At 39.5% G+C, this 72,089-nt stretch overlaps 1 long non-coding RNA gene across 1 annotated transcript; it reads right to left on the bottom strand.

Moving 5' to 3' along the window:
* Positions 1 to 43,085: 43,085 nt before the first annotated feature.
* Positions 43,086 to 54,163, bottom strand: LOC120862711. Its single transcript, XR_005720829.1, has 3 exons — positions 54,030 to 54,163; positions 49,724 to 49,727; positions 43,086 to 43,096 (listed from the first exon to the last, which is right to left on the bottom strand). It is a non-coding gene; the product is annotated as an uncharacterized LOC120862711 (long non-coding RNA).
* Between the last annotated feature and the right edge of the window lie 17,926 nt (positions 54,164 to 72,089).

A 72,089-nucleotide genomic window follows, 5' to 3' on the forward strand; every position in this document is an offset into this window, starting at 1 on the left:
TGTGGGAGGGGGGGCCATTACAGAAAAGGGCTCATTTTTATATTCAGCTAAAAGGGCACCCTGCAGGGTACTTCTCAAGGAAGATGCATAGAACTGGTCTTTTGTTCACTGACAGTATAGAAACTAAAAATGGTGGAGAAAGAGTGAGTGGCCTTGTGGAGGGAGGAGAGTGTAGAGGGCTTAGAAGGAGGGGCTTTGAAGTTTGGCAGATCTGGACTCCGGTTTCACATATCTGTGCTCTTGGGCATGTTACCTAACTCAATCTATAAGATGAAGAAAATGTACTCCAACTCACTGAAAGGTTTTATTAAATGAATATAAAGTGTTTAGCCTTGTTTCTGACTGCTATTGCCAATCAAAGGAGATCGAAAAGAAGTACAGTGCTCTAGCAAGGGTTCAGTAAAAGCATTTCCATTGGAAATGGATGTTGAGTGAGTTATCATTAATTAGCTAGGTATTTTCTTCCCTGAAATATGTATATCTTTGGTGAGTTTACAGAATATGGGCTTCGTCAAATCAGAGCAGACGATGTAATTCAGATCAGCTGAATTTCATTGCCTGTCATTTCCAATCACACTTCAGAGGAGGTGCCCTGAGAAGAGCCTTGTCCCCGGGCAGCATACAACTCTGAGATCACTGAGCCACCAAGCCCTGCGACCTTGTTCACGCAGCCTGACTCTACCTTAAAGACAGATTACTTGATACTTGTAGAACTGATGCCTGGATTTAATGTTAATACAAACTACAAGAGCCTTTGCGCCGCCATCAACTAAATTTATGTGTCCTGCCCTTTTCCCCCAGACATTTAAAAAAGGGAACGTATAGCTAAGAAAAAGAGACCAGACTAAATTTAAACTCTAATCATGGTCTCCATACAGTCTGCTTCTGTATCTACTGTTATCTTTTACATTTGTTTCCTGATACAAGAATACAATTTTTCTCCTTTGCACCTTTGAAAAATTATGGAAACAAATGCTTATTCACTTGTGTGCACCATCAAATCCCTTTCCATGTGGTCTGCACAGGACCCAGACTGCTGACAGCCTCTGTGTACAGACCCTGGTGTGTTTATTTTGGCATTCTCTTAAGCGCCAAGAGAAACAGCAGGGTGAATACTACATTTCTCCTTCCCTTCCCACTCTCCCACGCCCAGAAGTCAGCTCTAAATTTTTCATGATAACATCTCCATCAGCTTAGAACGTTTTTTTGTGTGTGTGCTTTTTTTAAAAAAAAACAAAAAAAAAAACAAGATTTAATCTTCCTTTTTCTCACTTAATATTTCTATTTTGAAATCTAAGTTTCCTACCTCATCACTCCTCAAGAGCAGGAAGTCTCCCCCAAACCCCCCTTGGAACAAAAATCCAATGACTCAGCTTGGAACACAAATCCAATGACTGTGCTATATTTATTATTAGTCCTTAATGTGTTTTAAATGTTAATAAAATGGGAAATGCCCTCAGCCATCTCTAAATCTAGTATTTCTGACTAGTTTCTTGGGATCGCCAGCTTTGGAAGGCCAAATCTGGAAAAACTTAAGATCTCAAATTATTGATTCTTTCAACAGCAGATGTATGTGGTCCCATTACTTACAAATAAGCTTAAAATAAAACAGATCGAGGGGTTAAAAAGTAGAAAGCAGGAAAGGTATGTGACTGCGCTGAAGACTAAAACACAAAGCTAAGTAACTTGTCCAGAGTGTAGCTCATTAACCAGGGTGCTCTGATGCTTCCATAGTCCTGAATTCACTGAGGATTTTGTTTAATGTATTTCTCACTTTAGTTGTTTTGGCCAAAACAACCATTTACTGAGAATCTCAGAAATTAAAAGCAAAAGCTTATTTTTTCCCATTGTGAAGGAGAGATTATCATTTCTCTTCATATTTTATTTCTTTCTCCTTTAATCAACTTATTTTACATATCTCAAGCAATACAACTACTATTGCTTTGGGAACAGTATTTTGCATTTTAATAAGCCTTATTTTAATATGTTAGTTGAGCAGTGTTATAAATAGACTTCTTATTCCAGGGGTAAGTGTATAAACTATGATTACCTGGGAAAAAAACAAAAACAAAAACAACCACCACCACCAGAAAGAGGTGGTACAGATAACATTTCAAAATGAGCCTGTGGCAAAGTGTACACTGGTACAACAATTCACTTCTGTAAGTGAGGGTTGTAAAACAGGACCAAAGGAAACCCTGCAATCACAGACTCCTGAGACAATATTTGTCATGATTGTGTGGCTCAAGATTGACATTATCTGGAAAAATCCCCTCACCCTAATGTCTTCTAAGCTGTGAAGTTTCTGTTGTAGTGTATGTATTGACAGCCCCTCCTCTTGGATATGACAATTGTAATGAAAGAAATGGCTTTTCCATAAGTAGTTTTGCATTCAAAGAACCTCCTGTATATGATTCAAAGAAACTTGGTCCCTCGTGGAAGATAGTTTAATAACCATGGAATCTACACAATTTTTCCTTCTATCAAAGAGCACAAAACATAGGGCCTATGTCAGGCAAAAGCAATGGAGGGAATATAAGGGGTCAGTTATGTCTCTTAGCTCTTCGAGGAAGGTCCAAAATATGAAGGAATGAATATTTAGAGGCTCCAGGGTTTCAGAAGAGGCAAGCAAAGCTTGATTACTGAATGGTAGAGAAATACAAAGTAATATTCTGCTAAAACAATTCTCAAGATCAGTGACAGATCCAAAGAAAGAAGTGGCCAAACTTCATTGCATTTGGCTATATTATCATGTGCCTAAATCTGTACTATTGTAGAAAAACTGACTTTCACAGGACAGTGGAGTTCGTATATTAAAAGAACTGCGTACCTAGAGGGCAGAGATAGTTGGCAAAGTCCAGCCCATCTCTTTGATCATGAGTGCAAGCAATGGGTGGCACAAAAGAGTAGATACCTGCTAAATATTGGAGAGTAGAAATACAAGAATGTGTGTGTGCATGCTCAGTCACCCAGCTGTGTCTGACTTTTTGTGACTCCATGGACTGTAGCCCACCAGGCTGCTCTGTCCATGGAATTCTCCAGCAAGAATACTTGAGCAAGTTGCCATTTCCTACTCCAAGGGATCTTCCCAACCCAATGAATGAACTCATGTCTCCTGCATTGGCAGGAGGATTCTTTACTACTGTGACACCTGGGGAGCAATAGAAACAATGCTCAAAGCAATAAACTGAGGACCATATATCATGTAGACTAAATGGGTAAAATAATTATAGCCCAAAGGCCAAATACGGGCTCTGCCTCTTGTGTAAGTAAAGTTATACTGAAGATCAGCCAGGTTCATTTGTTTCTGCATTGTCCATGGTTGCATTCACATCATAACAGCAGAGCTGGACCACAAGGCCTATGAAGGCTAAAATGTTTGCTGTCTGACATTTTACAAAAAAAGTTACTGATCCCTAAACTAAATAAAAAGGGGGATAAATGGGTAAGGCTGACAAAGAAAGTAATGAGTTACTCCACCCAGAGCCATAAAACAAAAGGAAAAAAATAATACCATGTCTAATCAGGAGAATACAGATTGCATGGAGGGGAATCATCGGATGGTAAGATGATTCCTGCAACAGCCATGCCAAGATTACCAGGCTGCACTCTCAGAAGTCTGAACAAACACGTTGCAGGATGAAAAGAAAAGGCTGTTCCCCAGGAAGCCATAGACTACAAACACACAGTCATTTCACAAACATCTGTTGAGTCCTTATTGTTCTAGACCTTGGACTAAGAAGGCATTGGGGATCTGAATGGCTGTGACAGATTTCTGCTTCTGCAGAGCTGGGTGGACAATTGCAGAGTGGATTCAAATGGAACATGGACCTGGCCAGGCCAATGCGCCAATATTTTAAGAATTAGTGCAAAGAGCATGCTTCCTCTTTCAAACAAATGTCTTCATTCTCACCACTGTCAGCAACCTAGTACTGTCTCAGCCAAGCTTTGCACTGCAAGGGGCATCACTCAAACAAGAGATCTACATTTTCTTTTCTATATATATGTAGTCAGAAAGTGTCAAAGAGGTGGTTTGAAACAGAATAGATTTTCTTTTTTCTTTTTGGAGTATAGTTGCTTTACAATGTTGTGTTAGTTTCTGCTGTACAATGAAACGAATCAGCTATATGTATACATGCATTCCCGCCTTCTTAGACTTTCCTCCCCACCACCCACATCTCATTCCACCCTTCTAGGTCACCACAGAGCACCAAGCTGATCTTCTTGGTCTATACAACAGGTTCCCACTAGCTATCCGCTTTACTCATGGCAGTGCTCATATGTCAAATCCAGTCTCCCAATTCATCCCACCCACCTCCCCTTACCCTATCCACCTGTCCGTTTGCTGCATCTGCGTCTATATTCCTGCCCTGCAAATAGGTTCATCTGTACCATTTTTCTAGAGTCCACATTTAATGAGTGCTTATTAAATAACTGACTTTTCAACTGAAGTCACTGATTTTATTCTCAACCTTATAATAGAGCTCTCTGAAAGATCTTTGGCTCTATGAGAAAGAAGTATATGTTGCCTTGTGTTATCTTCACCCTCTAATACAGAGAGAAATAATGAGTGGTTGGAAGACATAAAATGGGGAGGGAATGACAAAGTTTTGAGATATTTGTAAACTCATTACTGGGCTGAAAAGTCACTTTTTAAATCATGGACTTCCTTTGATATTTCACTTACTAGAGCTACTTTATTATTAAGCTTTAACTGCAATTCAGCTGGAAGAATCACTAGGTTCTGGAATAGACCTGTGCTGTTTTCCCACTTATGGTAGAAGTATCAACTCATACTATTGCAAGAATAACTTGCCCCTCAAATTCCATTTTCATGGACTACTTCCCTGAAAACAGTTAACGGCTCCTTGATACTTATTACATGAAATGTCATAACCTCAGTGTCACATAATACAGTCTGCACTAATCTGTCTTGTCCCGTCCTCCAATTTTGTCTCACACTATATACCCCTGTGCCTTGTTCAAGCCGATGGCCAGGCACAGCCTCAAGAGAGAACTTTGTCTCTTGACCTTTGCACTCTCCTATGTGCTTCCCAGCTTCTCTTCTGAGGGCCCTTCACTCCTTTAGAATCTGGCTTAACACTAGGTTCTTTCAAGAGCTTTGTGGTACTCTGCAAATTTCATCTCTCAAAATGCCCCTGATTTTCTTCTCTTTTCTACTTGAGGACTTACTAATGTGTGTGTGTGTGTGTGTGTGTATGTGTGTGTGTGCACATTCAGTCCTGTCCACCTCTTTGCAACCCTATGGACCATAGCCTGATGGGGTCCTCTGTCCTTGGGATTTTTTAGGCAAGAGTACCAGACTGGGTTGCCATTTCCTCCTCCAGGGGATCTTCCCAACCCAGGGATAGAACCCACATCTCTTGCATCTCCTGCATTGGCAGGCAGATTCTTTACCACTGCACCAGCTGGGAAGAAAATATATTTTCTATATTATATATTATAATACATTAGTAATTATATATAATAATATATTAGTAATTTTATGGACTTATGGACTTACAGGGATAGGGGAGGAGAGGGTGAGTGTATGGAAAGAGTACAAGGAAACTTATATTACCATATGTGAAATAGATAGTCAATGGGAATTTGCTGTATGTCTCAGGGAACTCAGACAGGGACTCTATATCAACCTAGAGGGGTGGGATGGGGAGGGAGATAGGATGGAGGTTCAAGAGAGAAGGGACATATGTACACCTATGGCTGATGTTTGACAAAAAGCAACAAAAGTCTAAAAAAATTAACCCTCAATTAAAAAATAAATAATTTTTTAAAATAAAAAAATAATATATTGCTAATTTTATAAAATTAGCAATATATTATTATATATAATTGCTAATGTACTATTATATATACATATGTATGCATATACATATACATAAGCTGTCCTGTTGCTAAGTAACTTTAGTCCTGTCTGACTGTTTGACACTCTATGAACTGTAGCCCACCAGGCTCCTCTGTCCATGCAGTTCTCCAGGCAGGACTACTGGAGTGGGTTACATGCCCTCTTTGAAGTGGTCTTCCCGACCGAGAGATTAAACCTGTGTTTCTTACATTTCCTGCATTGGAAGGAGGGTTCTTTACCACTAGCTAATGCATATTAGCATATGTATGGGTGCCTCATTGTTGTTCAGTCACTAAGTCATGTCCAACTCTTTGTGACCTCATGGACTGCTGCAACACACCAGGATTCCCTGTCCTTCACCATCCCCCGGAACTTGCTCAAACTCATATCCATTGAGTTGGTGATGCCATTCAACCATCTCATCCTCTGTCATCCCCTTCTCCTCCTGCCTTCAATCTTTCCCAACATCAGGGTGATTTCCAATTAGCTAGTTCTTTGCATCAGGTAGCCAGATATTGGTGTTTCAGCTTCAGCATCAGTCCTTCCAATGAATATTCAGGATTGATTCCCTTTAGGATTGACTGGTTTGATCTCTTTGCAGTCCAAGGGACTCTCAAGAGTCTTTTCCAACATGACAGTTCAAAAGCATTAATTCTTCAGTGCTAAACATTCTTTATGATCCAGCTCTCACATCCATACATGACTATTGCAAAAACCATACCTTTGACTAGACAGAACTTTATCAACAAAGTAATTGTGTCTGCTTTTTAATATGCTGTCTAGGTTGGTCATAGCTTTTCTTCCAAGGAGCAAGCGTCTTTTAATTTCATGGCTGCAGTCACCATCTGCAGTGATTTTAGAGCTCAAGAAAATCAAGTCTTCACTGTTTCCATTGTTTATCTATATGCCATTAAGTGATGGGACCAGATGCCATGATCTTTATTTTTTGAATGTTGATTTTTAAGCCAAGTTTTTCACTCTTCTCTTTCACTTTCATCAAGAGACTCTTTAGTTCCTCTTCACTTTCTGCTATAATGGTGGTATCATATGCATATCTGAGGCTGATGATAATTCTCCCAGCAATCTTGATTCTAGCTTATCCTTCATCCACCCCAGCATTTCGCATGATGTACTCTGCATATAAGTTAAATTAGCAGGGGAAATTAGCCTTGGTGTACTCCTTTCCCAATTTGGAACCAGTCTGTTGTTCCATGTCCAGTTCTAACTGCTGCTTCTTGACCTGCATACAGGTTTCTCAGGAGGCAGGTAAGGTGGTCTAGGAAGCTCCATAATATATAAAAAATATACTATGTATTCATGCCTACTGTATATATTTATATTATACATATTAATGTATATATTATACATATAATATAATTATCTTACTCTCCCCAAACAGTTTGCAATATCTAAAGAGCAAGAGCCCTAACACTCATAATCTCCACCCATCACCTGGTACCCAGGACAAACGCCTGCAAATCCCAGCCTGACTGACCGGCAGACAGGACAGCCCATATTGTATCATTTCTCCATCCCCACTTCTCCTGAGTGTATTTGCTGTCTGTGCCTCATTGTCTTGTCTATTTAATGTTCTGTTGTGCTCTCTCGAGGTCCTAACACACTGCTGAAAATAAGACATGGCTATAAAATCATCATCATAGGAGCACTTAGGCAGTTTGCTGCAGGAATTGTGATTTAAACAATTTTTTGAGCTCATATGTGCTGTTTTGTCTCATCATCTATCATGTTTGATAGTAAGCCATTGCCTCTGCCTTTTTCCGATTTGCACAAGAGCTCAGGAAGATATTTTGAGCCCAATAGAGATATTCAGGGTCTTGAAATAAATAGGTTCCATCAATATTGGTGATTGCAGACTAATTCAGATGTGTTTTCCTGCAAAATATAGCAGGCTTTGTTTGAGCCTCATATCAGATTATCCACATTAGTGTTGATCTGCGGCAGAAACGGGATCTGGCTTCTCAAAATATCTTTTAGCTATTACCTATAAATGCTTGAAAGAATTCACAAATGCAGATACCTTGTTATGCATGCTGCTTTCCGAAACTGCCTCTGAGACACCAGATGGCACAGTGAGAGCTGTACAAGTGACAGATGATAAAGTGTATCAAGCCACATAAATTAACCTCATCATGGCCATAGTATCAGATGCCACAGGGAAAATCAGGAGGACTGGGGAGCAATGGCAGTATATTACCCATAGGGATGAATTTACAATCCATCTGGGGTCTCTCATGTGAGGATACAGGAAGCCCAGATGGCCTGTGAATTCTGAACATTTGTATATGCAGGGGTTGTTTAATCTTTCTGGAAATGAACTGACACTTTGGTCAGGAAGAAGGCTTTAGCCAGCACCAAAGCCATGCTTCCCTCAGCTCAGACAGCCTCTGAATATCATTAGAGGGAATACCCCCAGGCTTCCCCCGCCAGCATGCCAGGACGGTTCCAGGCCAAAAGGGTTTGGGAGGGAACTGTTTCCTGGATGTGCTTCAACCCCAAGCTAATGAGGCCATTCTGTGTGATAATACTGAGCTTTGTGAAGACACCAAGGGACATTGTAGGAGACGAAACAACTGCCCACAAATGAGTTAGGAGAGTATGAAAGCATTCAGAACCAACTGGAGCAAGTACAGACAGAATTCTGGAAAGGGTCATCTAACTCAGGCTTGTAAACCGAGATTTAAATCTCTACTGACATCACTGCTTCTAGAAGGTGACCTGCTTCCCTCTGCAGTTCTATAAAGAAGCAACTACTCAAAATCAGGCTTGAAGTGGGAATAGAGAACAGATCTTTAAAATGGACAGGCTGGATAGCAAAAGAGAAATAGAGATAAATTAAGAAAGCATGGGCCTTCCCTGGTAACTCAGCTTGAAGAATCTGCCTGCAATGCAGGAGACCTGTGTTCAGTCCCTGAGTTTGGAAGATGCCCTGGAGGAGGGCATGGCAACCCACTCGAGTATTCTTGCCTGGAGAATCCCATGGACAGAGGAGCCTGGCAGGCTACAGTCCATGGGGTCACAAAGAGCCAGACACAACTGAGCAACTAAGCACAGCACAAGAAAGTAGGACAGGTAAAATGTTGACAGGAGTCAGTGCAGAGATGGCCTCGAAGAAGATCAGAACATGTGATGTTAAATCAGGGGATCCAGAGAGCCTGCATCTGGAAGGAGTTCTGTGTAGGGGGGAGGGCAGCAGCAATTGAGACCTTGGCAGCGCACATCAGTCTTTAGATACTAAGTACCAGAATAATCCCCAATGGCTTGGCAGGTAAAGAATCCACCTACAATACAGGAGACACAAGAGATGCTAGTTCAATCCATGGAGAAGGAAATGGCAGCCCACTCCAGTGTTCTTGCCTGGGAAATCCCATGGACAGAGGAGCCTGGCAGGCTACTGGCCAAAGGGGAGCAAAGAGTTGGACACAACTGAGCGAGTAACACACAAGCACAGGTAGAGAGCCAGACCCAGGGGATCACACAAGGAGAGCAGCAGAGTGGTAAGGATACTGGGATTGCACAAAAACATTGATGCCAGAAGCAGAGAGGAAGACTGAGAGAACAATTGCATGATCCAGGCACACAGTAGGGTGACAGCTTGAGATTAAGGCAGGATCCTTGTAGCCAGAGGCCAGGACTTCTGAGGAAGCTGTGCTTCAGGCCAGAACTGGCCCTGAGGTCTTGAGCTAGGGCTGAGCCTACAAGCGAGAATTTAAGTGAACTTGTCAGGAAAGACTTCTTTAACCATCCATATTCACTTTCAGTTCAGTTCAGTTCAGTAGCTCAGTCATGTCCGACTCTGCGACCCCATGAATCACAGCACGCCAGGCCTCCCTGTCCATCACCAACTCCCAGAGTTCACTCAAACTCTTGTCCATCGAGTCAGTGATACCATCCAGACATCTCATCCTCTGTCGTCCCCTTCTCCTCCTGCCCTCAATCCCTCCCAGCATCAGAGTCTTTTCCAAATAGTCAGCTCTTCACATGGGGTGGCCAAAGTATTGGAGTTTCAGCTTTAGCATCAGTCCTTCCAAACAACACCCAGGACTAATCTCCTTCAGAATAGACTGGTTGGATCTCCTTGCAGTCCAAGGGACCCTCAAGAACCTTCTCCAACACCACAGTTCAAAAGCATTGGTTCTTTGGCACTCAACTTTCTTCACAGTCCAACTCTCACATCCATACATAGAGAAGAGAAGAGAAGTCGCTCAGTCGTGTCCGACTCTTTGCAACCCCGTGGACTGTAGCCTACCAGGCTCCTCTGTCCATAAGATTCTCCAGGCAAGAATGCTGGAGTGGGTTGCCATTTCCTTCTCCAGGGGATCTTCCCAACCCAGGGATCGAACCCGGGTCTCCTGCCTTGGGGTCAGACGCTTTAACCTCTGAGCCACCAGGGAAGCCCATACATGACCACTGGAAAAACCATAGCCTTGAGTAGACTGGCCTTTGTTGGCAAAGTAATGTCTCTGCTTTTCAATATGCTATCTAGGTTGGTCATAATTTTCCTTCCAAGGAGTAAGCATCTTTTAATTTCATGGCTGCAATCACCATCCACAGTGATTTTGGAGCCCAGAAAAATAAAGTCTGACACTGTTTCCATTGTTTCCCCATCTATTTGCCATGAAGTGATGGGATCGGATGCCATGATCTTCGTTTTCTGAATGCTGAGCTTTAAGCCAACTTTTTCACTCTCCTATTTCACTTTCATCAAGGGACTTTTTAGTTCCTCTTCACTTTCTGCCATAAGGGTGGTGTCATCTGCATATCTGAGGTTATTGATATTTCTCCTGGCAATCTTGATTCCAGCTTGTGCTTCTTCCAGCCCAGCATTTCTCATGATGTACTCTGCATATAAGTTAAACAAGCACTTTGATTCTCCCCTATAGAAATCGGTGCTCACCCTTATCCTGCCATTGTCCATTGTCTCTACATCTTTTTTTCTCCCATATCTGTGACTCCTTGAATGCAGGAACTAGTATTTTTGTATTCTAAGTGTCAACGGATGATCAGGGACTGATGCAAATTCCCCAAACCAGAATCAAAGCAGCAGGGCTACCAAAAAGGCTGGAGGATCATGTGGAGCCAGGACCTATAAGAGGCTCAGCACACCCTAACCACCTCAGGTCCACAGAGCCGAATATGTTTACCATGTGGCCCTTTAGAGGAAAGTTCAGTGACTCCTGACCTGTGGAACCTATGAAAATACCATGACCTGGGCCAACCCCTGAGACTCAGAAGTAGGGTGCAGGCATGAGTATGAGTGTGTGTGTTCAGGTATGTGTTTGTATTTGTGAGTATGAGTGTTTGTTGTTCTCAAGTGAATATGTTTTTAAAAGCTCCACAAAAGAAATTCTGGTATATAGAATTCACAAAAGAGAAACACCCAAAACCAGTCCAAATAGAACTACTTCTAGTTTAAGTTGGAAGTTTAAATAAACTAGTATCATTCCAGGGACACTCAAAGGTCCTCCAATACTCAAAAGTTCATACTGAACTGGCCATCATGACTGACCTTCCAACTGGAATTATTTTGTGTTAAAAGGCAGATGTTTTACTTCTTGGCGGCATTTTATATGGAATCATTTATATTTCATGGAAAAAAACTTTAAAAAATTAAGTTTGGTTACTCCACAGTGGTCAGGGGAGTCTTGAAGGTATAAGAAGTGATTACAAGAAGTGGATTCAGAAAGAAATTGAGCATGAGATGCTGCTGGATGGTTGCTCAGCCGGGGTCCTCCTTTGGTGGGAGAGGAGGTAGAAAAAGGAGAATAATGAAAGGCCAGAATCTCCAACAGCATGGACTGCCCGGGGCGATTCCATGGTTTTAAGAAGCTGTGGTGCTGGTGGTTTAGTTGCTAAGTCGTGTCCGACTCTGAGACCACCTGGACTGTAGTCCACCAGGCTCTTCTGCCCATTGGGTTTTCTAGGCAAGAATACTGGAGAGGGTTGCTGTTTCCTCCTCCAGGGTATCTTCCTGACCCAGGGATCAAACCCAGGTCTCCTGCACTGCAGGGAGATTCTTTACCAACTGAGCTGTGGAATCTAACAAAAAAATGACACAAATGAATTTTTTTACAAAATAGTAACAGACTCATGATCTCAAAATCAAATTTATGGTTATTAAACAGGAAAAATAAAGGAAGTGATAAATTAGGAGATAGGGGTTAACATATACACACTACTATATATTGAAGGAGGAAATGGCAATCCACCCCAGCATTCTTGCCAGGAAAATTCCATGGACAGGGGAGCCTGGTGGGGCTGCAATCCACTGGGTCACAAATAGTGAGACATGACTGAGCGATTGAGCATGAACTACTATATATAAAGTAGATAACTAACAAGGACCTACTGTATAGCACAGTAAAATATATTCAATATTCTATAATAATCTATATGGAAAAAGAATCTGGAAAAGAATCTGTACATATATAGCATAACTGATTCACTTTGCTGTACACCTGAAACTAAAACACCATTGTAAATTATCCACTGTTGTGTTGTCCAGTCCCTAAATTGTGTCTGACTTCAGTCCCTATGGGCTGAAGCATGCCAGGCTCCTCTATCCTCCACTCTCTCCAAGAATATGCTCAGATCCATGCCCATGGAGTGGGTGATGCTATCTAACCATCTCATTCTTTGCTGCTTCCTTCTCCTTTTGCTTTCAGTCTTTCCCAGCATCTGCTTTTCTTTTTTTTTTTCCCCAATACTTGCCTATACTATAATTTTACCTATATTTGCCTATGCTTCAATACTTTTTTTAAAAAGTGGTTAGATCCCTTGTTGCTGTTTTATGGCTGTTGTTATTTTAATCCATGAAAAAGTCTCTTTAACTCTACCCTCAAAGTGTATTTTAAATATCCCCTTCTCTCCATGTACAGGGAGATGCCCTCAGCTGCGCCCCCCTCCCCCGCCGACCCGGACCTGGGCTCTGAGCCATCCTCATCTCTCGGATGGGTCTGCAGTGTCACTTTCCCCTGACAGACTGCCTCTTAGATGCAGCAGCCTGCTAACTGTTCTCCTCGCTTCTGTCCTTTCTACTTTCACCCACTGCCCACCCTGTGGCCTGGCTGATTTTTCTAAATACAATTCACGTCATGTTTCTCCTCTGCTTAAAATTTCCCCTTGACTTCCCAGTATGCTTGGAATAAAATCCAAACTCTTCATCCTAGCTCAATGAGGGTAGGTACTGCCGAAAGTCACATAGCTAATTTGAGATGGAGCCCTATTTAGATATTGAACAGCTGTTTTCTGGCAGGAAACCAACAGATACTTTGCTCTGCTTTCTGGGAATCTGCTTGTTCTGGCACCTGAGCCCACATCTCTCTCCTCTCTCCATGCCTGTCCCCGACCCAGTACCCCAACACCAGCTCCTGCCTCAGGGTTTTTCTAATTTGCTTGTCCAGCCAGAGCGAAACAGATCCTGCCTGGCCAGTATACCAGAGATGAGAGGGAAGTAGATAAAATGGAAAACATAGAGAAATAAACATTTCTTCACGATAGTAAGAACAAAAGTCAGTAGTACTGCTGCTGCTGCTGCTGCTAAGCCGGTTCAGTCGTCTCCGACTCTGTGTGACCCCATAGTCGGCAGCCCATCAGGCTCCCCTGTCCCTGGGACTCTCCAGGCAAGAACACTGGAGTGGGTTGCCATTTCCTTCTCCAATGCATGAAAGTGAAAAGTGAAAGTGAAGTCGCTCAGTCGTGTCCAACTCTTTGCAACCCCATGGACTGTAGCCCACCAGACTCCACTGTCCATTGAACTCTCCAGGCAAGAATACTGGAGTGGATTGTCATTTCCTTCCCCAGGGGATCTTCCAGACCCAGGGATTGAACCTATGTCTCCTGCATTGGCAGGTTCTTAACTACTGAGAAGCCCTACTTGCCTGATAACTTCCATGTCTAAACCTTTAAGGAGCAAGTTTGGTCCCTCCCTGTCTTAGCCTGTCAGTCAGTTGCTATAACAAAATACCACAGACTGAATGAATTAAATAACAGACACGTGTTTCTCATAGTTCTGGAAGCTAGAAGTCCAAGCCAAGGAGGTCAGAAAGGTAGTGTCTGGTGAAAGCTCTCCCCTTCAGTTGCAGATGACTGCCTTCTCCATGAGTACACAGAGAGAGAGAGAGAGCGAGAGGGTTATGGTGTCTCTTCTTACAAGGACACTAGTCAGTCCTATGGGATCAGGGCCCCACCTTGATGACTTTATTTGACCTTAATTGATCTCCTTAGAGGGCCCATCTCCAAACACAACCAAACACAGTGGGGGTGAGGACTCCAAAGTAAGATTTTGGTGAGGACATATACATTCAGTCCACAACATTCACTGCAAAAGAAATGGAGGGATTATACCTTTGTCTAAGATAGTTCATGTCTTATGCCTTTTTGTGAAAACAATAACTTTAAAAAAAAACTATCTTAGAGTAACTTTTCGTGAGTCCTCCATTATTAGTATTGCAAAAGATAAGCAACTTATAGAAACTAGAGTTCCAACAACTCAAAATAGACTTCCATCCTGAGATCTTTTTAGCATCAATACAGTGAAGATTCTCTCAGAGGTAACCTTGTCCTAGTGTGACTGCTCTAAAAATAAGGGAATCAGAGGTTTTGCTTTCGTCAGACCTTTTCTAAGAGCTCCTAAACCTGCTGCCTTCACTCAGCTGGACATTTTGCTCAATGCCAAGATTATGTCAGGAGTTTTTATGCAAATTCGGGAATCTTCACAAATTCAATGTGCTAAACCCCATTCCAACTCGTGCCTCTAGTTCTGTGTCTTTATCCTCACAGCGAAAATCTCAAATGTCTATTTTCTCAAACAGAGAAAGGTAAAATGCTCTTTATTTCTTTTAGAATGGAAAGATTGTGCCCATTCATTTCCAAGTGTTGTTCTCCTCCTCAGTTTGGCTAAGGCCCTCGACTGCTTCTCTTCTCTTCCTACCCCACTCCGTGTGGATCTTTCATCACAGTCATCCTTATAAAAGAGCCTTTACCCATTGCCTGGCTATTTTCCGCTGGCATTGCTCTACACATAGACGTTATTTTTCATGTGTCCATGAGGGGAGTTGAGCTCATCCTTCTACTCCACCATCTTGACCTCCCTCCTCCCCCAGCATCCACTTTTTAGGGAAAGTGTGACAAATATGCCTGTTCTCTAGTCAGGCCTCTTTGCTTACCAGCATCAAAGACAACTTCAAGCGACCTTCAGTAGCAGCCATTTATTTTCAGGATATGTACAAATAGATACAGCTTTCCTTCACTCTCAGAAAGAGCTAAAACTAGAGGGTGTTTCTCTGGCTGTAGGGACAGTAGCTACAGGAGGCCATGGACTTTCACTCTAAGCTGGCCCCAGCTTCCCCTCCACATGGCTGCTCTCCTCCCCCGGTACCCCATGTGTGTCTTATAGCTATATGTTCACTTATGCCCAGGCTTGGCTCCCCTGTGGTCTAGGTGCGCACATTACCCAGGGTAACAGGATGAGTAATGCTTCCACAAGATGTGCATGTCCTAATCACTGAGACCCACAAATATTACTTTATATGGCAAAAGAGACTTTGCAGGTGTGATTAGATTAAGAACGTTGAGGTTGGAGATTATCCCGGATTATCCAGGTGAGTCAAATATACTCATGGGGATCTTTATAAAAGGGAGGTAGGAGATCAGAGAGACAAAAGATTATCCTGACAATGGAGCAGAGAGGGATTTAAAGATTCTAAGGAGTCACAGGTATAGGAAACAAACTTGATACCAAGGGGGAAGAGGGGAAAGAAATAAAATGGGATATTGGGACTGACATATATACACCACTATATATAAAATGGGTAACTAATAAGGACTCATGTATAGCACAAGGAACTTGTCTCAATACTCTGTTATGACCTATATGGGGAAAGAAACTGATAAAGAGTGGATATACGTAGAGAAGGAAATGGCAACCCACTCCAGTGTTCTTGCCTGGCAAATCCCATAGACAGAGGAGCCCAGTGGGCTAGAGTCCATGGGGTTGCAAAAGAGCTGGACACAACTTAGCAACTAAAAAAACACGCAACAGTATGAATATGTGCAACTGATACACTTCCCTGTATAGCAGAAAATAACACAATATCATAAATCAATTATACTCTGATTTTTTTTAAATAGAAATAATAAGGTACTGGCTTCAAAGATGAGGAAGGGGCAATGAGGCAAGAAGTCCCAGGGATGCAGCTCTAGAATCTGGAAAAGGCAAGGAAAAAGATTATCCCCTGGAGCTTCCAGAGGAAACAGGTTCAGCAAGCACCTTGGTTTCAAGTGAAACCCATTTGGGACTTCTAACCTCCAAACTGTGAGAATGCATTTGTGTTGTTTTAAACCACTAAGTTTGTTGTAATTTGTTTTCAACAAGAGAAAACCAATACCTTCAGCATAACTTCACCTGCTGATTGCTATACAAGAGATTTTTGCCTCAGTTTCCATTGCTAATGAGCTCCTTGCCTTGGTGTCCCTTGGTTTAAATTCACAAAAGAGTTTCTTCCAACAAGTTTAGTTTGTTGTGCATGCGTGTCTGTATACCTGCCAGGCATGCCAGGTATCACAGGAGGGGGCTGGCCAGACTAAGAATTGACAGGGCTTGGGTGTAGAATGACCACGCATCAGCTGTGGCTGGGAGAGCAAAAGCTTGTGATTACAAAACATGACGGCTTAACTACTTGCCTTTCATCAAGGGCTGATGATGGAACATGGCCATATAGAAGGGCTGAGGCCGGACAGAGCACTTCCTTTATAACTCAATTCTTGTTTAAAAAATAACTTGTTAGCCTTGTGTCTCCAATGTAGTTGTGTCTAATTGATTATCCTTCACTTAATTTGAGAAGAGACATGTTCACTGAGATAAGATCCCAGGAAAAGACAAGTTCCTGACTGATTTTTAGTCAACAACCCCTTCTCCTTGAATAAAGTCTGAAAGCCATGATCTTCTGTGAGCCCACCTATGCAAAAGCTTCCAGCTCACAGTTGTGGTTGTGAAGCAGCCTCAGCTCCCAGAGCAAGTTAGAGGTTTCAGTGCACAAACTGTTGGCTGTATTTCTCCAATATATATGGGAGAGAAGCCCCTCTTCCATCCTGAGTGTCCTCAGGGAGCAGAGAATGCTGGAGGCTCTGAAAACACAGCCCCCATCACGGGAGTTAAGTCACCTACCGGTTCAGTGATTCACTTCTCAAGGGAGAATGCTGATCTATTTCCTGACTAAGTAAAGACTGTTGTTATTTTTGTTTATCATAGTATCTAGAGCAAAAAGAAAATATCCTTGAAAGGTCACAGAGGAGATATATTTTTCCTAAACCTAAAAGCCAGCCTGCTAGCTTCTCTTCCTACTTCTTTTCCTTTAAGATTACACTAGAAATACTTCCTTTCCTGGGTAATATTAATATTATATAATCGGTCAGTCTCTATGGTGGAAAGCAGAATGTGAGATTATAGAAGCCTATAGATCTAATATTCTAAGACAGTTATTCCTTTTATTATTTCCAATTGAATAACTAATAAAGCTAGTACAACCGAATGATCACCATTTGCTCATTTATTAGTCATTATATTATTTAAGAAGACAGCTCCCTACAGGATAGAATAGCAAATAATTTAACTTAATGCAAAAAATACATTCCCACTACACTTCTTTTTACTATGATTTTAAAGAACTATATTTTAAAATTACATCTGGGTAAATTTCCAATAGGACAATCAAGTGAACATGAAAGTGAAAGTGAAAGTCACTCAGTTGTGTCCAGCTCTTTGCAACTTCATGGACTATACAGTCCATGGAATTCTCTAGGGCAGAATACTGGAGTGGGTAGCCTTTCCCTTCTCCAGGGGATTTTCCCAACCCAAGGACTGAACCCAAGTCTCCCACATTGCAGGCAGATTCTTTACCAGCTGAGCCACAAGGGAAGGCTCTCAATTGAAAATAGAATAAGATAATTTAGAAATACACATATTTCTGGAAAAATTCCATATCAACCCAAAGCATCAAGAATATATTTACATGTATATAAAACTGCCTAGACTCAGTGACTTCACTTTCACTTTTCACTTTCATGCATTGGAGAAGGAAATGGCAACCCACTCCAGTGTTCTTGCCTGGAGAATCCCAGGGACGGTGGAGCCTGGTGGGCTGCCATCTATGGGGTTGCACAGAGTCGGACACAACTGAAGCAACTTAGCAGCAGCAGCAGCAGCAAAACTGCCTAAACGTGCACATTGAGTATATTTAGGTGTTGTGTTGTACATATTTCTGTATAAATGCTTATTTCTGTAAAATAATATTTCATTCAGATTTATATATATCCAGAAATAAATATTAAGTATAATAGATATGGTTATTTGTCTGAAATTTTGTCTTAAATTATGAATTTAAAAGAACATATTTTTTCACTTTAGGTCACTCAGTGGTGAATTTCTTATTTGTATTATGATAACATAGTAGGGTGGTAACATAAAATCAGATAATTTCCAAATCGCAACTTTTTAATCCTTTTAAATTTTGCCCTCAAAAAACTTTTTTTAAACTATGCCTTTTTAATAATAACCATTTAAGTTTCAACCCTCATCATTTGTCCCTATGACCTCAGATCAGTGCTGGCTAATGATGCTTAGAAGTGTAAAAATTCCTAAATGAGGGCTTGTGGTAAGAAAACTGTAATGGGCTCTAACAGTAAATTCATGGATAGAAGTGAGGTGAAAAGAGAGCCAGTAAAATTTTGTTGAAATTCAATATTTTAGAAAAGTGATGAAGGACACAAATCTAAATAATGATTTCTTTTTAACTTCTGAGTGATAAAATCATATTTTTTCTGACTTCTTAAGGAAGACTTACTCCTACTATGTTCTTCTTAGTAACTTTGATTTATATTTCCTGAATACATAGTAACAAGTTGAGATAACCCAAGAATATGATGTCAGACAAGATAAACCAAAAATCTGCATACTGGGAGTTAATTGTTCCCATAGTCACAGAATAGACATGGACACTGTAGCTCATTTGTGCCATATTTCAGTTTCCCAATGACATGCGTATAAATACAAATTTACAAATACATTGTATTTCTGGCATTTGGGAAGATAGCAACTTAAGGCCATAAGATAACATTATGAAGTTCACATAAACCATTACGTACCTTTCAGTTAATAATCAACTTCTACCACAAAGCAAGTTGCTTACTCATTTATAGCTATGTCCTTTCCAATGTTTTCTACCCTATTTTTTAATTATCCCCACCTGCTAATATTTCATTTAACATTATCTTTCCCCGGGTGTCTCCGAAGTTAAAGAATCCGCCGCAGTACAGGAGACCCAGGATTGATCCTTGAGTCAGGAAGATGCCTGGAGGAGGGCATGGCAACCCACTCCAGCATTCTTGTCTGGAGAATTCCATGGACAGACGAGCCCATGAGGTCACAGAGTCAGATTTGACTGAGCGACTAACACACAGCAACTCTCTATGAGAATGGCCTGAAGATATTCCACAGCTAAAAGAATTTCCACAACTAAAAACATAAAGAAGGAACCCCAACAAGGTGAGTAGGAGGGACAGAGATGTGATACAGTCAGGAGCTACAACCCCCAGTCAGCAAACCACAAGCGGGAGTAATAGCACAGTCGTAGAGGAATTCCTCAAGGGGCAAAGGGTCCAAGTCACACCTCAGGCTCCTCAGCCTGGTGGAAATGCACCCAGAAGATGATTCCCCAGAACAACTGACTGAAAATCAGTGGGGCTTATGTTTGGGAGAGCCTCAGGGCTCCAGGAAACAGAGACTCCGTTCTTAAAGATACACACAAAATGTCATGTACTCCAAGCCCCAGTGCAGAGGAAGCAATTTGAAAGGACCCAGGGTCGGATCCACTTGCTGATTCTGGAGCGCCTCCTAAAGAGGTAGGCAGCAAAGGGGACTTGCCCTGGGGACAGAATCTGGGAGCAGTCATTTGGGGAAGCTCATTCTGAAATGAAACACTGGATCTGGCAAACACATTTTTGGAATCCTTGTTTCAGGCTATTAGCTCTGAGGAGCTGGATCCACCCACCAGCTGGCCTGCCCCAACCCCCTTGCTCCCTTAAGCCACAAAATGCCTTCCAACGGATCCACACTCACGCTGAGCACAGACAGTCACGTGGGGAGACCCAGCCTCACCCTCTAGCAGGCTAGAAGCCCTATATCCTCCCAGGTCATGCGACCTACCACACAGGAAGCCCTCTCCACCCTCCAGTGGATGGAATGTTTTCTATTTCTATTTCATCCATTTCTATTCCATTCCAAGAAGATGGAATGTTTTATGTAAATCCAGTGGGCATAAGGCACAGCCTCACAACCATGCAGCCCAGGGCCCAGCCCCACCCACCCACCAACTGTATGTTGACTTTGACGTGAGAGAAAAGTGCATGTGTCCACATCAGGAGTGCTCCTAGAGTATATAGAGTATATTGCTCAGACTATCAGAGGGAAGTAAGATATTGGACCCTATAGGTCATCTCCTACATAAGACCACCCCTCCAATATCAAGAAATGTAACTGACCTTCCTGATACAGAGATGAGCCCAGAGAACTGGGCACAATGAGGAGAGACAGGAATATGTTTCAAACAAAGGAAAGACAACTTCAGAAAAAAACCTAAACAACTAAGCAAAGTGGAGATAGGCAATATACCCAATAAAGAGTCCAAAGCAAGGATCACAAAGATGCTTACTGAACTCAGAAGAGATTTGATGAACACAGTGAGCATTTAAACGAGAAGAAATAGAACCAAACAGAGCTGAAAAATATAATAACTGAAATTTAAAAATACACTAAGAGGAATCAGCAGTAGATCAGCTGATACAGAGGAATGGATGGATCGGTGGTCTGGAAGTAAGAGTAGTAGAAATCACAAGGGTCAAACAGGAAGAAAAACACTTTTAAAAATTAGAATAGTTTAAGAAACCTCTGGGACAACATCAAGTATACTAACATTTACCTTGTAGGGTTCCCAGAAAAAGAAGGTAAACAGAAAGGGGCAGAGAACTCATTCCAAGAAATACTAGCTGAAAATTTCCCTAACTTGGGAAGGAAAAGGGAAATGCAGATCAAAATCACAGTGAGACATAGCATCACACCTGTCAGAACCGCTATTATTTAAAGCACAACAAATAAAAGGGTTTCTGAGGATTTGGAGAAAAGGGAACTCCCATGCACTGTTGGTAGGAATGTAAATTGGGTACAGCCTCTATGGAAAACAGCATGGAAATTTCTCAAAAAGTTAAAAATAGAATTATCATACTGCTACTGCTAAGTCGCTTCAGTCATGTCTGTCTCTGTGTGACCCCATAGACCGCAGCCCACCAGGCTCCCCCATCCCTGGGATTCTCCAGGCAAGAACACTAGAATGGGTTGCCATTTCCTTCTGCAATGCATGAAAGTGAAAAGTGAAAGTGAAGTCGCTCAGTCATGTCCAACTCTTAGCCACCCCATGGACTGCAGCCTACCAGGCTCCTCCATCCATGGGATTTTCCAGGCAAGAGTACTGGAATGGGTTGCCATTGCCTTCTCCAGAACTATCATATAATCTAGCAATTCCACTTCTGGATATTTATCTGAAGAAAAAATACTAATTTTAAAAAAATATATGTACCTCTATGTTCATTACAGCATTATTTACAATAACCAAGATATGGAAACAATCTAAGTGTCCATTAAAAAATGACTGGATAAAGAATATGTGGTATGTGTGTATATATATATATATATATATATATGTATATAGTATATATAATAGAATATTACTCAGCCATTAAAAATAAGAAATTTTGCCATTTGCAACAACTTGGATGGACCTAGAGGGTATTACCTTAAGTGAAATAAGGCAAACAAAGAAAGACAAATATTGTTTGATTTCACTTTATGTGGAATTCAAAATGCAAAATGAATGAACAAATATAAAGCTGAAGCTGAGTCATAGGTACAGAGAACAAATGAGTGTTTGATGGGGTTGGGGAGAGTGAAGGGTTAAAATACATGAAGGGATTTGAACTGGGATACAAACCTCTCATTATAAAATAAGAAAGCCACAGGGATGTCATATACAGCACAAGGAATATGGTCAATAACATTGTAATCATATTGTGTGGGAACAGATGGCTGCTAGACTTATCATGGGGATTATTTTTTAATGGATGCAAATGTTCAATCACTAGGTAGTATACCTGAAACTAACATAACATGATATATCAACTGTGTAAATATAAAAATTTTAATAAATTTAAAAAAGAAAATAGAAAACTTGGTATTTGAATATGTCTGTTTAAAAATGCTGCTGCTGCTGCTGAGTTGCTTCAGTCGTGTTCACCTCTGTGTGACCCCATAGAGAGCAGCTCACCAGGCTCCTCTGTCCCTGGGTTTCTCCAGGCAAGAACACTGGAGTGGGTTGCCATTTCCTTCTCCAATGCATGCATGCATGCTTAATCGCTTCAGCTATGTCTGACTCTGTGTGACCCTATGGACAGCAGCCCACCAGGCTCCTCTGTCCACCGGATTCTCAAGGCAAGAATATTGGAGTGGGTTACCATTTCCTTCTCCCTATTAAAAAATAAAATACAACAATTAAAATGTTTAGGAAGTGCAACAGAGGAGACAAAAAAGAATGTTACTACCTGTCTCATAAAACAGAATAAGCCAAATGAATACATGTCAGGCCTGATATTGTGGTTATGGGAAAAAGGCAAAAAATATATAAATGACATATTTGAAACTAGAGGAAAGTAAATAATTTTATTTTTCATAAAGTATTTCAGAGTTTACAAATTATAACAATTACAAAGGAAAAATATATTTTTACACATTTCTTGGTGTCTTACCCCTCTGGTTTCTTAAAATTCAAAGACCAATTTCCCAAGTTCACTGAAAAAGTCTTATTAGTACGAGATTATGTTGTTCTAAGTCTCTGCCATTACTGTTAAAATAAATTTTTATTATAATAAACACTTTAGCATAAAAAGTCTATTGGAGAAAAAAATTTCCATATGTGAGGAAAGATTGTTAGTAATTTTTCTTTGGGAATAAGTTTTCAACCATTCTTCTAGAAATGCAACAAATATCTTTTCAGTTTCCATCTTTTAAAATGTTAATCCTTAAAGAAGAGTGTGTAATTGTGAAATATTTATGTTACAGTCCAAGAAGAATGATTTAAGTTGATTCTGGAATTTTAAAAATTTCATTTCTAACAGCTTATATCATTTCACTCAACTATCTTCTGTTCCTCCTCATTTCTAGAATGCCTTCTCAAATTACTAAAACCATAACTCTCACAAAAAAATTTCCCAAGAAAAAAATGTATGGAAAGGTCCATACAGGACACTCTATTTTATCTCCTACAAAGTGGAAGTTGTTTTCATGTAGTAAATGACCAAAGGCATATTTCTCCAACTTTTGCATACTTAAAATATGACATTATTAGAAAATGTCACTACAACAGGACCCATGGTTGTCCTAGAAATACAACCAAGTGGACTCTCATCTGCATACCATTTAGAGAAATATTTAAATCTCACTCGTTTTTACCACTAAATAAGGAAACCAGAGCTTCTATTTCAGCCTCACAATTTACGATACTTAGTTTGTCTTCAACTTAGAGAGCAGTAAATCCTTTTCTTGAAACAAGAATTAGTCTAATGTAAAGAATATTCATTTGGAGAAAATCACTGAAAATCCCTGGGAGTCTCACCCCCAAGGGACTCAGTGGAGAATGGAAAAATGATTTATCCACCAGCCCCTGGAGAATCATGCAATCTGGTGGCTACTTTCTCTCGCTGGTCTACTAAATGCCAACTAACACCTGACTTGTTGAAACCAGATATTTGAAATACTGGGGTTTTTTTTCCCCCCACCCAGGGGAAACTATGAGGGGCAGAGAACTCTCCACCTCAGCAATGCTCTGAGGGAAAAGCACAGCCCTTGGAAAGAATACTCATTATCCTGAGTGAAGCACTAGCAGATTAGAAGATATGCCATCTGCTCAAATGTGACCAAATGATATTCTTTAGAAATGGTGCTGGAACAAGGACAGATAAGTTGAAAAATGGTAAAGGCGGCAAGCTCAACCTGAAGAAGATAGAATGTTTTATGCAAATCTATTTTAACAGGCTTAGCTGTTGCCTTCCCATCTGATACAATGTTTCACAGATGGACTCTGGAGAGATTATCATCAAGCTTGTGGATGAATGGATGATGGCTATCACCGTGACATCTTGGAGATACTGAGGATATAAACCAGTTCAAGGGCAGAGTGTCTCCAGATTTCAATTGCTCAAGCAAATATTCTCAGGAAAAGAGCAAAATAACTGAAAGTTCCTAATATTTCAAACTATTGTGACCTCAGAGTTCATTCTTCCATTGTGTAATAATGAGATATTTAAAGTTTTATTAGTGTTACAATTAAGAGTTGGTTCTCCCTGAATGGTTACCAGACCGTTGAGTTTTCTTTTCATAAATCTCTTTCTTATTTCCCAATTATTTTCAACCTTTGAAAAATCATTCACTAATAATTTAGCTATATTTTTTCTACTGTCACCAATTAGACTTGGGAATCTACACAATAAAAAATATATATCAAAAAAGCCTAGAGGTCAATCATGTGTAATATACACATTAAGGAAAGAGCTAAGCAAATGCCAGATAGCAATATTTTAGCAGTTGGAATGAGTTTTAATTGTGAGGTAGTTGGATAATTAAACACTAACAGGCAGTGGGAGTAAATTGGCCAGCTTATAAAAGGAGCCAAAAGAGCTCTTGGCTTTACAATGAAGAAAGATCCTTTGACAATTCAGGGAATAAAAGAGGAAAACCTCATGGGAATGATTTTACCCAAAGAAGACAAAAAGGTGTATTAGGAGATTGAATTATCTTTTGCCTGTCTCCCATTTCATTGACTATGAAATATTTTATCTATATAAAGGGTACAAGTAAGACCCCGAGAGGGCTGCTGTTGACAAATTTCACAGTGTAACAAAAAAAGAGAGAACATTTCACCAGAACTTTCTATCTCTATTTATATTTATATATTCCTATTCCTTATAGAATAGAGACCTTGTTAGTGAAGATAATGTTTTCTTTTGGTTAGTTTGATTTAGTTCAAGTTGTTCTACTATAGGAATATTCTTTTAGTTTAGATTGAGCTCAGTTGTGGGAGCATATATGAAACAGAAGCAGGAAAAAATATATATTTTCCTCAATAATGGAATTTCTGAAATGTATAGCTATAAGTTTTTCCAGTAGTCATGTATGAATGTGAGAGTTGGACTATTAAGAAGGCTGAATGCCAAAGAATTGATCCTTTTGAACTGTGGTGTTGGAGAAGACTCTTGAGAGTCCCTTGGACTGCAAGGAGATCCAATCAGTCCATCTGAAAGGAAATCAGTCCTGAATATTCATCAGCAGGACTGATGTTGAAGTTGAAGCTCCAGTACTTACCTGAATCAAAGAACCGACTCATTGGAAAAGACCCTGATGCTGGGAAAGATTGAAGGCAGGAGGAGAAGGGGACAACAGAGGATGAGATGATTGGATGGAACACCGACTCAATGAACATGAGTTTGAGCAAGCTCTGGGAGATGTTGATGGACAGGGAGGCCTGGTGTGCTGCAGCCCATGGGGTCACAAACAGTCAGATACGACTGAGCAACTGAACAACAAAGGCTTTAAGTGGACTTATTAAGGTCAGACAAAGTATGTGAAACTGTTTAAGCGTAACATTTCAAAAGGTCTCACCAGTATAGTTATTAATACTGCTGAAGTTGCCTCTTTGGGCTGTTAAAGCAAGCAATCTGATGAAGTACAGGGCAAAACTTGCTGCCGTTAGTCATAGAGTCCTCCTCACAGCCCTATCTAAACTCCCAAACACATACACGTGCACACACACTCACACGCACATGTATGCTCATGCTCACATTCTCTCATTCTGTCTCTCTCTCTGTCTCTGTCTCTCTCTGTGTGTCACACTCACATATCTTCACCTCTTGAACTCTAGCTATATGCTGACTAATAAGTAAGGGCAGAACCAACTCACATCTCTCAGTCTCATAAATATAACTACACCTATAAATAGAAGCAAAACCCCCAAAGTCTATTTTCCCATAGTTCTGTAGCATAAAGGAATATTTCTAGGGCATCTCAGGAGACCAATAATCATGAACTCACCCCTTTCCCTCCCTACAGATTGGTTTAAGAATAAGTAGAGCATTGCCCATTTACACAGCAAAAGATCTGGAGGACAATCCATTGGGATCACTGAGTGGGAAATTAAAATCTACAGTAATCATTTAACTAGAGAAACATATGAACTGAGAATAAAGTGTCTAAGTATAAGCAGAGGAATGTATTGGGATTTTTTTAGTAAAAAATATGCCAAAGAGAAGTGTTTAAAAGAAACAGAATAAAAACTGCAAAGAACTCAGAAAGAGAGGAGAATATTGAAACCAATGAAGCTGTTAAGAATGAATTCAGTTAAAAAAAAAAAAAGAGGAAACTCAAAGAGAATCAGTCAGTTCTCCATATATGTTCAGCATTCCATTCATTTCTCTGTTTGGGAAATTAGTGTGGGGGACTCACAGGCAAAACACTTTTCCTAGAGATTTTTAATTTTTTAATTTTAAAAATTTATAATAGTAAATAGATAATGGCATGACAGTTGCTATGGTGAAAACTAAGTCACCCCCATAAAGCTGATCTGGGGACCAAGATTCCCTTGCTTCCTACAGAACTTGAAACAACTCCAAAAGGATGCATAAATACAGAGTAATCCAAAACAAAAACATGTGACCTATGATTAACCTTTCCTTTATTGTTCCTGAGAAAGAATAGAAATGAAATACTCACAACAGATACAGAGTTCTTCTTAAGCCATGAAAATAGTAATTAGTAGTACCAATGGTTAACATTTTCTAAGTCCTTTCAAGGCGCCAGGCGCTGTTATGCCTTTTCCATGGATAATTATTTTAATGTTCACAACAAGCCTATGAAAAAGACCCATCAGTCAAGGTATAGTCAGTAGACAGAAACTACATTGTATATTTTAACAGGGAGATTTCATAAGAAGAACTGCTAGGTCCTGAAGAACTGAAGACAGAAAGGGACAGTGTTAGTCATTACTGAAAGCTGCTATTACCATTAAGGCTTGAGGAACAGATGATGAATTTACAATCATTAAAATTTAAAAGCTTAAAAGTATTCTTGTGGAGCTAAAACTGATATTTATGAGAAAGGGCACACTGATTGGCTCAATTCAGTTCACTCACTCAGTCGTGTCCGACTCTTTGTAACCCCATGGACTGCAGCACACCAGGCCTCCTTGTCCATCACCAACTCCCGGAGTTTACCCAAACTCATGTCCATTGAGTCAGTGATGTCATCCAACCATCTCATCTTCTGTTGTCCTCTTCTCCTCCTGCCTGCAATCTTCAAGCATCAGGGTCTTTTCCAGTGGGTCAGGTCTTCAATTCAGGTGGCCAAAGTATTGGAGTTTCAGCTTCAACATCAGTCCTTCCAATGAAAACTCAGGACTGATCTCCTGTAGGATGGACTGGTTGGATCCCCTTGCAGTCCAAGGGACTCTCAGAAGTCTTCTCCAACACCACAGTTCAAAAGGATCAATTCTTTGGCCCTCAGCTTTCTTTATAGTCCAACTCTCATTTATATACATGACTACTGGAAACACCAAATTGAAGAAAGTAGGGAAAACCACTACACCATTCAGGTATGACCTAAATCAAATCCCTTATGATTATACAGTGGAAGTGAGAAATAGATTTAAGGGCCTAGATCTGATAGATAGAGTGCATGATGAACTATGGACAGAGGTTCCTGACATTGTACAGGAGACAGGGATCAAGACCATCCCCATGTAAAAGAAATGCAAAAAAGTAAAATGGCTGTCTGGGGAGGCCTTACAAATAGCTGTGAAAATAAGAGAAGTGAAAAGCAAAGGAGAAAAGGAAAGATATAAGCATCTGAATGCAGAGTTCCAGAGAATAGCAAGAAGAGATAAGAAAGCCTTACTCAGGGATCAATGCAAAGAAATAGAGGAAAACAATAGAATGGGAAAGACTAGAGTTCTCATCAAGAAAATCTGAGATACCAAGGGAACACTTCATACAAAGATGGGCTCAATAAAAGACAGAAGTGGTAGGGACCTAACAGAAGCAGAAGATATTAAGAAGAGGTGGCAAGAATACATGGAAGAACTGTACAAAAAAGATCTTCACGACCAAGATAATCACGATGGTGTGATCACTCATCTAGAGCCAGACATCCTGGAATGTGAAGTCAAGTGGGCGTTGGAAAGCATCACTACGAACAAAGCTAGTGGAGGTGATGGAATTCCAACTGAGCTGTTTCAAATCCTGAAAGATGATGCTGTGAAAGTGCTGTACTCAATATGCCAACAAATTTGGAAAACTCAGCAGTGGCCACAGGAATGGAAAATGTCAGTTTTCATTCCAATTCCAAAGAAAGGCAATGCCAAAGAATGCTCAAACTACTGCACAATTGCACTCATCTCACACGCTAGTAAAGTAATGCTCAAAATCGTGAACCGTGAACTTCCTGATGTCCAAGCTGGTTTTACAAAAGGCAGAGGAACCAGAGATCAAATTGCCAACATCCACTGGATCATGGAAAAAGCAAGAGAGTTCCAGAAAAGCATCTATTTCTGCTTAATTGACTATGCCAAAGCCTGTGACTGTGTGGATCACAAAAAAACTGTGGAAAATTCTGAGAGAGATGGGACTACCAGACCATCTGACCTGCCTCTTGAGAAATCTGTATGCAGGTCAGGAAGCAACAGTTAGAACTGGACATGGAACAACAGACTGGTTCCAAATAGGAAAAGGAGTACGTCAAGGCTGTATATTGTCACCCTGTTTATTTAACTTCTATGCAGAGTACATCATGAGAAACACTGGACTGGAAGAAACACAAGCTGGAATCATGATTGCTGGGAGAAATATCAATAACCTCAGATATGCATATGACACCACCCTTATGGCAGAAAGTGAAGAGGAGCTAAAAAAGTCTCTTGATGAAAGTGAAAGTGGAGAGTGGAAAAAGTTGGCCTAAAGCTCAACATTCAGAAAACAAAGATCATGGCATCCGATCCCATCACTTCATGGTAAATAGATGGGGAAACAGTGGAAACAGTGTCAGACTTTATTTTGGGGGGCTCTAAAATCACTGCTGATGGTGACTGCAGCCATGAAATTAAAAGACGCTTACTCCTTGGAAGAAAAGTTATGACCAACCTAGAGAGCATATTCAAAAGCAGAGACATTACTTTGCCAACTAAGGTCTGTCTAGTCAAAGCTACGGTTTTTCCTGTGGTCATGTATGGATGTGAGAGTTGGACTGTGAAGAAGGCTGAGCGCCAAAGAATTGATGCTTTTGAACTGTGATGTTGGAGAAGACTCTTGAGAGTCCCTTGGACTGCAAGGAGATCCAACGGAACGAGATCAGCCCTGGGATTTCTTTGGAAGGAATGATGCTAAAGCTGAAAGTCCAGTACTTTGGCCACCTCATGCAAAGAGTTGACTCATTGGAAAAGACTCTGATGCTGGGAGGGATTGGGGGCAGAAGGAGAAGGGGACAACAGAGGATGAGATGGCTGGATAGCATCACTGACTCAATGGACGTGAGTCTGAGTGAACTCCAGGAGATGGTGATGGACAGGGAGGCCTGGTGTGCTGCGATTCATGGGGTCACAAAGAGTTGGACATGACTGAGTGACTGAACTGAACTGAACTGGAAAAACCATAGTCTTGACTAGATGGACCTTTGTTAGCAAAGTAATGTCTCTGCTTTTTAATATGCTGTCTAGGTTGGTCATAACTTTTCTTCCAAGGAATAAGCATCTTTACTGTTTGGCTAGTGCTAGTATTTTTGATGAGACTCAATGAAGCTGATTCTATCTGTGTTGGAAAAACTTAAATATGAATATAAATCGTTGCCTGCATGCTTAGTCATGTCAACTCTTTGAGACCTTTTGCAACCCTTTGGAATTAGCCTTACAGGCTCCTCTGTCCATGGGGTTTTACAGGCAAGAATATTGGAGTGCGTTGCCATTTCCTTCTACACGGGATCTTCCCAACCCAGGGATCGAACCTGTGTATTCTTTGTCTCCAGCATTGCAGGCAGATTCTTTACCCACTGAGCCACTGGGGAAGCCCATAAATCCCTGAAGTGCCTGCAAACAATCTGTGATCCGAGTTGTGGTAACTCTAGCCTACCAACATTACACAAAACAACTGCATTTGGAAATGGTTCCCTGTAGTTACCCTTTCTTTCTTGTTGATGGTGCTCAGATTCTTCCTCCATTTAGCTCATGAGCAGTTACAGTGCTTAGCTACAAGACAGAGAAACAATGGATAGAATTCTTTTTATTCTCATACTTATTCAATTTCTATCATGTGCCACAATGTACTAGACATTAAAGGCAAAAAGACATGTTTCATTCCTTCAGTGACCTTGTAATCTGACAAGTTCAGGGAAACAAACCAGTGAGCAAGTGTTTGCAACGTAATGTGACACAAAGAGGAAGCTGAGAACTGCTGGGGCACCTGGCCAGGATTGGTGGGGGGGGGGGGTGGCTATGAGATGGCACGCCCTCCTAGAGCAGATGGCTTCTGAGTTGAGTTCTGAAAAAAGTGGAAATGAGTCAAGTACAGAAATATGGTGCTGGATATGATCAGAATTGAATTAGAGCATCATAAGGGTGTTCAAAGCTGTAGAGCTTTATTACTTATATTGTACTAATATTTTTATTAGAAAAGGCACATTGGAAAGGAGAACATTATACACTTGGAAACTGCAAGGAGTTCAGTATTGCTAGAGAAAAATGCCAGGCCAGGGCAGGGAGAAGAAAGTCAATAGAAGGAGACAGACAAATGGGTAGCACTCAGGGTATTAAAGGTTTATACGTTGAGTTAGAGTCTGGACTTTCTTCCCTGCAGTGCACGGACACACAGGATTGCTAGTCAGCAATGAAAAGAGACAAATCACTAACACACGCTACAATATGAATGAACCTCAATAATTACACGAGGTGACAAGACCAAGGTATTCTATGATTTCATTTACATGAAATTTTATAGGAACTCCAAAACAGCAGATCAATGGTTGCCTGGAGTTAGGGTTCAGGTGAAACTGCAAATAGCACTAGAGATGGAAGATTGACCGCAGGCTCTTGGTCCAAGGTCAGATGAGTGAGGATTCACAGCATAAAACAAAAGGATGGATGAAGCGGAATAGGTGAAGCTGGATGAAGCTAGAATGTCTTTCTGCAAACCCAGCCCAGCTCCCTAAATACCTCTGGACTTCAGGCAGGATCCTGTGAGATGATGCAATAAAAACGGTGTTTTAAAAGTCAGCTTTACACTCTCGGAGGTCTTTCAACAAGTCAGCTTTGAGAAACATCTGTGTGCCTGTATGCTCAGTTGTGTCCAGCTTTTTGCAACCCCAAGGACAGTAGCCCACCAAGCTCCTCTGTCTATGGGATTTCCCAGGCAAGAACAGTGGAGTGAGTTGCCATTTTCTTCTCCAGAGGATCTTCCCAACCCAGGGATTGAACACACATCTCCTGCATTGCAGGCAGATTTTTTTTACCACTGAACCACCTGGGAAGCCCTTGAGAAACATCTACATATAAGGAAACGGATACTGTTTAGATTTTAAAATTCTGAGGTTTGAGTTCTTGCATGGCCATATTCAAGCTGCTTTTTAAAAAATTACTTAATCTCTCTGCTTCCAAGTCATTAATTTATAAGTGGCAATACTCATCCTACCCCATTCAGGAAGCTGTTTGAGTAAATGATCACACAGGTGACTATCCAGCAAAGAGTATATCCTGTTTTAAGTTGTACTTTAAGTTTCCATGTCAGCATTTTTATCTTAACCTCTCAGGCCTTCGGTTTCTTATCTACAAATGGCCCCAGCAACTTAGGATTTGCTTTCCAGTTCTAACATTCTCTTCTGTCAGATCATCAGCAAAACGTTAGGTTTCCCAGAATCTATTTATGTGAGATTCTCACAGAATTGATTGCACAAAAAGGATGAGCAGAATGGCTCTTTCATTCAACACAGGCTTATCTAGTGCCTACACTCAGGTTCTATGGTGTTTGTGGGGTGGGTGTAAATCTATCCTAGAAAAGGTGATGATGCATGGATACTCCAGAATGGAAACTCCAGATGCTCAGGGAAGATAGAAGGCAGAGGACAGCCTGGTGGTGTTCTAGCCAAAATGCCCCTTGTACATACTAATCTATTCAGGCAAGGGCAGAAATTCTAAAACTATCTCAGATATAGTCCTAGTCAGAGCTTCCCAGCTGGCACTACTGGTAAAGAACTGGCCTGCCAATGAAGGAGACATAAGAGATGTGGGTTTAATCCCTGGGTTGGGAAGATCCCCTGGAGGAGGGCATGGCAACCCTCTCCAGTATTTTTGCCTGGAGAATCCCATGGACAGAGCAGCCTGGTGGGCTACAGTCCATGGGGTTGCAAAAAGTGGGACACAATTGAAGCCACTTGGCACACACACATAGCCCCAGTCACTGATTCTCCAACTTTCCCCACGATCTTGCCTTTGTTAACCAGCTCCCTTAACACAAGTCACTTCACAGTCTACACTAGGAAGGTGGGAGGGGAGAGTTTGAATGGAACTGATTAATTCTTTGCTTAATCACACACTATCTTTCCAACTGACCTTTTACTCTTCTCATTATTCCAGTTCCTTTTAAGAATGAACTTGTTCTGTGGAACAATTAGCCTTCTCCTCTGTCTTGTTATATTCAAGTAACTCTGTTTTATAACAACTCTGTAAGAAAAATGGTCTTCCCCCAACCTTTGGTAAACTAAAGACAAGAAAGTGAATTAAGTTTCTGAATACAGAACAGTCCCAGCACAAATTACAGCTGCCCAAACTCTTTTCTTTTCTCTGACATACATGAAGAGAACATTCTGCCACATTTTCTTGGGTCTTCAAGGGGATACCAAGCCAGTTCTGAGGCAGATATTTTTCTCTGATGAAAAACTCCTATGACCTCTACCTCAGATATTAGAAAACTTATCTATTTCTCACCTCATTCTTCAAAAGAGTGAGCCAGCGTTGGAATCTAGCAGGTAAGAGAGTAAAATACATTCCATTAAAAAAATAGTTTTAGGGGCAGAAATTATCTCTTTTCCTTCTGAACTGGCCCACCTCATAGAAGGAAAACACATCAGAGGCCTAGACTTGAAGACAAGCCATTGAAATCCAGGAGAAAATTAAAGAATGTGCAAGTGTGGACTTGGAGGTGTAAGTTTAAAGCAAATCTGCATAAATGCTGCATAATTGATAATGAACCACTTACTGGTCTTGCAAAAAGCGCTAATGAAATAGCTACTTTCTGCTGCATTGACTATTCCACTATTGTTAAGTGTGAGCAATTTAACTTTTTCAACTTTACTCACCAATAACACCTAATTATGTTTTGGAGTTGGTAAAAGCACCCTTGCAGTGGCAGGGGCTAGCCCATGCAGAATGATGAGGTTGGCAGTTAGTCAATCTCTAGGACCTCCAGTAACCACTTTTAGGGGCTGTTTGTTTATTGGTTTATTGTTGTACCAAGATCTTCATGTTCTTTTACTCTATCTTTATCAAAGTTTGCTTTAAGAAATAGACCCAACAAATTCAATTATAATAAAATGCTTATAATTAATAACAGCTTTGAAGTCCTACCCTTCTAAGGGTATTTTTGTTTTAATAAAACTATCATCTTAGACCACAGTGGTAGTTGTTAAACAGGAGGGAACATGAGAATCACATGTGGAGTCATGTCAGTGCGTGATCTCTTAGCCTTCAGCTCAGAGATTATGATTTCAGGGGTTTTGACTGTGGCTTGGGGAACTCTGTGTATGTATGTATGTGTATGTGCACACATATGCATAGCTATTCAAAAGCTTCCAAAAATGGTCTGATGCATTCTCTCAGTGGTAAATTACAGGTGAAAGGAATGAAGCTCTAATGGTAAACTTCCTATCATTAATCAGTTTTGGGGGTAACTTTGGTTGGGTAGCTGATGGTGCCTTGATAACCCACAAATTATAGAACCACCTCTTCTATCTGTATGCTAGACTAACTTGCTAAATAAAGAAAAATAGAGAAATAGATTAAGGATAGAAATTTACACTCCAGCTGGTGTTTCTTCAAGCAATTCACATCACAGAAATTGGGATCTTCCAGGGTGATATACAAATCACTGTTTCAAGAGCTTCATTCAGACCTTGATTCAGAATATTTGAAGGCAGAACTGGGAAATAAAACTTAGAGAAAATGCTCTTTAAGTAAATAAAGTTGAAGAACTTATATAGGAATTAATGTTTTTCTCAATAATTATTCTTCAGTTCAGTTCAGTTCATTTCAGTTGCTCAGTCGTGTCCGACTCTTTGCGACTCCATGAATCGCAGCATACCAGGCCTCCCTATCCATCACCAACTCCTGGAGTTCACTCAGACTTGCATCCATTGAGTCAGTGATGCCATCCAGCCATCTCATCCTCGGTCGTCCCCTTCTCCTGCCCCCAGTCAAGCTCAACATTCAGAAAACGAAGATCATGGCATCCGGTCCCATCACTTCATGGGAAATAGATGGGGAAACAGTGGAAACAGTGGCAGACTTTACTTTTGGGGGCTCCAAAATCACTGCAGATGGTGACTGCAGCCATGAAATTAAAAGACGCTTACTCCTTGGAAGAAAAGTTATGACCAACCTAGATAGCATATTCAAAAGCAGAGACATTACTTTGCCGACTAAGGTCCGTCTAGTCAAGGCTATGGTTTTTCCAGTAGTCATGTATGGATGTGAGAGTTGGACTGTGAAGAAAGCTGAGAGCCAAAGAATTGATGCTTTTGAACTCTGATGTTGGAGAAGACTCTTGAGAGTCCCTTGGACTGCAAGGAGATCCAACCAGTCCATTCTAACGGAGATCAACCCAGGGATTTCTTTGGAAGGAATGATGATAAAGCTGAAACTCCAGTACTTCGGCCACCTCATGCGAAGCGTTGACTCGTTGGAGAAGACTTTGATGCTGGTTATGGTTATTATAAAGAAAGTATAAAATGTATAATAGCCATCCAAATATAACCTATTATTAAGATTTTCATATATTTTCCTACTTGTCTTCTTTTCCTATGCAATATATATGATTTTATATCTATTATGATGTTAACACTATTTTTAAAAACTTTTCCCATATCATTGGATAGCTTGCAAAAAAGTATTTTTAATAGATACACTCTATTATATATCAATAAATAGAATGAATTTCACTAAATTAATCCCCATTGTGGGGACATTTAAGTTGATTCACAATTTTTCCTATTAAAAATAAATAATAATGTAGTAGACATCTTTATATGTACATCTTTGTTCTTCCTCTAAATCCTAGGAGTGGAATTGCTCTGAGAGGTTGTGATAACAGTGAATGTTTATCCTTGAACTGAAAGGGTACTGTGACCTGCTCTTTGCAGTCATAGTATCAGCAAGAGTTAAGCATAGACGATCACAGTGGAATAAGGATCTTGGAAGGACAAACTATAGTATTTCTAATTCCAAACAACTCACCATAGCTTTAATGATGGTCTGGCAGGACTGAAGCCCAGGAGAGTGCCTTAGGGTGGCCAACTGTCCTGGTTTTCCTGGGACTAAGAGGTTTTCTGGGGTGCAGGATCTTCAGTGTTAAACCCAGGAAAGTCTTAGGAAAACTGGGATAATTGTTCACCCTAGTCATCTTCCAAGCTTTGAGTTTGTAAAGAATAAGTAGGAATTTTAGCTGAGTTTGGCATGAGTATATTAGGATATGGTATGAGTACTCTTCATTCTGCTATTCTTCGACTTGTAGACTGAAGAGGATCAGGTGTAACTGTTCATCTTGTATAAATTGTAGAACTATATAGGTAAGTTGAAAAAATTGAACTAGGACTGTAATGTTACCAACTGAGATAGCACCACCACCTGGTCTGTTGCCAAGCCCATTTAGAATTTACACCACAGTAACAATAGCTCTTTTCATACTGTTCATGGGGTTCTCAAGACAAGAATACTGAAGTGGTTTGCCATTCCCTTCTCCAGTGGACCACATTCTGTCAGACCTCTCCACCATGACTCGCCCGTCTTGGGTTGCCCCACAGGCATGACTTAGTTTCATTGAATTAGACAAGGCTGTGGTCCTAGTGTAATTAGATTGACTAGTTTTCTGTGAGTATGGTTTCAGTGTGTCTGCCCTCTGATGCCCTCTTGCAACACCTACCATCTTACTTGGGCTTCTCTTACCTTGGGCGTGGGATATCTCTTCACGGCTGCTCCAGCAAAGTGCATCCGCTGCTCCTTACCTTAGATGAAGGGTATCTCCTCACCGCCACCCTTCCTGACCTTCAACGTGGGATAGCTCCTCTAGGCCCTCCTGTGCCCAGGCAGCCACAGCTCCTTGGCCGTGGGGTTGCTCCTCCAGCCGCCGCCCCTAGCCTCGGGAGAAATTTCAATAACCTCAGATATGCAGATGACACCACCCTTATGACAGAAAGTGAAGAGGAACTAAAAAGCCTCTTGATGAAAGTGAAAGTGGAGAGCGAAAAAGTTGGCTTAAAGCTCAACATTCAGAAAACGAAGATCATGGCATCTGGTCCCATCACTTCATGGGAAATAGATGGGGAAACAGGGGAAACAGTGTCAGACTTTATTTTTTGGGGCTCCAAAATCACTGCAGATGGTGACTGCAGCCATGAAATTAAAAGATGCTTACTCCTTGGAAGAAAAGTTATGACCAACCTAGAGAGCATATTCAAAAGCAGAGACATTACTTTGCTGACTAAGATTCATCTAGGCAAGTCTATGGTTTTTCCTGTGGTCATGCATGGATGTGAGAGTTGGACTGTGAAGAAGGCTGAGCGGCAAAGAATTGATGCTTTTGAACTGTGGTGTTGGAGAAGACTCTTGAGAGTCCCTTGGACTGCAAGGAGATCCAACCAGTCCATTCGGAAGGAGATCAGCCCTGGGATTTCTTTGGAAGGAATGATGCTAAAGCTGAAGCTCCAGTACTTTGGCCACCTCATGCAAAGAGTTGACTCATTGGAAAAGACTCTGCTGCTGGGAGGGATTGGAGGCAGGAGGAGAAGGGGACGACGGAGGATGAGATGGCTGGATGGCATCACTGACTTAATGGACGTGAGTCTGAGTGAACTCCAGGAGTTGGTGATGGACAGGGAGGCCTGGCGTGCTGCAATTCATGGGGTCGCAGAGTCGGACATGACTGAGCAACTGAACTGAACTGAACAATAGCTCTTAAAATGCCAGCCATCTTTCACTCGGCTGTTTCTTATTAGGTATCAGGTTTGGGAAGAACTCACAAACTCACCTCTTCTCCTTACTGGGCTGCTGCCTTTTCAACTCTTTTGAGTTCTTCACTTCTCATCTGCTCTTTATACAACTGGAAATTCACTAATGCCAGGCAATGAGGTATAGATCTAACTTTAAAAAAATAAAATAAAATAATTAACTAGCAGGATGATGGAATCACTTCACTGACTCCATCTACTTCCCTTAATGCACATTCCAAAAGCCTTCATTTCAATTAAGCATGAGGTCAGGATAAGGGGAAAAGGCTCCCTTACATTCTGCCTAACACTCCAAAATGTTAAAGACAGCATTATCTCTTTCAGAGTCAATAACACCCAGAATGTCAAACAACCAGGTAGCATATTCATATATAATACCAATCTTTACCTTCATGTTTCATGACTATAAGATCACACAGTAGGCACAATATATTGATGATTAAAATGACATGAATTTTCAATTGTGGAAAGAATAGAAAATACATATTCAATTCCAATTATCTTGACTTTTTTCAGAACTGGATCTGTCTATAAATTAGGAGTAGATTTATTGCATGTAATTTTCCAGCAAATGTACATGTTTAGAAGAACTTTACATAATGTAGAATGAAATCTGGTTTAGATTATTGTCCTACTATATCTCACTCTTTACTAAATGTTTTCCTTTGAAATTTAATTAATTTATTTATTAAATATTAATTGATCACCAAAACTATCCATTTCTGTTTGCTTGCCCTTATGGACTGGTTTCTTTTTTTAGTCTCTTATTGTCACTTCAGGGATGGAGCAGATAAATGCACATGTTCAATTAACCATGTTTATGCATAAGTCACTCACAATAATCAAAATAAGCCAGTGATTCATGAAGGTCGTGAGATCCCCATTACTTGATAGGTAATAAGAACTTTAAATAATGTAGAATGAAATCTGGTTTAGATTATTGTCCTACTATATCTCACTCTTTACTCTGATAAGAGAGGGAGAATGTTTTTCAAGAAAGTGATGTAAGAGAATTATACCCTCACTAGGAAAATCATAGAAGATAATTGTATAATCAATTCAAACTCTCACTATGATACCCTGTTCAACAGCCGTGTGCTCCTGAGTGTGCACTGGAATAGCAACACTTGTGTTTACTTTCTTGCAAATATCAACAGATAAAATATTTACTAAAAAGTTATCCATGATACCTCATTTGTCATTTAGATCTGAATGATATTTGGATTATTATAACTCTTCATAGTTCTGAGTACTGGACAAATTTTCATTAAGCATGCTTAAATTTTGGACATATTTGAGCCATATATGGTAGGATTACTCCACTGTCTTTTCCTCCTTCAAGACTTCTTATTTAAAACACCATGGTTTATCTATGTTTGCCAAACAGGTTAACTATTAGCCTATCCATGTCACAGGACCTTAAACTTTATTGTTCTATATTATGGTAGACAGTTGCAAGGAAATAATATTTTGAATTTCATATTTACAGCATAATGTTTGTAAAAACAGAACTTGTATTACACTTGCTGTTGTAGATTGAATAATGGCTCCCAAAGATGTCCACATCCTAATTCCCAGGACGTAGGAGTATATTTTATGTGGCAAAAGGGAATTAAAGCTACAGGTGCAATAAAGGTTGCTAATCATCTGACTTTAAAGGGCTTATTTGGATGGGCCCAGTGTAATCATAAGGATCTTTAATCAGAAGAGGCAGAACTAGAGAGATGGTATCATGAGGAAGACATGAATAGCCACTGTTGGCTTTGAAGATGGAAGGAAACAATGAGTCAAGAAATGCAGACAGATTCTAGAAGGTGGAAAAGGTAAAGAAATAAAGAAAAGAAACATAGAGGGTTGTCCCCAAAGTCTTCAGACAGAAACTCAGTCCTGCCGATACCTTGAGTTTAGACTATGATTCATTTCAGACTCTGATCTCTAGAACTGTAAAATAAATTTTTTTATTGTTTGAAGTCACTAAGCCTATGGTTCAATACAGCATCAATACAAAACTAATACAGTTGACTAAGAATTAGGGTTTTTAAATATAAATAACATGGAGATATGAAGAAGGACAGGTACTATTCTGTAATAGTTACACAACATCATCACAATTCTCCTTTTTGTATCTGAGTCCCTCAATATCAATGAATATGAGTTTGAGCCAACTCCAGGAGATAACTAAGGACAGGGAAGCCTGGCAAGCTGCAGTTCATGGGTTCACAAAGAGTCGGACACGACTTAGCAACTGAACAACAACCTTCAGCATCTGTTACTCTAGCAGTTGCTGATTATTTCTCTTTATGCTCAACAAGAAAAGAGCTTCCATTCAGGCTGACCACATACCACCTCAGCTTAGGGTACCCCACCAAGACAGGACTGTTTAGGTAGAACCCCTCATGGATCACTGACAAACTTGTAGGTGGCTTCCATGTAGTCATTATACAGATATCAAGGACCATAATACAGAATCATATGGTTCAAGCATGATAAAAAGCCAATGTAAAAGGAAAATGAGGTCATGTATTGAACAGTAACTCACATGGTCTCCCACATAAGCATCCAAAGCCATCTACTTTATCCTTTGAACTTCCAATTCAACTACATATAAACCATTAAATCATAAGAATGTTACTCTTTATCTTAGTCTTAAAAATGTATTTGTTAAAAGAAATTTTTCTATATCCTTTCTATCCCAATTCAGCCTTCAGTAATCCTTGGTATAAAGATATGTTTGATGACTTTTTATAAAATAAGTCACAAGAATCATAAGGTCACTTGCTATTGAAGAATATGAGTCAGCATTCTCCTTACAATAATATATTTGATACTTAGCAGAGAATTAATGATATGCCCCCTTCTTTTCTCTCCAGATTAAAGAGTCTAGTCTTTTTGACCTCCCTGTCATGCCTGTCTGAGACCATTCACCATATTGCTTGAGATCAGACCTCTGAAGTAGATTCTCTGGGTTCATATTTCAGCTTCTTATTTTACTAATAGTATAATCCAGGGAAAGTCATCTAATCCGTGACTTAACACTCTTGTCTATAAAATGAAAATGATAATAATAATACCTTCCTGTAGGATGCTTATAAATTCTAACTAATAATTTATTTCTGAACTCTTAGAACATTGCATAATCACAAACAGAGCTATACTGTTTAATCCATTTATCTATTTTGGCTTTTCATCTCCAGCACTTTCTCCTCTTTTATTTTCCAAAGGTAACTAGTTTATTTTAATGAAACAGAGGTGTTCCAACTTCTCAAATGTAAAATTCAATGATGCTAAAATTCCAGGATTAGGATTAATTATCATTGTGTCCTAAAAATACATGTTGTATGACCAAAGACTAAACAATAAATATGCATTGATCAGCCATCTAAAAAAAAGCATTCTGATGATCACAAGAGTAAAAATGCCAATTTTTAGTAATAGTCACCATGAATATTAGAAAAAAATGGGGCTAGCTTAGTGGTAAAAGCATTATGTTTGAGGCACACAGATTGGGTCTAAAAATTGTCCCCACCATTAACCAGCTGTGTGACATATCAGTTAGGGTAATGCCATAGCAAATAGGCCTCAAAATACATAAGAGGCTTATTTTCCATTCACACAACAGTCCTAGCTAAATGCTCCTACTTCTTAGGTCAGGGGCTTTCCTCCTCGAGTTGATTCATTTCCTTCCATCTTGAGGTCTCAAAAAACTCAGAGCTTTGTTGTCACCTGTACCTGATTGTTGGAGCTTCCAAGTTGGCTCAGTGGTTAAAAAAAAAAAAAAAAAAAAATCTGCCTCACAGTGCAGGAGACACAGGAGATGAGGGTTCAATCCCTGGGTCAGGAAGATTCCTGGAGGAGGAAATGGCAGCCCACTCCAGTATTCTTGCCTGGATACTTCCAAGGACAAAGAAGTCTGGCGAGTGACAGTCCATGGGGTCACAAAGAGTCAGACACAGCTGAGCACATACACACATACCTGGTTGTTGAAAAGGGGAAAAGTACATAGGACAAGCCTACCTAGATGTCCATCAGCAGATGAATGGATAAGAAAGCTGTGGTACATATGCACAATGGAGTATTATTCAGCCATTAAAAAGAATAAATTTGAATCAGTTCTAATGAGATGGATGAAACTGGAGCCGATTACACAGAGTGAAGTAAGCCAGAAAGAAAACACCAATACAATATACTGACACATATATATGGAATTTAGAAAGATGGTAATGATGACCCTGTATGCGAGACAGCAAAAGAGACACAGATGTATAGAATGGACTTTTGGACTCTGAGGGAGAGGGAGAGGGTGGGATGATTTGGGAGAATGGCATTGAAACGTGTATACTATCATGTAAGAAACAAAGTGCCAGTCTATGTTCGATACAGGATACAGGATGCTTGGGGCTGGTGCATGGGGATGATCCAGAGAGATGATATAGGGTGGGAGGAGGGAGGGGTATTCAGGATTGGGAGCTCGTATACACCCGTAGTGGATTCATGTCAATGTATGGCAAAACCAATACAGTATTGTAAAGTAAAATAAAGTAAAAATAAAATTTAAAAAATTCAGTCACATGAACACACTCCACTGCAAGAAAGGTTGGGAAATGTAAAATATCTTTTTTTGCTTCCGAAAGTGGCATTTCTAGAACAACTATAAGTTTCTGACATGGTGACTGGACAAGTTACTGTATTTGTTATAGCCTCATCTTTGCTGTTTGTAGTAACAATAGTTATACTAGTAATGGTTCTTGCTCCACTGGGTTATCATGAAGCATAAAATGTACCTGGATCAGGTAAACTGCCTTAAATAAAGACAGCTATTATTTTCAGTATTATTTCAAGGTAAACATACTAATGACATTAGAACAGTATTTGTATGTAAAATTTGAAATTTGTATGTAAATCTGAAATTTGTATGTAAAAATAGATTTTTTTAATGTCTTAAAATTCTACTGTTTTGACTTATAATCTGGGTTTTGTCATGGCTCCCTTTACTGTTATCAATAACACAGTTATCAGATTCAGGTCTGTTCAGTTCAGTCGCTCAGTTGTGTCCAACTCTTTGCGACCCCATAAATCACAGAACGCCAGGCCTCCCTGTCCACCACCAACTTCTGGAGTTTAGTCAAACTCATATCCACTGAGTCAGTGAAACCATCCAACAATCTCATCCTCTGTCGTCCCCTTCTCCTCCTGCCTTCAATCTTTCCAAGCATCAGAGTTTTTCAAATGAGTCAGCTCTTCACATCAGGTGGCCAAAGTATTGGAGTTTCAGCTTCAACATCAGTCTTTCCAATGAACACCCAGGACTGATCTCCTTTAGGATGGACTGGTTGGATCTCCTTGCAGTCCAAGGGACTCTCAAGAGTCTTCTCCAACACCACAGTTCAAAAGCATCATTTATTCAGCACTGAGCTTTCTTCACAGTCAACTCTCACATCCATACATGACCAGTGGAAAAACCAGTGGTCATGTATGACTACATGGACCTTTGTTGGCAAAGTAATGTCTCTGCTTTTGAATATGCTCTCTAGGTTGGTCATAACTTTTCTTCCAAGGAGTAAACGTCTGTTAATTTCATGGCTGCAATCACCATCTGCAGTGATTTTGGAGCCCCAAAAAATAAAGCCTGACACTGTTTCCACTGTTTCCCATCTATTTGCCATGAAGTGATGGCACCAGATGCCATGATCTTCGTTTTCTGAATGTTGAGCTTTAAGCCAACTTTTTCACTCTCCTCTTTCACTTTCATCAGGAGACTTTTTAGTTCCTCTTCACTTTCTGCCATAAGGGTGGTGTCATCTGCATATCTGAGGTTTTTTATATTTCTCCCGGCAATCTTGATTCCAGCTTGTTATTTATTAATTTGTTACTACTTTTCAAGAGTCAACCATTCACTATGAGATTTACTCTCCAAGTTTTTTAAAATACATATGTACAAAAGTCCTAAAAAATCAATCTGCTGACATAATACTGTGTTTTTACTGTTTGAAATAAGAAGCTTAGGAATTGAGGCATCAAAAATTGTTTTACATCAATTCTCATTTTAATATGAAATTTCATAATAAAAGTCACAAAACCTGTAGGTTTTAAGGATCTGATCATCTCATCCTGCCCTTATTTAACTAAGGCTGCACCCATGTCCTTTTACAAAATTTCTGACAAGCTCCCAGTCAGTTTAGACTGGACCACCACTGCTTCCCAAGGGCACACAGCCATTCCTGGACAATACTGACTACAAGAAAGTGTCTCCTTACACTGGGTCAAACTTCTGCAACCTGGTTGTGTCTACACATTAGATCAAGTTTTGCCCTTTATGACACGTAAGTACTCTTCCAAATATCATCATTTTAAATGTTTAAAGACTGTAGTAGGTTTTAAGCAATCTTGTATTCATCTTAAATGCTTCCCATTCTTTCATATTTCTCATAGTAGAAGGCTTAAGGCCTCTTCTTCATCATAGTGTTTTCCATGGACTTATTCCTGTTTGATATAAACCTCTTATAATCCATTCCTCAGGACAGATAGAACTCTCTGTAATGTTTAACTAGCATATAGTAGTGTATTCTCATAGCTTCCATGAATCCATATTAACATTTGATTTCACCAATCATATGAAGTCATGTTAGCAGACACTCTGTGATGCCATTCTACAATTTCACCAAGAACAAAATTTAGAAGGTCAACATTTAGGGAAAAGGAAGAAGAAATAAGTCAATAATTTGAGAATTGTATCTATAATATTATGTCTCAAAGTGGCATATTCTCAGAAGAAAAAGTCCAGAAAACTTACATGTACTCTTCTAATAAATTTAGGAAATAGAATACATTATACTTATTTCTTGGAAACTCCCAAGTTTTATTGAATATTAAATGCATTCTGCAAACCTGTTTCACTTAGTTAAAACTCATTTGATAGTGAGACCCCTTAAAGTGAAAAGTAAAGTAAAGTGAAGTCGCTCAGTCACGTCTAACTCTTTGCGACCCCATGGACTGTAGCCTACCAGGCTCTGAGGAGCCTCTCAGTCCCTGGAATTTTCCAGGCAAGAGTATTGGAGTGGGTCGCCATTTCCTTCTCCAGGGGATCTTCCCAACCCAGGGATCAAACCCAGGTCTCTTGTACTGCAGGCAGACACTTTACCATCTGAGCCACCAGGGAAGCCTAGTGAGACCCCTTAGAGGTATTAAAAGCCAATTAGTATCTCAGGAACATTATTTCAAGAAAACCGAGCATAACACTGGTGCACTCAACACCAGCATTAATATGTAGAGAGGGAAGAGGTATGTTAAACTTTCCACCCACTCACTTGCTGCTTCTACTTATTTAAGATCACACCAGCCAAGCAAATGCAAGTCTATAAGATCAATGAAAACAGTCAAATTTAGATTTTTTTCTTACTTGTCAGGAAGATATCTTGAATAGCACAGTTCATAAAGAGAATTGAAGATTTTATATGCCATATCTAGGATTTCCTTCCTTACTCATTCTTAGAAGAAAATCAAAATTTTCTGACCTAAATTGCCTTTACATATTTAATTTGAATTATCACTGTATGTTTTATTGCATGGGGCTGTTGAATGAATGTGTGGAAATTGTGATTGTATAAACTCACTTTAAAAGCTGGTTCTCTTAACTTTATCTGACAGAGAAAGAAAAACAGATAGTGACAGCAACTTTTGTTTCAGACATAAACTGGCATTCCCTTTAAAGCAAAGGTCAGAATAGAAAAAAAGACTAATTCACAGAATCCTGGAAGATTACACATAAATATTAAAAGTAAACCCAGTTCCTCTACTGCTGAAATTTGAAAGTTTATTGCATTCCTCTCACAGTCCCTTCACATATAGAAATTGTGCTTCCTTTACCTCTCAAGTCCTAAGAGCCACAACCAACCCATGCACACAATATCCCTGTTTATTTATGAGGCCAGGCAGGCGAAGATGAAAAGCACTGCCCCCTTTATGCTATGGAGGGCTGATCTTTGATCTGTACCCCCTAAGAGAGTCCTTCTGCAAATTCCTCTGAAAGAATTTCCATGACCTGCTGAGCTCCCATATCATTCTGTTTTTAAACGCTTTGCTAAACTCCTTCATTTTTAATAAAATGTAACTGTTTCCACTTTGGACCAGTGAAGGGCCAAAAGTTCTTCCCAGGTTCTTCCTATTCTCATATCTGATTTCACATAAAAGTTAGACAAGTTAAATGGATGAGAGCAGTAAAATTCCACTGTACTCAGAGGAATAATGCCTCAGGCAAACTGAACTTAGAGGACAGTGTCGGACACATGGTGTTTGCTAATCAGAATTGTTTGGATCAAGGAATAGGGTTGTGAATCTATGGAGAAGGATCTACATTTGTTAAGGGAGGAGCCTCACTTTTCTCATGCTTCTATCTCCATCACCCAGTCTCTAGTCTGGAGAAAAACATGAGCTTGGTAAATGTTTGTGGACTGAATTGCTCTGTCATAAAAGCAATTACAGTGCTGAATGACAGAAATGTGCCAACTGTATGACTGAGGAAAATCAGGGATGCCTTCAGTTGGAAATCACAAAAGACACTGGATCTCTTTTTGAAAAATAATAGCCATACCATCATACCAAAAATAGATTCACTACTTATTCAATAGTGTTTTTTAGAAAGTGTTTTATAGAGAGTTCTAAGAATGTTTTATACATAGTTTAAATTTGATCAACACAAGAACTCTGAAAGATAAGTAGTATCATTGCCATTATCACTGGAGAATGCTGACATTCAGATGAACTATGTTGCTCACAAGAACAGTCCTAGATCCGGGATTAAGCTAAGCCCTGACTGACTCTCAGGCTGAGAACCTTCCCACAGCACTGTGCAAATTTATTGTTTTCTGGTGGCATCACATGGCATTTCTCTTATCTAGCATTCAAGCTATTTCCAGAAAGGCAGCATTTTCCACACCATGCTCCAAGTTTCTCCACCTAACTGTACAAATGAATGACCTCAAAACACTGGGATGGGTTGATCTGAATTACTGTCATGGATACCGTCAGCTACTTAATAGAACTGAATACTCAGAAATAGTTCAGCAGCTACCAAGTGAGAAACCAGATGGAAAAAGTAACTCAGAAATGAGGAAGAGTGCAATTTCTAGCTCAAATAATGCCTTTCTTTTTATCCTATCTAAAGACGCCTTCCTCACTGTATAAATGTTAGTTCAAGATAAGAATTCCTTCCTTCAGTCTAGCCATTTATATTAAGATACTGAGATGCTTTTTTGCCCCTAAGTAAACTATTTTATTTCATATACCAACTCCATAATCAGTTCCATTTAATGCTTCTCCGATTCTGTAAGAACAACAAAAAAGTGAGCTGTTTATTTGTAAATGTATTTATTTTGTCCTAAGAATAATCACCATATTTACTTATTCATTAGAATTGCCACTCTACATGAAATGGGAACAGAAGTTAATGGCAAAATTTTAACTTTGTGGATGGCCAGTTTTGCATAAATAAAATGAGATTAACATTGAATTTGTATAGCAAATCTAAGTAAGAGAAAGAAAACACAGGCATATTTCCGTAAAAAAATTCCTTTAAGAAAAGAAACTTAGGAGTACTATCAAAAAGCAAATATTCAAAAATGTAAATAAATCAAAGCAAATATTCTAACTTTAATATTTTAAAAAAAGAGCTGGTTTTTAGGGATAAAAAAGAGGTAAACGTCTAAAATATCTAATTAATATAAAAACACAAATGAAAATTAAATTGCTATAGGGTTATAGTATATATAGAGAACTATAAATCATAAGAGAAAGAGAATACCATATACAAAAGTTTAAAAATTGGATTAAATTTAAATTTCTAAGAAAACAAATGTAACCAGCAGTTTAGGAAGTAGAAGAATGTCTTGAGACAAAAATAAAATTTTAAGACTATTTTTAGAGTGGTTTTAGGTTTACAAACTTATAGTTGAATTTTAAGGATTCTCTGTATATTTTGCATGATAGTCCTTTATCAGATGTGTATTTTGCAAATACTTTTCCTAATCTATGCCTTGTCTTCTAATATTCTTTACATTGTTGTTTATGGAGTTTCCCTTACACATCCTGTCCCCACACATGTATAACCTCCCACCAAATACTTTTCCTAATCTATTCCTTGTCTTCTAATATTCTTTACATTGTTGTTTATGGAGTTTCCCTTACACATCCTGTCCCCACACATGTATAACCTCCCACATCATCAATATCACTCACCACTTTTCACCAAGGATGAATCTACATTGATATATCACAATTACCCAAGGTCCATAGTTTACCTTAGGGTACAGTCTTGGTATTTTACATTCTATGGATTTGGACAAAATTATAACCATGATTGCTATATCATACAGAGGATTTTTAGTGCCTGAAAAATCCTCTCTGCTGTGACTATTCATCTCCCTACTTTATCATGCTTGGAAACCACTAATCTCTTTATTGTATTCATAGTTTTGTCTTTTCTAGAATATCACATAGTTGGAATAATACAGGACGTAGACTTTTCAGATTAGCTTCTTTCACTTAATAATATGAATTAATTAATAATATGAACTTGGTAATATGAATTAAAATTTTTCATGGTCTGACAAGTCATTTCTCTTTAGTGTTGAATAATAGTCTATGATCTTCATGTACCACAGCTTATTTAGAAATTAACCTACTGAAAGACAGTTTGGTTGCCTCCAAATTTTGGCGATTATGAACTTTTGCATCTATGTTTATAAAAGATACAAACGTATATAGTCTGTAATTTTATTTTTCTTATAATGTTCTTTTCTGGTTTTGGTATTAGAGTAATGCAGTCTGATAGAATGAGTCAAGATGTATTTCCTCTGCTTCTCTCCTCTGAAAGGTAATGTAGAGAATTGGTATAATTTACTTCTTAAATGGCTGGTGAAGTGAAGTGAAGTCGCTCAGTCATGTCCGATTCTTTGCGACCCCATGGACTGTAGCCTACCATGCTCCTCCATCCATGGGATTTTCCAGGCAAGAGTACTGGAGTGGGGTGCCATTTCCTTCTCCAGAGGATCTTCCCAACCCAGGGATCGAACCTGGGTCTCCCGCACTGTAGGCAGACTCTTTACTGTCTGAGCCACCAGGGAAGTCAAAACGGCTGGTAGAATCCATCAATTAACCCATTGGGGCCTGTTGCTTTCTGTTTTGGAATGTTATTGATTATCAATTCAGTATCTTTAATAAGATACAGACCTATTCAGATTCACCATTTATTCTTGTGTGAGTCGTGGCAGGTTGTGTCTTTCAAATAATTGGTTCATTTCATCTAGATTATCAAATTGCAGATGATAAAGAATCTGCACACAGTGCGGAAGAACTGGTTTCAGTATCTGGGTCAGGAAGATTCCTTAGAGTAGGAAATGGCACCCCACTCCTGTATTCTTGCCTGGAGAATTCCATGGACAGGAGAACCAGGCAGGGTTACAGTCTATGGGGTTACAAAGAGTTGTACACAACTGACAAACACTTTTTTTAGCATATCAGTCATACTTTCTTGATTGTTTTTTTTGTGTGTGTGTGTGTGTAATAGTCCTAGAGTTTGCAATATACATTTACAACTAATCCAGATCTACCTCACATAACACTATACCACTTCACATGTGAAAGTGAAAGTGTTCAGTGGTTCAGTCTTCACATGGAGTCTGAGTATCTTACAGTAACAAAATAATTTTAATTCCTGTCTCCCGTCCCTTGTATCTTTCCTGTCATTATTTCATTTAGATAAAAATATCAGAAGTATACATAAACATGCATAGTCAAATATGTTGTTGCTATTACTATTTTGAACAAATTATCTCTTAGAGACCTTTAGCATATTCATCACAATTGTTTTAAATTCCCAGTCTGATAGCTCCAACATCCCTGCCATGTCTGGTTCTGATGCTCTGTCTCTCCTAATGCATGGGTTTTTTGGGTTTTTGTTTGTTTTTTTACATTTCGATGTGTATTTTTTTTTTTTTCTTGATAGCTGGACATAATGCACTGGGTAAAAAAAAACAACTTAAAAAGGCCTTTCAGTTTGGTTCAGTTCAGTCATTCAGTCGTGACTGACTCTTTGCAACCCAGGAACCACAGTATGCCAGGCCTCCCTGTCCATCACCAACTCCTGGAGTCCACCCAAACACATGTCCATTGAGGCAGTGATGCCATCCAACCATCTCATCCTCTGTCATCCCCTTCTCCTCCTGCCCTCAATCTTTCCCAGCATCAGGGTATTTTCAAATCAGTCAGTTCTCCATATCAGGTGGCCAAAATATTGGAGTTTCAGCTTCAACATCAGTCCTTCCAATGAACACCTAGGACTGATCTCCTTTAGGATGGACTGGTTGGATCTCCTTGCAGTCCAAGGGACTCTCAAGAGTCTTCTCCAACACCACAGTTCAAAAGCATCAATTATTCTGCACTCAGCTTTCTTTATTGCCCAACTCTCCCATCCATACATGATTACTGGAAAAACCATAGCCTTGACTAGATGGACCTTTGTTGGCAAAGTAATGTCTTTGCTTTTTAATATGCTGTTCAGGTTGGTCATAACTTTCCTTCCAAGAAGCAAGCATCTTTTAATTTCATGGCTGCAATCACCATCCGCAGTGATTTTGGAGCCCAGAAAAATAAAGTCAGCCACTTTTTCCACTGTTTCCCCATCTATTTGCTGTGAAGTGATGGAGTAACGTGGTAGTGAGGTCTGGGAGAAGCATTCTTTAATTCTATGATTAGTCGTCAGTCTTTCAGTGAGACTGTGTCTGTGGACTGTGAACTTCACAAGTGTTTCTAGGTTTTTCCTCTTCCCTTCTGTGGCTCAGAATGGCTAGAGTGGGCTAAAATTGGGTATTTCCCTTCTCTAGATCAGCTAGGATCTAGAAATACACCAGTGGGTTAGGCTCTGGTTAACTAGTTCACAATAAGGGCAGGTCTTTTTAAGAATGGCCTGGGAGAATTCTCTCACAGTCCAGTGTGTAGGACTTAGCACTTCCACTGCTGATCCCTAGTCAGGGAACTAAGATCCATGGCTAGGCAAAAGAAAAAACAAAACAGGAGGATACTCTCGCATATTTCAAAATGACTCCTTTTCCCCTCCCCCTGCCAGAGACCTGAGTGTACTTTTCTCTGGAGCTAAATCTCACAATGTTGTGAGAAAGGGGCTCCCCTACAACTAGGACTCCTGGGGTTTTTATCTTTTGGAGTTTTATGCACTAAGCCCTCAGCAATTTATCAATTCCACTTCAAGTTTTCCTACCTCAGCATTGGTTCCTGCAAATTTCTCCTCATTCTTCTCTGCTCTGATAAGCCATGACCCCCTATATTTACTTGTGCATGCTCAGTAATGTATGACTCTTTGAAACCCCAAGGATTGTAGCCTGCCATGCTATTCTGTCCATGGAAATTTCCAGGCAAGAATACTGGAGTGGGTTGCCATTTCCTACTCTACAGGATCTTCTCCACCCAGGGATTGAACCCTGGGAACTGAAGCAGGGGTCCGATCGCCACATCAGGGAAATTGTCTCAGTCAGAGGAGAAACATTTAAGGCTGAGAGTGAAACAGCTGATCTGTGGTAGCCTAAATGGAATGAGAATCAGACAGTCCTTGCCGCAGCCGTACACACCCAGGACAGGGACGTAAATCCCCTGGAAGGTGCAGGGGCTGGGAGCTGGAGTTTGGGGATTGTGGAGCAGCCCAGGGCGACGGCTGCTGTGACTGTGGAGGGACAGATGAAGGGGATGTGAGGGAGGAGACTGTGGTGGGAAATGCCTGTGGAGGAAAGCGGGCAGCCGTGGAAGCAAAGCGACACTGCTGGGTCGTTCGGAGTAGGTAGAGCCATCACCACAGCCTCTCTCCCCCGACATGCCAGCACTGGCAGCTGAACAGTAGAGAGACTGGCCCATCAAAAGCCTGACGCACTGAACTACACAGTAGAATCCCACCCAGGGTGCCGCTTTAAGTGCCTGACCCGCTGATCTACAGAGTAGGACCCCAGCCAGGGGGGCAGGGGATGGGCTTCTATGTGCCTGATGCACCAAACAACAGAGAAGGACCCCAGGCAAGGGAGACCACTAAGTGCCTGAACAGGCAGAGCTATGGAGAAAGACTGGCCAAAGAGGCCTTCTGATCGCCAGCTACAAGAGGCTCAAAAAAAGACTCTGATAGGGCCATAACTCCTGTGGTGGAGGCAGTCCATGTCCCTGCACACTTGGCATCAACAGGGTCCCCACAAGCCGAGAGCTACACCACCTTCATGCTCAGTTCTCCCTGGGGCAGAGCTGCCACAGACAAAAATGTCCTGAATCTGTGTGCACAGGGATGCTTTAGTAGTGGCCAACTCTTTGTGACCTTGTAGACTGTGTACTGACAGGCTTATCTGTCATGGAAGGAGAGTCTCCAGGTAAGAATACTGGAATGTATTGGGCAATACTGGTTGCCATACCCTTCTCAGTTCAGTTCAGTTCAGTTCAGTTGCTCAGTGGTGTCCGACTCTTTGCGACCCCATGAATCGCAGCACGCCAGGCCTCCCTGTCCATCACCAACTCCTGGAGTTCACTCAAACTCACATCCACTGAGTCCGTGATGCCATCCAGCCATCTCATCCTCTGTCGTCCCCTTCTCCTCCTGCCCCCAATCCCTCCCAGCAGCAGAGTCTTCCAATGAGTCAACTCTTCACATGAGGTGGCCAAAGTACTGGAGTTTCAGCTTTAGCATCATTCCTTCCAAAGAAATCCCAGGGTTGATCTCCTTCAGAATGGACTGGTTGGATCTCCTTGCAGTCCAAGGAACTCTCAAGAGTCTTCTCCAACACCACAGTTCAAAAGCATCAATTCTTCGGCGCTCAGCCTTCTTCACAGTCCAACTCTCGCATCCATATATGACCACTGGAAAAACCATAGCCCTGAATAGACAGACCTTTGTCGGCAAACTAATGTTTCTGCTTTGAATATGCTATCTAGGTTGGTCATAACTTTTCTTCTAAGGAGTAAGCGTCTTTAATTTCATGGCTGCAGTCACCATCAGCAGTGATTTTGGAGCCCCAAAAAATAAAGTCTGACACTGTTTCCCCTGTTTTCCCATCTATTTGCCATGAAGTGATGGAGCCAGATGCCGTGATCTTCATTTTCTGAATGTTGAGCTTTAAGCCAACTTTTTCACTCTCCACTTTCACTTTCATCAAGAGGCTTCTTAGATCCTCTTCACTTTCTGCCATAAGGGTGATGTCATCTGTGTATCTGAGGTTATTGATATTTCTCCCAGCATTCTTGATTCCAGCTTGTGCTTCCTCCAGCCCAGTGTTTCTCATGATGTACTCTGCATATAAGTTAAATAAGCAGGGTGACAATATACAGCTTTTCCTTTTCCTATTTGGAACCAGTCTGTTGTTCCATGTCTAGTTCAGACTGTTGCTTCCTGACCTGCATATAGGTTCCTCAAGAGGCAGGTCAGGTGGTCTGGTTTTGCCAACTCTTTCAGAATTTTCCACAGTTTATTGTGATCCACACAGTCAAAGGTTTTAGCATAGTCAATAAAACAGAAATAGATGTTTTTCTGGAACTCTCTTGCTTTTTCCATGATCCAGCAGATGTGGCAATTTGATCTCTGGTTCCTCTGCCTTTTCTAAAACCAGCTTGAACATCTGGAAGTTCACGATTCACGTATTGCTGAAGCCTGGCTTGGAGAATTTTGAGCATTACGTTACTAGCGTGTGAGATGAGTCCAATTGTGCAGTAGTTTTAGCATTCTTTGGCATTGCCTTTCTTTTGGATTGGAATGAAACCTGACCTTTTCCAGTCCTGAGGCCACTGCTGAGTTTTCCAAATTTGTTGGCATATTGAGTACAGCACTTTCACAGCATCATCTTTCAGGATTTGAAATAGCTCAACTGGGATTCCATCACCTCCACTAGCTTTGTTCATAGTGATGTTTTCTAAGGCCCACTTGACTTCACATTCCAGCATGTCTGGCTCTAGGTGAGTGATCACACCATCATGATTATCTTGGTCTTGAAGTTCTTTTTTGTCCAGTTCTTCTGTGTATTCTGCCATACCCTCCTAGAGCACTATATTTCCTGCTGCCCTAGCTGCCAACTCCCCTGAGTACCTGGTGCTGCCAGAAGCCCTGCAACCCAAGCAGCTGCACCACCTCCACACCCAGTATTCACAGGAGCAAACCCAAGTCTTCCAGGGCAACCTCAGGAGCAAACCCCAGTGGACGACCCATATGAAGAGGTGGAAATAAAATCACGATTGAAATCCAGGGGCAGTGTGGCTAAGGAAGAATACCCAAAACCTTCCCACCAGCTGTATAAGCTGCAGATTAAATCCACACAATCAACTAGGCAGACTCTGTGTCTATGGAATATATAAAAGGTCATTGAGAGCTCCTACAAAAGAAAACACACTAGTTCTGATAGCTGTGGACATTGGAAGCAAGAACATAGAGGAGCAGGACCAGATTAGAATCTGAGCTGCCCCACAACAGGTCCAGAGATCAGCACTGTGTTGGAGAGCATCCTAGGCAGGTGAGGTGGACTGTGACTCCCAGAGAGAGGAAAGACTCTGACAGCAGTGATTCAAGAAAAACATTTATTATACTTATGCTTTGACTTGCTCTGTAGATTCTTTTGCATTTGTTTTCTTTTTTTTTTCCCCTCTTATAGTTGTCAATTTTATTGGCACTATGAAATCTAATTAAGCTTTTGAGCTTTTTTAAATTTTTTCCCTCACTCACTTTTTTATTGTTTATATAAACCCCTGCCTCTACGTTGGGCTTGTGCAGGTCTAGGAAGTTTTCCTTTTTTTTTTTTCTTTCTTTCTCTCTCTTTAATTTTAATTTTTTAAACCTATTATATTTTTTCTACATTTATTCCTTTGTTTCCTTTCCTACTGTTCTTTTCCCCTTGCAGTTAATCTTTAATGTATCTAAATCTTCATCTACCTCTATTTAACTTTGCATATCTATTCTTTCTTTCTTTGCTTTCTTTCCTTTCCTCTCAACATATTTATTAGCTTTGTTTTCCCTGCTTTATTCCCCACTTGGCACCTTGCTTTAGTTTTGTTTTTCAGTTTCTGCTGTAGTTAGTTTTGTTCTGGTAGATATAACTTTTGGTTTCCTTTGTTCACCAGGTCAATCTATTGTACTTTATTTTTGTTGGACTGTTTTGATTTTGCTTATGGGTATACATGTATATGTGTATATTCAGTTACACTTTTTATTGTTGTTATAAACCTCTGCCTCTACATTGGGCTTTTGAAGTTCTGTGGAGTTTTCTCCACCCCACCCCCCCCCACACACCTTTCCTCCTTTTTTCTTTCTTCTTCCTTTTTTTTCTCTTTTTTTATAATTTTAACTTTTAATTTTTTAAACCCATTATATTTTTGTCTACATTTATTTATTTATTTGCCTTTCCTACTGTTCTTTTCCCCTTGCAGTTAATATTTCATGTATATAAGTCTTCTCCATCTACCTCTATTTAAATTTGCATACCTATTCTTTCTTTCTTTGCTTTCTTTCCTTTCTTCTCAACATACTTGTTAGTTTTGTTTTCATTGCTTTATTCCCCACTTGGCACCTTGCTTTAGTTTTGTTTTCCAATTTGTGCTTTAGTTAGTTTTGTTCTTAACTGGTAAAAATAAATTTTTATTTCCTTTATTCCCTGGGTCAACTTATTGTACTTCATTTTTGTTGGACTGTTCTGACTTTGCTCATGGCTGTATATGTATATGTGTATATTTCATTATTTTAATTATTATTTGTCTGATTTTGTAACTGCCATTTGTCTGGGGTTCATCTTTGGTTTGTCATTTTTGGATATTTGTTTTAATCTCACTTAGTGCCATAACAAACTACTTGTGGAATCTTCGATCCTTATCAGAGATCAAGCCCTGAGCCTTTGGAGTGGGAGCTCTGACTCCAAGATCCTAGACTACCAGAGAGCTAACCATAGGGAGCATCAAATAGCAAGAACTCACATAAAGGAAACCACTTGAATCAGGACCAAGTATCACCCAACCACCAGTAACACCCTGTGCAGGACACCTCATCTAAACAACTAACAAAACAAAAATACAAACCCAGTCATCAGCAGACAGGATTACCACCTCACTCAGCCTTGCCCATCAGAGGAAAGACAAACAAACAAACAAAAACTCAGCACAAATCTCACCCTATATGAAGCTGGCACAAACCACTGGACCAATCTTAGGAGGGCAGAAACCAAAATGAAAAAGAATTCAACCTTGAACCCAGGGAAAAGGAGACTTCAAATACAATAAGTTAAAAAGTTAATAATGGAAAGGCAGAGAAATACTACACAAATGAAGTAACAAACTAGAAACACAGAAGTCCAAATAAATGAAGGGGAAATAGGCAGACAATCTGAGAACGAATTTAGAATAATGATAGTAAAGATGATCAAAAACCTCAAAAACGGAATGGAGAAAATGCAAGAATCAATTAACAATGACCTAGAAGAATTAAAGAATAACTATACAGAGACAAACAACACAATTACTGAAATTAAAAATACTCTAGAAGGAATCAATAGTAGAATATCTGAAGCAGAATAATGAATCAGTGAGCTGGAAGATAAAATGGTGGAAATAACTTCTGAAAAGCAGAATAAAGTAAAAAGAATGAAAAGAACTGAGGATAGTCTTAGACACCTCTGGGGCAATATCAAATTCACCAACATTCAAATTATAGGGGTCCCAGAAGAAGAAGAGAAAAATGAAGGATTTGAAAAAATTCTTGAAGAGATTATAGTTGAAAATTTCCCCAACTTAGAAAAGGAAATAGTCAAGTCCAAAAGGCACAAAGAGTCCCATACAAGATAAACCCAAGGATAAACATGCCAAGACACATATTAATCAAACTAACAAAGACTAAATACAAAGAAAGAATATTAAAAGCAGCAAGGGAGAAGCTATAAGTTATACAAGGGAAACCCCATATGCTTAACGGCTGATCTTTCAGCAGAAACTCTGCAGGCCAGAAGGGAATAGCAGGATATATTTAAAGTACTGAGAGGGGAAAATCTACAACCAAGATTACTGTACCCGGCAAGAATCTCCATTCAAAATGGATGCAGAGATAAAAAGCTTTTCAGACAAGCAAAAGTTAAGAGAATTCAGTACCATCAAACCAGCTTTACAACAAATGTTAAAGGGACTTATGTAGTCAAGAAAAACAAGAGAAGAAAAAAGATTTACAAAATCAACCTCAAACAATTAAGAAAAGGGAAATAGAAATAGAAATATATATATATATCAATAATTGCTTTAAATGTAAATGGATTAAATGCTTCAACCAAAAGACATGGACTGGCTGAATGGATACAAAAACAAGACCCATATATCTGCTGTCTACAAGAAACCCACTTCAGACCTCAAGACACATAAAGACTGAAAGTGAGAGGATAGAAAAATACTTTCCATGCAAGTGGGAAGCAAAAGAAAGCTGGAGTAGCAATCCTCATATCAGACAAAATAAACCTTAAAATAAAGAAGATTACAAGAGATAAAGAAGGACACTACGTAATGATCAGGGATCAATCCAAGAGGAAGACATAACAAATGTAAATATCTATGCACCCAACATAGGAACACCTCAATACATAACACAAACACTAACAGACATAAAAGGAGAAATTGACTGTAACACAATAATAGTAGGAGACTTTAACACCCCACTCACACCAATGGACAGATCATCAAAACAGAAAATTAATAAGGAAACACAAGTCTTAAATGATACATTAGATGAGATCTCATTGATATCTTTGGGGCATTCCATCCAAATGCAGAAGAATACACTTTATTCTTAAGTGCACATGGAACATACTTCAGGATAGACCACATCTTGGGTCACAAATCAAACCTCAGTAAATTTCAGAAAATCAAACTTGTATCAGACATCTTCTCTGACCGCAATGGTATGAGACTATATATCAATTACAAGATAAAAACTGTAAGCCACACAAACACATGGAGATTAAACAACAAGTTTTTAAATAACAAACAGGTTACTGAAGAAATCAAAAGGGAAATCAAAAAATTTCTAGAAACAAATGACAATGAAAACATGACAACTCAAAACCTATGGGATGCAGCAAAAGCAGTACTAATGGGGAAGTTTATAGCAATATAATCCTACCTCTAGAAACAAGAAAAACATTGAATAGACAGCCTGACTTTACACCTAAAACAACTGGAAAAAAGAACAATAACCAAAAAAAACAAAAACAAAAACAAAAATCAATAGAAGGAAAGAAATCAAAAAGATCCTAGCAGAAATAAATGAAAGAAACAATAGTAAGGATTAATAAAACTAAAAGCTGGTTATTTGAGAAGATAAACAAAATTGACAAACCTTTAGCCAGACTCATCAAGACAAAAAGAGAGAAGTACAAAATTAGAAATGAAAAGGAGAGGTTACAACAGACAGTGCAGAAATACAAAGGATTATAAGAGACTATTACGAAAAACTATACGGCTTTAAAATGGATAACCTAAAAGAAATGGAAAGATACTTATATAAGTTCAATCTTCCAAGACTGAACCAGGAAGAAATAGAAATTTTGAACAATCTAATTACAAGCACTGAAATTGAAGCTGTGATCAAAAGACTCCCCAAAAAAACAAAAGCCCAGGACCAGATGACTTCACAGGAGAATTCTAACAAGCATTTATAGAAAAAAACAATGCCTATCCTTCTAAAACTCTTTCAAAAAATTGCAGAGGAAGGAACACTTCCTACAAGGCTACCATCACCCTGATACTAAAACCAGACAAAGACAACACAAAAAAAGAAAACTACAGGCCAATATCACTGATGAACATGGATGTAAAAATCCTCAACAAAATTTTAGCAAACAGAATTCAGCAACACATCAAAAAGCTCATACACCATGATCAAGTTGGGTTTATTCCAGGAATGCAAGGATTCTTCAGTATACATGAATCAATCAATGTGATACACCATACTAACAAATTGAAAGATAAAAACCATATAACCATCTCAATAGATGCAGAAAAAGTATTTGACAAAATTCAGCACCCATTTATGATTAAAACTCTTCAAAGAATGGGCATAGAAGATATATACCTCAACAGAGTAAAGCCCATATATGATAAGCCTATGGCAAACATTATTCTCAATGGTGAAAAACTGAAAGGATTCTCCCTAAGATCAAGAACAAGGCAAGGGTGTCCACTTTCACCACTATTATTCAACATAGTTCTGGAAGTCCTAGCAACAACAATCAGAGAAGAATAAGAAGTGAAAAGAATCCAGATCAGAAAAGAAGTAAAGCTCTCACTGTTTGCAGATGACATTATACTGTACATAGAAAATCCTAAAGATAGTATCAGAAAATTACTAGAGCTAATCAGTGAATTTAACAAAGTTGCAGGATACAAAATCAATACACAGAAATTGTTTGCATTTCTACATACTAACAGTGAAAAATCAGAGAAATTAAAGGATCAATCCCATTCACCACTGCAACAAAAAGAATTAAATATCTAGGAATAAACTTACCTAAGGAGACAAAAGAACTATATACAGAAAATTACAAGACACTGATGAAAGAAATCAAAGATGATGTAAACAGATGGAGAAATATTCCATCATCTTGGGTAGGAAGAATCAATATTGTGAAAATGACTATACTATTAAACACAATTTAGAGATTCAATGTGATCCCTATCAAATTACCAATGACATTTTCATAGAACTAGAACAAAAAATTTCACAATTCATATGGAAACACAAAAGACCCTGAATAGCTGAAGCTGTCTTGAGAAAGAAGAATGAAGCTGGAGGAATCAAGCTTCCTGACTTTAGATTATACTACAAAGCTACAGTCATCAAGACAGTATGGTACTGGCACAAAAGCAGAAATATAAACCAATGGAACAAGATACAAAGCCCAGAAATAAACCCATGCACCTATGGGTACCTTATTTTTCAGAAAGGAGGCAAGAATATTCAATGGGGCAAAGACAGCCTCTTCAATAAATGGTGCTGGAAAAACTGGACAGCTACATGTAAAAGAATGACATTAGAACACTTCCTAACACCATACACAAAGATAAACTCAAAATGGATTAAAGATCTAAATGTAAGTCTAGAAACTATAAAACTCTTAGAGGAAAACAAAATCAGAACACTCAATGACATAAAGCAAGATCCTCTATGACACACCTCCTTGAGTAATAGAGATAAAAACAAAAGGAAACAAGTGGGACCTGATTAAACTTAAAGGATTTTGCACAGCAAAGGAAACTATAAGCAAGGTGAAAAGACAACCCTCAGAATGGGAGAAAGTAATAGCAAATGAAACAACTGACAACGGATTAATTTCCAAAATATACAAGCAGCTCATACAACTCAATGCCAGAAAAACAAACAACCCAATCAAAGAGTGGGAAAAAGACCTAAACAGACATTTCTCCAAAGAAGACATACAGATGGCTAACAAACACATGAAAAATGCTCAGTATCACTCGTTAGTAGAGAAATGCAAATCAAAACCACAATGAGATATCACCTCACACTGATCAGAATGGCCATCATCAAAAAGTCTACAAACAATAAATGCTGGAGAGGGTGTGGAGAAAAGGGAATGCTCTTGCACTGTTGGTGGGAATGTAAATTGATATAGCCACTGTGGAAGACAGTACGGAGATTCCTTAAAAAACTAGGAATAAAACCAGACCCAGCAATCCCACTCCTACACATATACCCTGAGGAAACCAAAATTGAAGCAACCTAGATGTTCATCAACAGATGAATGGATAAAGAAGTTGTGTTACATATACACAATGGAATATTACTCAGCCATAAAAAGGAACACGTTTGAGTCAGTTCTAATGAGGTTAATGAACCTATAACCTACTATACAGAGTGATGTGAGTCAGAAAGATAAAGATAAATACTGTATTCTAATGCACATATACGGAATCTAGAAAAATGGTACTGAAGAATTTATTTACAGGGTAGCAATGGAGAAACAGACATAGATAATAGACTTATGGACATGAGGAGAGGGGAGGAGAGGGTAAGATATATGCAAAGAGTAACATGGAAACTTACATTACCATATGTAAAATAGATAGCCAACAGGAATTTGCTTTATGGCTCGGGAAAATCAAACAGGGGCTCTGTATCAACCCAGAGGGGTGGAATGGGGAGGGAGATGGGAAGGAGGTTCAAAAGGGAGGAGATATGTGTACACCTATGGCTGATTCATGTTGAGGTTTGACAGAAAACAATAAAATTCCATAAAGCAATTATTATTCAATTAAAAAATAAGAAGAAAAAAAAAGACTAATTATAAAAATTAATTGTACTGATAAGTTCCCTTAATGTTTTCATGGCACAATGGTAAAGAATCGCTTATCAATGCAAGAAGACACAGGTTCAATCCCTATGCGGGGAAGATATCCCAGAGGGGAAATGGCAACCCACTCCAGTATTCTTACCTAAAAATTTTCATGGACAGAGGAATCTGGCAGGCAGTCCAAGGAATCACAAAGAGTCATACATGACTGAGTACACACACATAATTTCATCATCACAATTTTGGCAGAAGGTAAGAAAAAAAGAAATGGAAAACTACCAGGTTTATTTTATAAAGCCAGCATAATGCTGTAACAACCTAGCAAAAAAAAATCACAAAAATGATCATTATAGACTCATCTTATATGTAAAAATAGATGTGAATATTCTAAATAAATACTAGCCATAAAATTTAAGCATATACTGATGGAACATCAAACTCTGAAAATTTTTTATCTTATGAATGTGAGGATCATTTAATATTAGTAAATTTATTAATAATTTGTTTCAAATCAACCAAATAAAAGTATGTCATCTCAGTGAGGAAAATACGTGGATACTGTGCAAAATTCTTTCTTCAATTTTTTAAAAAAGTCTTCTTTAAAAAACTAGTTTCTTCTAATTATTTTTGAATAACCATGGTCATGCTACAAAAATTAAGCAACACAGAAATCTATGTGTAAGAAGTGAAAGTTCCCATCCCTAATCACACTTGCATCTCCCGCTGGTCACCTCCCCAGAGAAGAGCACTAACAGTGGATTGTGAATATCTTTCTGAAACTCATGAAATAAATAACTAGCTGTGTAGATACACATACATATGTCTATATGTTTTACTTTTGTAAGTAAGACTTTATGTATGCCTATTTACAAATAGAGACTGAATATTATCAAATTACACACCAAATAGTTTACAAACAGTGCCTCGTGTAGCAATGTCCTTATGTTTTAGTAAGAACAAGAACTGGTGACATGAAGGGTAAACCCACTATAGGTTTTAAGTGTTTCTATTGCTGTTGTTCAGTGGCTAGTCATGTCCAACTCTTTTACAAGTCCATGTACTGTAGCCCACCAGGCTCCTCTGTTCATGGAACATTTCCCAGGAAAGAATTTGCAGTGGGTTATCAGTTCCTTCTCCAGAGGATCTTCCTGACCCAGAGATCAAACCCCTCTCTCCTGAGTTGGCAGGTGGATTCCTTACTGCTGAGCCATCCAGGAAGTGTTAAGTGTTTCTAACGATTACCAAATCTTTCAAAAAGTTGTGTTGATTTAAATCCCCACATACGTTGTGTAAGAAATGTGTTTTTATTCCAAATTCACCAATACTGGTTAGTTTCTGTGTGCAGACAGAGTACTGCTACAGAAAGATTTCCTGAATTGAAATTTAAACTTCATTACTTTTGAGCTGTGTGAACTTGAACAGGTTACTTACTCTCTGAGCCTCAGTTTCTCATCTGTTATAATGATTAAGAGACTATTTATAAAAAGTTCTTGTCCTCATTTTTAATTTAATTACTCTGTAGGAAAGCTTTATATATTTAGGCTATTAAGCCTTGGTTTATTATTGTTTTTTAATTGGTTTATATTATTCTTTTATTGGTTTATTGTTGTTTTTCAATCCCTATTTTATGTTTGAAAGACAATTATTTCAAGAGTGTTTACTCATTTATTTGGTGGTCTTTATTTTCCCACTGATTTTGAAAGCTAACATTGTCCTCTCTCTCTCTCTCTATATATATATATATATATACATAAATATGTTTTATAAACACCCACACATGCAAAGCAATAAAACATGAAATAGGAAGGAAAAAAGTAAAGTTCCAATGAAGGGATCTGGGTGGAACCTCCTCCCACACGTGAGCATGCCATCCCTTGTCTAGGGCTCCAAGCCAAAAGTGAGGAGGGGTTGAAATGAAGCCACCACTCTGTTTGACACACTGTGTCCTCTAACAGCTTCACCCTTCTAGGGTGAAGTTGCATTTGCCCTAAAGAAATTTGTTCTTCTCTCCATCGAGGATCTCTCCATGGACCAAGCCAACTGCCTGTGCAGAAACAACTGCTTAAATAAGATACTTCTTTCTTTTATTTCTGTACAAAAGTTACTTAATAATGCCATTTGCAGCAACATGGATTGGCCTAGAGATTATCATACTATGTAAAGTAAGACAGAAAAAGATAAATATCATATATCACTTATGGAATCTAAAAAAAAATGATACAAATGAACCTGTCTACAAAACAGAAAAAAAAAAAACAGGCAAAGAAAGCAAACTATGATTATCAAATGGAAAAGCAGATGATGGAGAGGCATGTATTAATTAAGAGTTTTGGATTAACAGATACATACGACTACAAGTAAAACAGATAAAAATACAAGGACCAAATGTATGGCACAGGGAAATAAATTCAGGATCTTATAATAACTTATGATGGAAAAGAATCTGAAAAAGAATGTGTGTTTTTATATATATGTATATATGAATATGAATTACTTTGCTATAAACCTGAAACTATGGCAAGTAGATAGGGAAACAGTGGCTGACTTTTTATTTTTCTGGGCTCCAAAATCACTGCGGATGGTGATTGCAGCCATGAAATTAAAAGACGCTTGCTTCTTGAAAGGAAAGTTACGACCAACCTGAACAGCATATGGAAAAGCAGAGACATTACTTTGCCAACAAAGGTCCATCTAGTCAAGGCTATGGTTTTTTTGCTAGTCATGTATGGATGTGAGAGTTGGACTATAAGGAAAGCTGAGCACTGAAGAATTGATGCTTTTGAACTGTGGTGTTGGAGAAGATTCTTGAGAGTCCCTTGGACTGCAAGGAGATCCAACCAGTCCATCCTAAAGGAGATCAGTCCTGGGTGTTCATTGGAAGGACTGATGTTGAAGCTGAAACTCCAATATTTTGGCCACCTGATGCAAAGAACTGACTCATTTGAAAAGAGCCTGATGTTGGGAAAGATTGAGGGCAGGGGGAGAAGGGGATGACCGAGGATGAGATGGCTGGATGGCATCACTGCCTAGATGGACATGGGCTTGGGTAGACTCCAGGAGTTGGTGATGGACAGGGAGGCCTGGCGTGCTGCAATTCATGGGGTCACAAAGAGTTGGACATGACTGAGTGACTGAACTGAACTGAAATCTAAAACTAATAAAACATTGCAAATCAACTCTATTTCAATAGAAAGCTGATTGCTTCAAAACAATTAATTGAATTAAAAGAAAATAAAAATGCACAATGTTTAAAAAGCCAATACTATCCTGGAAATGATAAAGAAAATTATCATTTTCCAATGATATAACAGAAAATCCAAGAGAATAAACTGAAAAAATATCTCCATTAATAAAACATGTTTAAAAGCCATTGGAAACATGTTATATAGCTATTTATATATCTATTACAGACAGAAAAATGTTCAAATATATCACTTTTTAAAAAATCATTCACAACAGCAACCTTAAGCACAAAATTCACAGGAAGATATTTAGTAAAGAACATGAGGGATTTAAGTAAATTAAATTGTAAAAGGCCACTGAAAATATCAAAGAGGTTTTGAGTGAACAAAAAATAACAACTTTATATACATCTGAAAAAAATATTAGAATAATGTAATGTGAAGTGGCACCAAAAGTAAAATGTAAAGGGCATTTTTGAAAAGACAAGGCCAGATGCTACTCTGCAGACTGCTCTCCATCATCTTCTGACACCATAGTTACAAATAGGATCAGGGAGGGGCTTGAATTTTCAAGTTTGAGCAAGGCCAGGGGAAGAAAAATGATGAAGATAATGCTTTCTCAGCTGGCCCCTTGAACTCAATTTGAACTACCAAATTTAGAGAAATGAGAACCAAAAAGATTTTTCAAGACCAACTTTCCAAATATCTGAGCAATGAATGATGGTCAGAAGTTAATCTCTTTGAGTCTCTGGTACAAGCACAGCTGCCTATGTGTCAGGGCGACCATGAGAAGAGCACTGAGGAATTGAGGAGACACTTCTCACTGTCTTTTCTTGGGTGACAGCCTGGCATGAGCTATCTGCAAATGCTGAGAGGAGTGGAGATGATCCCTGGCAAAAGCAGCCATTCCTACATTGGGTAGAGACAGCAATGGAGGAGACCTCTTTGAGTAGCCTTATCAGCTGTGGCTGGTAGCCAGTGGAAGGATGTCGATACGGTACCCTTGGCAAGAGCAGTGCTCTTACCATCAAGAGTAGAGAAGCAGCGGAAGGAGACTTCACTTTGAGGCTTCACAGACTTGGGAACATCTCCAGAAGAAAGGAGAGCAGAAAAAGGAAGGATGTCAACTAGGGTTTCGGACCTCACCACTGCCATTTTGGGTTGGATAATTCTTTGTTGGGGTGATGAGCAGCAGGACTCTCTTATGCACCGTAAGAAATGTAACAGCATCCCTGGCCTCTACACATTAGATCCTGGTAGCACTCCCACCCCAATAATGACAACCAAGACTGTCTCCATATATCACCAAGTGTTTCAGGGGGTTTGTTGGTGGCGGGGGATGCTGCAGAAGTAACTTGACTAAGAACTGCTGATGCAGATTGCTTGCTTAAGAACTGGACTGAAACATTTAGACAGTCTCCTTTTGGAGATTCTCAGAAATAAATGAGGGAGGGGCTTTGGTAAATACTAATTTGGTATGTACACACTTATTCCTAAATTCACATAGCAATGGGGAAGTGTATATGTCTTCCCACAATGTTAATGATGCCGTTTAGTGGGTTAGAATGAATCGATGACTTTTATTATCGTATACACTTTTTTATATTCTACAGTTTTCAGTTTTCAAAAATGAATACACTCTAGTTTGAAACTATTTTAATATTCTCAAAAGTGTAGTAAAGATGCCAGAAAATGTTGCTGTTTTCTTTGAATCTATATTCTCTGCTCTTGAGGGACACAAAGTGAAGGGGAGTGTTACAACTGATCATTTGTGACACCACCCTTATGGCAGAAAGTGAAGAGGAACTAAAAAGCCTCTTGATGAAAGTGAAAGAGGAGAGTGAAAAAGTTGGCTTAAAGATCAATATTCAGAAAACGAAGATCATGGCATCCGGTCCCATCATTTCATGAGAAATAGATGGGGAAACAGTGGAAACAGTGTCAGACTTTATTTTGGGGGGCTCCAAAATCACTGCAGATGGTGTTTGCAGCCATGAAATTAAAAGACACTTACTCCTTGGAAGAAAAGTTATGACCAACTTAGATAGCATATTCAAAAGCAGAGACATTACTTTGCCAACAAAGGTCTGTCTAGTCAAGGCTATGGTTTTTCCAGTAGTCATGTATGGATGTGAGAGTTGGACTGTGAAGAAGGCTGAGCACCAAAGAATTGATGCTTTTGAACTGTGATGTTGGAGAAGACTCTTGAGAGTCCCTTGGACTGCAAGGAGATCCAACCAGTCCATTCTGAAGGAGATCAACCCTGGGATTTCTTTAGAGGGAATGATGCTAAAGCTGAAAGTCCAGTACTTTGGCCACCTCATGCAAAGAGTTGACTCATTGGAAAAGACTCTGCTGCTGGGAGGGATTGGGGGCAGGAGGAGAAGGGGACGACAGAGGATGAGATGGCTGGATGGCATCACTGACTCGATGGATGTGAATCTGAGTGAACTCCGGGAGATGGTGATGGACAGGGAGGCCTGGCGTGCTGCAATTCATGGGGTCACAAAGAGTCAGACACGACTGAGCAACTGAACTGAACTGAAAGGGTAAAAAAAAAAAAAAGAATATACTCCATATATTCACTTAACCGTTCTTTTGGACTGCCTCTTATGTGCCAAATAGACTAATGATAGTAGAGATCAGGGTTGGGAATTCCAGGCAGAGGGTGTAGTGGTAGACAGTCATAAACAATAAACCTAATAAATAATTATATATTAGAAAGTGATAAATTCCCCTTTACAAAAAAATGAATGAAGAGGCAATAACCCTAAATAAAAGCCCTTCTTCAAAACGTAAAGAGAGCCAAGCTGATGCAGCACTCTGTCCTCCTTCACGACCACCCTGTCACATAGTCTCCACTCCAGAGTGTCACTGACCTTTCCCACAAAACGACCTTTTTGCACATTCTGACGGCTGTGCTTTTGGTCCAACCCCTGAAGACCTCGTGAATCAAATGGAGCTTCTCAGTCTAAGATAATAATCGGCCTCAAACAGCTTTATCAATAGCCTTTCCAGTCATTAGAACAGACACTGACATCTATTTTCTGAAACCCTTATGGTTCTCACGGCCATTTCATTACCTGAGGCACAGATTTGCTGGAAACTCCTGCCATGATAGCTGGAGCAAGACTGCCTAATGCCCTTCAGGAAGGCTGGAGCTTGGGGTCTGATCCTGGTTGGAACGGTTAACAACTCTGTGAGTTGTGGCTGCCAGCTGGTTGCAACTTAACTTGCTGTGAACAGGGGTTATTAAATGACTCATTTAAACCTGAGCCAAACACCAAATAAATGGATAATATATTCAAATGGGCTGGAGGAGAGGAATGGATGATATGATTGCTTTCATCTCAGTAATTAGGTGGATCGGGTCTTAGGTAAACAAGACAGCTACAGGGCAGGCAGACGTCGGGGAACAACAACAGTATACCTTCTCTGAAGTGTGTAAGAGAGAAGATGCTGTAATGTTTCATTTCGCTAAAGCCTATCACCCAGAATCTGATAGCCTTTTCCATGACAGCAACAAAATACATAGGTTTGGGGGAATTGGGTTAAGCAAATTGTCTCAAGATCATAATTTTACTGAGATTTTTCAGCAAGTCCTCTTCAGTCTCTGCCCAAAGAACATCCAACTGAAAATACTTTTAAATATTTTTCTATTGGTACTGGATGGAAAGATAAAATAAAAAAATAAAACCAAGGCTTAACTTCATTGTTGCCCTTGCTGAAACCATTTTTTTTTTTCCAAATAGTTTCAAGTATGTTTGCAAACCTCAGAGAGGTCTGGTCCAGGCTGGCAGCCTTTGAAGGTTTTGCAGTAGACAAGGTCCTCATAAGCATGAAGATGTCATGTTTCTGGTAAACTCTATTTTGAAGAAAAAAAAAAAAACCTGACTTTACTTTGAAGACTTTGCATCAGTCTCTAGAGGCAAACAGGGCAGCAGTCCAGAATTTTCTTGGCCATCAGCACAAAGGAGGCTGCACATCAGTAACAAGGAGAAATGGCAAACTTCAGCAAAAACAAAGACCTGTCCCAGTTTTAAAAGAAAGACAGAAAGAAGGCAAACAGGACATGATCACCTAAGTCAGCTGTCAAATACATGAAGTAGCTCCAGAAAGAGTGTAATGTTCCACTGGAAATGAGAAACTATAATTACAGTTAAGAAATCAGGAGAGATAAGTTCATAGAACTGTTGTGTGCTAACTGGTGATGGGAGGTGGAGCAGAGGCCTTTGAGTAAAGACAAGCCTAGAGTCACAGCCATAGGGCCATCCCATCAGCACCATTCTCAAGACCAGACTATCTTTTTGTGAGCTCTGTACAATGAGATACCAGGTAGTACTGGAAGCCAGGGCTTCCCAGGAGCATGGAAGCAGGAAGAAAACCATTTGTGACTGTCAGATGCCCCTGAACTGGCTTAACCCATTTGAATCTCCCCTTAAGGACTTGTCTCGACTCGAAAGGAAGACCAAAGGGCTGTCCCCCACTTACACAGGCCACAGAAGCCAATCACAATGGGAGAGCAGGGAGCAGGCCTGCAGGGGTGGGAGTGGGGGGCAAGCGGACTGGTCCCAGAGCATGTTCTGCAGATGTGGAAAATGGTTATGTTCTGGACAGGTACATAAACTTCACAAACATGTTATCCAGTCCAACAGTTAGGCAATAAAAAGCCACTCTGTATTTCACATTTCCGTTACATTTTTACTTTTTTCTATCTCAGCTCTTAGGGGTAAGAGAAAACTTCTAAGAGCCATCTTTATAGCCTTTGTTTGTTTTAAGGTCCAAATATTTGATATAAGTCAAAGGCATGTTTCTCTCTTGTTCACAAAAGATCATTCATTTCGCTGGATATAGGAGATCCCAAAAGCCTGCTCTTGATTTATTCTGTGGAGAAAGCTAAAAAGAGAACTCTACTATAAGACCCCTTTCTTTTTTGCAGTTTTATTGCAAGAAAACCTATATGAAGTATTCTGATGATGATTAATTTTGTATATTATGGGAGTATTTTAGGAGTTAGAATGGAATCAATCTTTTCAGATTTCTTTATGCCTAAGTATCTCCATCTTAACCTATACAAAATAATGTCAAAGGGGAACTTGGCAATCTCTGAGTATTTAAAAAAAAAAAAAAACAGTATCTGAACTGTGAAGCCATGACTCAAAAAAAGAATCCAAACCACCTCACACTTTGAAATGGGACAGTTTGAGCAATCTTGGAAACAGAAGACTGTGCCTAGTTTGATAACTTAAAGAATCATTGATGGAACTGTTGATGAAATTAAGAATGAGCACAATTAAACTGCAGGAGCCAGGGCTCTGCCATAGCCAGGCCTGTGGGGAATCTCAGCAGAAAAACAACTGTTCCTTGCATCCTCAAGAAGATTGCTCAGTTCACAAGGTCAAAGCCAGTCAAGAAATAAGAAACCATCATAGATCAGCATGACCCAACTTAGAAAATATTATTGCTCACTGAATGTGATAGACTAAAGACAAGGAGAGTGGAAATTAGTAAAAATTACTATCATTTATATTGCCTTTTCATAATCACAGTTCTTCAAATGCCCAACATAAGGTATCCTTGTTCAAGAAAAAAATGGCTACTGTCATGCTTTAGATATTTTATAACCACCATTTGCATATCTGTTCAAAGCAGTCTGTATACAAACCAATTACTACATACAGAATACTTGCATACGGGGCTGTACTGGAAATCAGGGTCCTCTCTCTGACATCTGATGAAGGATGTGGCAAGTCCCTCCCGTGGTCAGGGACACACGCCCCTCAGAGCACATCTGCTTTAGCTCTCAGCTTTTAGTTGGACACCTGATAGGTAGGTTTACCATTAACTACAACAGGACTAGAAGAGGAGCAGCACATTTGGAAGAGAAGTTAGGCTCATTAATCGTGAGACTTCCATGTAACCTATCTGGAGAAGGGAATGGCTACACACGCAAGTATTCTTGCCTGGAGAATTACATGGACAGAGGCGCCTGGTGGGCTGCAGTCCGTGGGGTCACAAAAAGTCTGAGCGACTAACACTTTTACATAACCTACACTTCAAGTTAGACCACTTAAAACATAAGTGGTTGCTATAGTTGTTAAAACAATCTTTGTTTATATAATCAATTTAAGAATAAGAAACTTACTTATTCAGATTCAGTTCAGTCACTCAGTCATGTCCGACTCTTTGCGACCCCATGGACTGCAGCATGCCAGGCTTCCTTGTCCATCACCAACTGCCAGAGCTTGCTCAAACTCATGTCCATTGAGTTGGTGATGCCATCCAACCATCTCATCCTTTGTTGCCCCTTCTCCTCCTGCCTTCAATCTTTCCCAGCATCAGGGTCTTTTCTAATGAGTCAGTTCTTCGCATCAGGTGGCCAAAGTATTGGAGTTTCAGCTTCAGCATCAGTCTTTCCAATAAATATTCTGGACTGATTTCCTTTAAGACTGACTGGTTTGATCTCCTTATATTCCAAGGGACTCTCAAGAGTCTTCTCCAACACCACAATTCAAAAGCATCAATTCTTCTGTGCTCAGCTTTCTTTACAACTCCCACATCCATACATAACTACTGGAAAAACCACAGTTTTGACTAGACAGTCACGGCAAAATTGATATTTCAAAAAGATTCTTCATGTGATATATTCATCAGTTAATGGAAAAACCAAGTCAAATCATGAATCACTGGCAAAATATTCTATTATATTCAAAATGACAACTGTTAAAGATACAAACATTAGAAGATTCTAGTTATTTTTCTCTTTCTTTCACTCTCTCTCTCACTCTGTCCCTCTCTCATTCTTCCTTTGACTCCCTGCCCCTTCTCTTCCTCTCACCTATCTATATCTATCTCTATATTTGTCTATCTATAAATAATGGATGACATTCAAATTTATTTTCACAAATACTGTTATTCTATAACATGAAATAAATCACATGCTTTGTGCCTTATTTATTAAATTTTAAAAATACTAATTTGAGAATAGTTTCTCTTAAAGCAACCTTAAAATTACAGGTGAATTTAGATAGTAGCACTAGGAAGTGGAAGACAGCAGATTTGTACTGGGTTGAATTAAACCTTTTTGTTAAACTTTTGTGTTGTAACAAAATTCCTTATTGGACTCCATGGAAAGACCTGTAATTTCACTTCCTGGATGAGAACTCAGCTTTTAAATTAACATATAAAATATGCAGCACAAAGCATTCTATATATAATGTAAGCAAATTTGAGCTATAACAAAGGCTTCATTATGTAGGTTGATTTTAGAGGATTTTAGCTCCAGGGAACATTAGAGATTTTTAGTACATTTAAGCTACTATGGCACCACTGTCCTCAGATTTAATTTTCCAAGAGTCGTAGACCTGAAAGGAATTCACTAATTCACTTTTTATAATTAGAGCTGGACTTCATTCCTTTGGTATAGACATTTATATTTAATTATATGAATAGTTGATAAACACACTATTTCAAAGCACTGCAGAATGAATCATTTATTTCTCACTTGCTCTCCCAGAATCTTACCTTATCATAGCATCGTTTTCCAAACATACAAACTCCTTTTAGTATTATTGTGTCACTGTGAAACAGTACAAATTGCAAAGGCCCCTCTACCAAACCACACATATGCATATTTTTCTTCTTCACATTTAGAAGATTCCAGTGCTGTTAGATACAACAAAGAAACAAGATAATATCCTGAAAGCCCTCCTAGGATATGCCTCTGAGGTGCATAATTCCACTTCTCCAGGACTTGGTCCAGTCTCCTTATAAATTGTCCAGTCCTTGAAACTTCCATCAGCTCCCTCGGGTCGCCACCTCTGGATCTGTTATGTAGCTAACACACTTTACTCTTCAAAAACGTCTCCTGACATTCAGCCCAAATGTTCTTTAGTCTCACTCACAATTAATACTCCCCAGGACTGACCTTTGTTGGAAGTACAATAAACCATTCCTTTCTCTCCTGAGTGCTAACACTCTTTACACCCTGCGATTCCTCCCTAACTTAGATGTCAGTGAAAATATTAAAGTGCACTCAAGATACACATTTCACTGCAGCTCAGCTCTTGGATGATAACAGTTCTTAACTTTTAGAAACCAATTCTATCATTGATCCACTTATTGAACAAATATTTTTTGAGCACCTACTGTGTACTCAGCATTGTGTTAAGCACCGAACCTAAGGGACATAAATCGGTCACCTACCCTCATTTATACTCTTCAAAATCCACTATTGTCATCCACCACATAGCTCCAATAAT

This window comes from Oryx dammah, unplaced genomic scaffold (assembly GCF_014754425.2).
Source record: "Oryx dammah isolate SB20612 unplaced genomic scaffold, SCBI_Odam_1.1 HiC_scaffold_4, whole genome shotgun sequence".
NCBI classification, from domain to species: domain Eukaryota; kingdom Metazoa; phylum Chordata; class Mammalia; order Artiodactyla; family Bovidae; genus Oryx; species Oryx dammah.